The following is a 72089-nucleotide window of genomic DNA, read 5'->3' on the forward strand; positions in this document are numbered from 1 at the left end:
GCAGAGAAAGCCTTTGACAAAATTCAATATCCACTTGTGATAAAAAAAAAAAACCTCCAGAAAGCAGGCATAGAAGGAACATACCTCAACATAATAAAGGCCATATATGATAAACGAACAGCAAACATTATCCTCAATGGTGAAAAATTAAAAGCATTTCTCCTAAAATCAGGAACAAGACAAAGGTGCCTACTCTCACCATTACTATTCAACATAGTTTAGGAAGTTTTAGTCACAGCAGTCAGCGAAGAAAAAGAAATAAAAAGGAATCCAGATTGGAAAAGAAGAAGTAAAACTCTGCAGATGACATGATCCTCTACATAGATAACCCTAAAGACTCCACCAGAAAATTACTAGAGCTAATCAATGAATATAGTAAAGTTGCAGGATATAAAATTAACACAGAGAAATCCCTTGCATTCCTATACACTAACAATGAGAGAACAGAAAGAGAAATCAAGAAAACAATTCCATTAACCATTGCAACAAAAAGAATAAAATACTTAGGAATAAATCTACCAAAATAAACAAAAGACATATATATAGAAAACTATAAAACACTGATGAAAGAAATCAAAGATGGCACAAATAGATGGAAAAATATACCACGTTCATGGATCAAAAAAACCCAAATACAAGAACTGCCTTATGACCCAGCAGTCCCACTGCTGGGCATACACACCAAGGAAATCAGAATTGAAAGAGACACGTGTACCCCAATGTTCATCATAGCACTGTTTACAATAGCCAGGACATGGCAGCAACCTAGATATCCATCAGCAGATGAATGGATAAGAAAGCTGTGGTACATATACACAATGGAGTATTACTCAGCTATTAAAAAGGATACATTTGAATCAGTTCTAATGAGGTGGATGAAACTGGAGCCTATTATACAGACTGAAGTAAGCCAGAAAGAAAAACACCAATACAGTATACTAATGCATATATATGGAATTTAGAAAGATGGGAACAATAACCCTGTATATGAGACAGCAAAAGAGACACAGATGTATAGAACAATCTTTTGGACTCTGAGGGAGAGGGAGAGGGTGGGATGATTTGGGAGAATGGCATTGAAACATGTATAATATCATATACGAAATGAATCGCCAGTCCAGGTTCAATGCATGATACTGGATGCTTGGGGCTGGTGCACTGAGACAACCCAGAGGGATGGTGTGGGGAGGGAGGAGAGAGGGGTTTCAGGATGGGGAACACGTGTATACCTGTGGTGGATTCATGTTGATGTATGGCAAAACCAGTACAATATTGTAAAGTAATTAACCTCCAATTAAAATAAATAAATTTATATTAAAAAAAAGGAAAAAATTATAATTAACCTCCAATTAAAATAAATAAATTTATATTTTAAAAAAAGAATCAATATAGTGAAAATGAGTATACTACCCACAGCAATCTATAGATTCAAGGCAATCCCTATCAAGCTACCAACAGTATTTTCAGAGAACTAGAATAAATAATTTCACAATTTGTATGGAAATACAGAAAATCTCGAATAGACAAAGCAATCTTGAGAAAGAAGAATGGAACTGGAGGAATCAACCTGCCTGACTTCAGACTATACTACAAAGCTACAGTTATCAAAACAGTATGGTACTGGCACAAAGTCAGAAAAATAGATCAATGGAACAAAATAGAAAGCCCAGAGATAAATCCATGCACCTATGGACACCTTATCTTTGACAAAGGAGGCAAGAATATACAAGGGAGAAAAGATAATCTCTTTAACAAGTGGTGCTGGGAAAGCTGGTCAACCACTTGTAAAAGAATGAAACTAGAACATTTTCTAACACCATACACAAAAATAAACTCAAAATAGATTAAAGATCTAAATGTAAGACCCAAAACTATAAAACTCCTAGAGGAAAACGTAGGCAAAACACTCTCTGACATAAATTACAGCAGGATCCTCTATGACCCATCTCCCAGAGTAATTTTAATAAAAGCAAAAATAAACAAATGGGACGTACTTAAACTTTAAAGCTTTTGCACAATGAAGGAAGCTATAAGCAAGGTGAAAGATAGCCTTCAGAATGGGAAGCTGCTGCTGCTGCTAAGTCACTTCAGTCGTGTCCGACTCTGTGCGACCCCTAGATGGCAGCCCACTAGGCTCCCCTGTCCCTGGGATTCTCCAGGCAAGAACACTGGAGTGGGTTGCCACTTCCTTTTCCAATGCATGAAAGTGAAAAGTGAAAGTGAAGTCACTCAGTCGTGTCTGACTCTTAGCGACTCCATGGACTGCAGCCTACCAGGCTCCTCCATCCATGGGGTTTGCCAGCAAGAGTGCTGGAGTGGGTTGCCATTGCCTTCTCCCAGAATGGGAGGAAACAATAGCAAATGAAGCAACTGACAAAGAATTAATCTCAAAAATATACAAGCAGCTTGTGCAGCTCAATTCCAGAAAAATAAACAATCCAATCGAAAAATGGGCCAAAGACCTAAACAGACATTTCTCCAAAGAAGACATACAGATGGCTAACAAACACATGAAAAGCTACTCAATATCACTTATTATCAGAGAAATTCATATCAAAACCACAATGAGGTACCAATTCACGCTAGTCAGAATGTCTACTATCACAAAGTCTAGAAACAATAAATGCTGGAGAGGATGCAAAGAAAAGGGAACCCTCTTACGCTGTTGGTGGGAATGCAAACTAGTAGAGCCACAGAACAGTATGGAGATTCTTTAAAAAACTGGAATAGAACCGCCATATGACCCAGTAATCCCACTGCTGGGCATAGACACCGAGGAAACCAGAATTGAAAGAGACACGTGTACCCCAATGTTCATCACAGCACTGTTTACAATAGCCGGACATGGAAGCAACCTAGATGCCCATCAACAGACGAATGGATAAGAAAGCTGTATATTCCATTCCTTATACAGAATGGAATATTACTCAGCTATCAAAAAGAATGTATTTGAATCAGTTCTAATGAGGTGGATGAAACTGGAGCCTATTATACAGAGTGAAGTAAGCCAGAAAGAAAAACACCAAATACAGTATACTAATGCATATATATGGAATTTAGAAAGATGGTAATGATGACCCTATATGCAAGATAGCAAAAGAGACACAGAGGTAAAGAACAAACTGTTGGACTCTGGGAGAAGGCAGGGTGGGATGATTTGAAAGAATAGCATTGAAACATGTATATTAACATATGTGAAATAGATCGCCAGTCCACATTCAATGCATGAGGCAGGATGCTCAGGGCTGGTGCACTGGGATGACCCTGAGGGATGGGATGGGGAAGCAGGTGGGAGAGGGGTTCAGGATGTGGAATACATGTACACCCATGGCTGATTCATGTCACTCATTCATGTAGTAGCAAAAACCAATACAATATTGTAAAAGTAATTAGCCTCCAATTAAAATAAACAAATAAAATAATAATGTCTTTCCCTTCCTATAGGAGCCTGGATCAGACCAGACCCTGATCCATGACCTGAGGGTCTTGGGGCCTGAACCTGCTATCAGAGTCCTGGTGTCACTGGGAAAAGAAAACATGTGACCTTGCCCATCACACACCTGACCCTCAGCAAACTCTCTAGAAATGTTCACTCAAATGAGCTCATATGAGTTCAAGTAGTCGCCAAAAAGGGCAAACATAATAGAAAAACCACAAGTTATGGACTGTGTTGTTTTTTACCAAGAGGAGGCATGAGTTCAAGTTGTTGTTGAAAAATAAATAAAAGGCTGGGAGTTTGCTAACTCTGAATCTTTACCTTTTTCCTTCTAATTATGTTTAAATGTCTCCTTTTCCACTTATTATGTGAAGAGCCACTGAGTTCAAATGTTCAAGACATTATTTCATGGATTCTAATTGGGGCAGGGGGTCTATCCAGCTGTATGAGCTTGGAGCCCTAAGTAGGACTCCCGCTGCAGATTCCCCACCCACCACACAGGCACATGTTACCTATCTAAATCTATCATCTATCTATCTATGTCAGCTATCTACCTGTAGTGTATCATCCAACTAACTAGCTGTCATATGTCTACAAAGTAAAGCTGGATGTTCACTGATACATGCAGTTCCAATCTTTGACTCCATGGGGTTTCTTCTAGTTTCCCCTTTCCTGGACCAGGGACTCCCTTCTCTAACAGGGGAAAAACGTGTCTTCCATTATCCATAATATGTTTACTTGCTTAATAAATCTCCCTTTGTGTAGCTACTGCCACTCAGCCTTTTTCCACTCCTGATATACCCCTCACCCTCCATGGTTCTCCACACCCTGTTTAGGCTCTGGATGCCCTGGCCAGGCCACCCACCTGAGCAGACACTCTTTGCTCCTTGCCTGGACACCCATACCCAGGCTGGGCTGCTGTTCTGTGGACACCGTCCCTCCTTAATCTCCAACTTGGAACCACTGAGCCCCCCTTCCCTGCCCACACCCTGAAGGGTAAGGCTGTCAGCCTTCTGTGTGCCCCCAGTGGCTTTAGGACTGGACTATCCAGGAAATCCCTAGCAAGGAAGGGGTTGTGGATGGGAGGGGCAGAAAAGGGAAAGGAAGGGCTGTGTGCAGCTTCTGATATCTACTGAAACTGACCATTGGTTGTAGCCTTTCTCCCCAATCAACTGACCAATCAACCATCTTTTATTCCACGTTCAGTATGTTAAGACATTTGGGAATTGAGGGTGGAATACAAAGACACTTCAAGAAAACCTGTTTCCTGCCTTCAAGAAATATCAGGGGAGATGAGATGAAAAATTTTAATCAAAACTAATAACATAATTATATGTGTGTCTGTTGTTATATAAAATATGTACCCCAAAAAAGTAGATTTAAACCATGAAAGATAGCTCAGTTGGTAGAGAATCCACCTGCAATGCAGGAGATGGTAGTTTAGTCACTGAGTCATGTCCGAATCTTGCGATCCCATGGTCTGTAGCCTGCCAGGCTCCTCTGTCCATGGGATTTTCCAGGCGAGAATACTAGAGTGGGTTGCCATTTTCCTTCTCCAGGGGATCTTCCCAGCCCAGGAATTCAACCCAGGTCTCCTGCATTGCAGGCAGATTCTTTACCGACTGAGCTATGAGGGAAACCCAGTTCAATTCCTGAGTCCGGAAGATCCGCTGGAGAACAGATAGGCTACCCAATCCAGTATGCTTGGGCTTCCTTATGGCTCAACTGGTTAAGATTCCATCTACAATGCAGGAGACCTGGGATTGATCCCAGGCTTGGGAAGATCCCCTAGAGAAGGGAAAGGCTACCCACTCCAGTGTTCTGGCCTGGAGAATTCCATGAACTGTATAGTCCATGGGTCACAAGAGTGGGATATGACTGAGCGACTTTCACTTTCATACTTTCTAAGAAATGGGCAAAACACTGTGGATTAATTCTCACCTATGTAATATAACAAACAGCAGTTTTGGAAAAGGCCCCACCCACCAGGATATGTGATGGCCAAGTGTTTAGTCACTGCTTATCCCTGATTTATTTTTTTATTTTTATTTTCTTATCCCTGATTTAGATGTACATATTACCCTAAAGTGCAGGATGGTATCAGATAATACTTTTGTAAAGAGAGGTTTACAGAGTTCCTCAATAGAATATTTAGTTTGAAATATATAAAATAAACCTGTGATTTATTAAAATACATCAGAACTTTAGTCACCACAATAATTCTTGTTTTCATTAATTTGCTGATAAAACTGTTGAGACACTTTCTTTCTTGATCATTGCTCTCAAGGAGTAGATGTTACTAACTGGGGGTGGGTGGAGATGGTCCTTTGAGAATCAGATAAGCTGAGTGTACGTATCTGGCCCTCATCAGTCACCTCTTTCATATTACAGAATATATAACACCACACAGACACTGAGAAAGCTAAACGAATGTGTGGATACTCTAGTCATCCAGCAAGTACGATAGATGAAGCCCATCTTTATTTCTGAGTTTTATCACAAAGTAAATCAAGTCCCCTGAAATTGTGGGACACAGTTCCTTGAAGAACAAAGCCCAGGTCCTTAAGAGAAGTCAGGCTCCACTTATGGTCTCATCTCTGAGCACAACCTTCAGAAAAATGGGTTTTTCTGGTCTTATCAGTCCTTGACTGTTTATCTTCAAGGGGATCTGCAACAGTTAAGAGAACCAATGAATGAAGCACCGCCAACAACAGAAGCAAAGTAGACAAGACGCATTTCAGACAACAATGCTTTACAACAATATACAAGCTATACATCGTGTATCTCTGATTTTTTTAAACTGAAATTCAATGTGTTTAATAGCTATAGGGACAGACAGGCTGTCAATGTTTCCTTGATTAAACTTTAACACTTTATGACTTTCAGAAAATTGGTCTATTTAACTTGATATAAAATTCATGGGCATAAAGTCATTTCTGCTACTGCTAGGTCACTTCAGTCATGTCCGACTCTGTGCAACCCCATAGATGACAGCCCACCAGACTCCCCCTGTCCCTGGGATTCTCCAGGCAAGAACACTGGAGTGGGTTGCCATTTTCTTCTCCAGTGCATGAAAGTGAAAGGTTCAAGTGAAGTCTCTCAGTCGTGTCCGACTCTTAGCGACCCCATGGACTGCAGCCTACCAAGCTCCTCCGTCCATAGGATTTTCCAGGCAAGAGTACTGGAGTGGGGTGCCATTGTCTTCTCCTAAAGTCATTTCTAGTATTCCCTTACTATTCACCTTAAAAAATTGTTTTAATTCCTCTCTTACTGAGATATAAATGATCAACAGTATAAACATTTGACTTACATATATGTGAAATTACTACCACAATAAGTGTAATTAACATCCATCAACTCATAAGAGATAGAAAAAGAAAAAATACTGTTTTCCTCTCATGAGAACTTTTAGGATCTACTCTCTTCTACTATATAAAAATGTCAACTATAATCATCATGTTTTACACAATAGTTCTAATACTTATTTATCTATAACCAGAAGTTTGTACCTTTCAATCACTGTCACCCAGTTTCCCCTCTTTATCTTTGATTCTCTATATTTACTCTGTAAGTTATGTCAAGGCTGGATAGTGAAAGCAAAAACTGCACAAAATATCAATTGAGCACTATGCCTATGAAGCATTTTGCCTGTTTTTTTAAACATCCCCTGGTTCCAAGTGCAGGGCAAATGGTGAATTTCTGAAGACCTACAGTGGTTTGTCTGAGATTTTTAGCCCTGTTCTCACCCAGTCACTGCTTCTGGGTTGGGGGAACCAACAGAGTGACCTTCTAACCTCAGTTGACTGAAGGACAAGCAAGGAGCTGTGGAGGGAGAAGCCCCAGCCAATGGGGTACTGGGTGGAGCTTGCAGGGGGCATCTGCCCTTCCCAGGGGTGCCTGAGGCCCCCTTTCTCTCAGGGCTGAGTCCCATGTGTGTACACATTTACAGGACACCCACAAAAATGCCTGCAAGTAAAATGGAAACATCTTTATCCTCTTTCCTGAGAAAGCTACTCAAAGGGAGCAGCTGCTTATTAAATGTATGACTCCTAGAAATAAACATTATTTTAGGGCCATGCTTGAGATGAATCAATGCCAACTGTTCTGTGTGCTCCTCAGAGAAAACAGTTGCCTGATAACATCAAGGCACCACTGGGCGTTTATGGAAGGAATAAAATGAGGGGACAGAGTTAAAGACCTTCTTAGGTACAAAGGAAACAGGAACCAAACTGGCTGGTTCAGGGACAAAGTATAGTTAGGTGGTAGGACACATGATGCCAGCCTGTGGTACCTGTAAACACAGCAGAGGGGAGAGTGGGCTCTGGCCTGGATGGGCAGGCTGCATGGAGGCGCTCAGGACTGAACTGGAACTCAAAGCGGGTAGGATGGACTGTAGATGGGAAGGGTAGACAGGAAGGACATACAGTCATTCTGAGAATGCAAAGGGAGCTCAGCTGGATGGCAGCAGGATCCCTGGCAGGTGAGAGGCTGTGGGAGCCCTTCCCATCCGGCAGAAATGCTTTCATTCAGGGATCACTGTGGCTGCACAGAAGGATCAGTGGGGGTGCCCTCGACACTACACTATGGGGGAATTATTTTAGAGAGTCTGAGATGACCTCAGCACTGGGATAATGCTCCCTAGTAATTTCTTTATACAAATAGTGGCTGAGAGTCACTGTCAGAAGAGTTTCTCTAAGTTCCCGTGGAGAAGGTCATCACTGAAAAGTCATGACATGTCATCACTGCTCTCACGACTTTGTACATTTTCCTTCCTTCTAGTGGACATGAAACCAAATTTTAAAAGTTGCTCAAGTTCACTAACTTTGTATAGTCATGTCATGCTAACTGCCTTGACTCTAGATGACCTTTATAGTTGGGTCTTTATGAAGCCACAGACTTAGCCCTGCAGGGATAAGTCTTGTAGATACAATCTTATAAACACAGAGAAATACATCTTGGTTTAAAAATTCCCAATAAAACATTATTTATGCAGATAGTTAACTGCTAACCTGTGTTTCTTTACAAGGTTTGAAGGAGAAGTTCTGCAGGACTCTGACAATAGCAAGTTTCATATTCATGATGGCAAACCTCATGCCAATGCAATTTCGGGGTCCAGTTCCAAAAGGCAGGTATACATAAGGATTTATGCTGTCCTTGTTCTTCTTACTGAACCTGAATCCACAACAGTAGATGAAACAAGTGAATGAAACAGAAAAATCACAAAAGCTTCAGGTCTGAAGTTTTAATTTAAACCCTCAACCAGTAGCATAAGGGAGACTCCTGTGGGTGGGTGACTGAATCCTGCTGTGGTGATTTTGCTGTGAGAAAGGTAAGCCCCAAAGCCTTCCCATTCCCCGCATCCTACAGGAGCTTTCAGTCTGGGTGAGAAAATAAGATGAAGGCTGTTTAAAGAAAATGTATCTTTAAATATGAAATTTACATTTAGGGTGGTGAGATGCTCACGCTCTGAAAGGCAGTTAGGAAATGAGACTGACTGCAGGAAGAGTGGGTTCCTGCCTCCACGAACACTTATATTGGTCACGTGCTCAGAGATGAAGGAAGCAGCAGAAACATCTTTGAATATTTAAATTGTTAGTTTTCTGTTGTTTTCCCTTTGCTTCCTCTTGTGTGGGTATGTCTCTTTCTCCCACACACAGAGGTTGCTGAGGTCAGTAGATTCATGAGGGCATATGACTCTACTATACTCTGGCACAATCACTGATTTTTTTGTCTATCTGTTCCACAAACCGATAAAGTCCATGATGGCTAGACCTCTGCTTTATTCAAATTTGACTCCTCAAATTTGTATTTGGAGAAGTGATAATGGCATTATGGTTGTGTATATTTTAAACAGTACTATTATGGAAAATATTCTGGAAGAATACAGACAATGTGACTGTGTCTACATGGGAAATTAGTCACAGGGCAGCATCTGAGTGCTGCAGACCTGGGTGGAAGGCTGTTGAGCAGGGAATGGACACACACTGATACATTAAAAACAATTCAATTAAGGAAACAATCCCATTCACCATTGCAACGAAAAGAATAAAATATTTAGGATTATACCTACCTAAAGAAACTAAAGACCTATATATCAAAAACTATAAAACACTGATGAAAGAAATCAAAGAGGACACTAATAGATGGAGAAATATACCATGTTCATGGATTGGAAGAATCAATATAGTGAAAATGAGTATACTACCCAAAGCAATCTACAGATTCAATGCAATCCCTATCAAGCTACCAGCGGTATTTTTCACAGAACTTGAACAAATAATTTCAAGATTCATATGGAAATACAAAAAACCTCAAATAGCCAAAACAATCTTGAGAAAGAAGAATGGAACTGGAAGAATCAACTTGCCTGACTTCCGGCTGTACTACAAAGCCACAGTCATTAAGACAGTATGGTACTGGCACAAAGACAGACATAGATCAATGGAACAAAATAGAAAGCCCAGAGATAAATCCACACACCTATGGACACTTTATCTTCGACAAAGGAGGCAAGAATATACAATGGAGTAAAGACAATCTCTTTAGCAAGTGGTGCTGGGAAAACTGGTCAACCACTTGTAAAAGAATGAAACTAGATCACTTTCTAACACCATACACAAAAATAAACTCAAAATGGATTAAAGATCTAAACGTAAGACCAGAAACTATAAAACTCCTAGAGGAGAACATCGGCAAAACACTCTCAGACATAAATCACAGCAGGATCCTCTATGATCCACCTCCCAGAATACTGGAAATAAAAGCAAAAATAAACAAATGGGATCTAATTGAAATTAAAAGCTTCTGCACAACAAAGGAAACTATAAGTAAGGTGAAAAGACAGCCTTCTGAATGGGAGAAAACAATAGCAAATGAAGCAACTGACAAATAACTAATCTCAAAAATATACGAGCAACTTATGCAGCTCAACTCCAGAAAAATAAACGACCCAATCAAAAAATGGGCCAAAGAACTAAATAGGCATTTCTCCAAAGGAGACATACGGATGGCTAACAAACACATGAAAAGATGCTCAACATCACTCATTATCAGAGAAATGCAAATCAAGACCACAATGAGGTACCATTTCACACTAGTCAGAATGGCTGCGATCCAAAAGTCTACAAGCAATAAATGCTGGAGAGGATGTGGAGAAAAGGGAACCCTCTTACACTGTTGGTGGGAATGCAAACTAGTACAGCCACTATGGAGAACAGTGTGGAGATTCCTTAAAAAATTGCAAGTAGAACTGCCTTATGATCCAGCAATCCCTCTGCTGGGCATACACACCGAGGAAACCAGAATTGAAAGAGACATATGTACCCCAATGTTCATTGCAGCACTGTTTATAATGCCAGGACATGGAAACAACCTAGATGTCCATCAGCAGATGAATGGATAAGAAAGCTGTGGTACATATACACAATGGAGTATTACTCAGCCAGAAAAAAGAATACATTTGAATCAGTTCTAATGAGATGGATGAAACTGGAGCCGATTATACATAGTGAAGTAAGCCAGAAAGAAAAACACCAATACAGTATACCGACACATATATACGGATTTTAGAAAGATGGTAATGATGACCCTGTATGCGAGACAGCAAAAGAGACACAGATGTATAGAACGGACTTTTAGACTCTGAGGGAGAGGGAGAGGGTGGGATGATTTGGGAGAATGGCATTGAAACATGTATACTATCATGTAAGAAACGAAGTGCCAGTCTATGTTCGATACAGGATACAGGATGCTTGGGGGCTGGTGCATGGGGATAATCCAGAGAGATGATATAGGGTGGGAGGTGGGAGGGAGATTCAGGATTGGGAAACCAATACAGTATTGTAAAGTAAAATAAAGTAAAAATAAAAAATTTTAAAAAGTTAAAAATAAATAAAAACAATTCATATAACCTGCAACTATAAACTATACTGTGTATATGTCAAAAACTCTTTATAATCGGCTTTAACATTTGGATTTCTCACTTCCTGGCCCAGACCCTGACACACACAGGTGAGCACTAACTCTCTGCTTGACGGCTGAGTGAATCAAACAGAAGTACAGTGAGTTGTCTCTTGTTTTATGTTCCTGATACTGCAGGAGGGGAAGCTGAAGTTGCTGAGCTTGAGGGAGACACAGAGGTTCCCTGGTCCAGAGCAGAGGACTTGGTGGACTCTGACTCTTCTTTCAACAATGCTAAGTGTATAGGTTATGCTAGTATTAGGGACAAATGGGTGAACGAGACACAGTCCCTGCCATCAGGGACTTATAGTCAGGAGCTCATAAAAGTCTAGATTCCAGACAGTGCCCTAAAATGTTCAATCCAAATTTTGTTCACCACAAAATAAACGGGAGAGCATCATCCATTTTCAGATCCAATCTGTGTCCAAACCAGAACCTGGCTCTGAATTCCCAGAAGACGATGCTTAACCTCTCCAACAGGGCTGTCTAGATGTCTAGAGAGCAGAGGACTTCTCTTTGGAAGGTCAAAAAACATGGAAGCAAAAGGGAGCTGGCCCAGGTCTACAGCCACAGACAGAACCAGGCCACCTATGTCTCTTCCATCCTCACTGAGGCTGCTGGAACCACCTGGGATGAGACCACTAGGTCTTCAGCCTACAGTCCCAAAATAATAATGGAGGAAACAGCAGCCAATGTTTAAAGAAATGAAAATGTGGGAATGTTAGTGATGAATTCAAAGAGCTAAGGAGAACAGACAGAAAGACTTAAGAAAAAAAAACATATACCTAAAGTAATATAGCTGTTAAATAAATTATAGCAGATGCAACAATTATATACATATATGTATTTTAAAAACACAGAATGCCATTTATAGTTTACTGTTAAATATAGTAAGCAACTGAAAAAAATCACACTATATGTAATGCCATTCTAAGCTTTAACAATCTGTATATGCATAGAAAAATATCCTCAGGACTTTCATTGCACTATTAATGAGGCCTATCTTAAGGTATGGGGCTTCCCTAGTGGCTCAGTGATCAAGTATCCACCTGCCAATGCAGGAGATGTGGGTTCGATACCCAGGTCGGGAATATCCCCTGGAGAAGAAAATAGCAACCCACTCCAGTCTCCTTGCCTGGGAAATCCCATGGACAGAGGAGACTGGTGGGCTACAGTTCATGAGGTCACAGAGTTGGAAATGACTTAGTGACTAAACAACAACAAAGCTTAAGGTTTTAGAAATGAACAACTAAATTTCTCTCTCTCTCTTTTTTTTTTGTTTATAGTTGGTAAAGTTTTTAATCAAATAATATCATTCTTGGAACAAAAAATACATTTAACAGTAAAAAGATGTAAAATAAAATGATTGTAGAGTAACATATTTGTCACCCATAATGAGAGTCGTCAGAATACACTCTGAGCAACTGGATCAGGAGGGTCCCCTTCCCTGGGGTCTTGTACCTTTCAGGACGAAACTCCTCAGGCTCTGGCCAGAGCTGTGGGTCTCTGTGAAGCACAAAGATTGGCACCGTCACCGCTGTCCCTTTGGGAATGGACACCCCGTGGATTTCCACATCCTTCTTACAGAGCCTATCAAGTCTAACAGCAATTGGAAACATTCTGAGAGTCTCATTCACCACCATGTCAAGATACTCCATCTGTGCCAGGACATCGTAGGTCGGAGGTGCCTGGGAAGAGAAATACAGATTTTGATAAATTAAGAATTTGGATCACCCTTCAACACCATCTATATAGTCCTATTGAAATGTTAGGAGCTCCAGGGAATAATTTAAATTGGTCAAGGACCTTAGTATTTATAGACATTCCTGTCATGTCCTTTGACCTCTCAATGCCCGTTGACTGTACAGTAGTCATGACAGAAGAAGAAAATTGGGACAATCGTCTAAACAGTGTGAAACACCAGAGGTTATCAGGGAGTGTATGTTCTCTCTCATGAGAACAAACATGACCAACAGACTAGCACCCTTACTCTTAAGTGAAAAAGGCCAAGTCACCGTTTCTTTTTAAAATGAGGCCATACTTCTGTACAAAGACGTGTAACAGAGCAAATACCCTATTCAACATGAAGGTCCTTAGATGAATACTCTTGACTGCTCATTCTCTTCATTATACATGTACAGTCCAGAAACAATATATGAAAACTCTACAAGTAACTTTGGGAGAAACGAGTTCCTTTCTAAATCAAATCCGCAAATGAATGAGAACACAATTTCAGATGCAGGGAAGTTACAAGAGGATCAGAACCCCGCCCTCTGCTGCTAGAAGAGTCTCCTGTTGTCCCTGTGGGTGCGACCCTGAGGTCTGAAGGTCTCAACAAGCCACTCCAGCCCCAGGGGCCAGCTCTCCACACACCACAAAGAACTCCAGTTTGGGCTGAGATCTGAGACCACTGGGGGTGATGCGTGGCTGTCACGTGGGGTTATAGTTAAGGGGAAACACTGTAGAGGGTAAGAGTGCCTCAGGAGCCAACACCCCGGATCACAGCTTGACTAGATCAGCACCACGCACACGACTAGTGCCTGGAAGTATTTCATCTCCCCGTAGCTCAGGTTTCTCATATGTTACATGGAGACAGATGGAGCTGACCCTCCAGAGGGCTGTGTGGCAGAGACACTCACTGCTCACCCAGCATCCATGTCGGCCCCATTTTCCCCATCCCACTTGAAGTTAAGGCCAAATCAGCCAACAGGCTGTGAGGTGATTATGTCAGTTCAGAGACAAATCATCTGAACCCTGGAAAGCAACTCTCGAGTTCCATATTCCACAGATGACAACAAGCTCTCATGTTCCAGATAAGGCAGCTACAAGATGGTGGAAGCTCTGAGTCGGTTTTCCTTCACAACTCTGTGAAGCAGAGCTGTCCACTCCATCCTCCACTAATAATCCATGTTGAATCTGTAGACATAGATTGAAGTAAACCTTTGCTATGAAAGCTCCTGAGATTCCAGGGCTTGTCCATTACCGAGGAATAACCTACCTCTCCTGACTAATAATTTCTCAAAAATTAAACACATTCATAAATAGAAAGTATTTAGAACAGACATATATAGTAAGAAGTACTAGTGTTATTAGCCAGTGTGTTATTGTAAGTATTCTTATAAAAAGGAGAGAATGTAACGCCATAGGCAACCTCAGTCTGTTAGTGACCATTCAATCTTCTTGTTCTCAAGAGAATCCCAGTATGGGGTTTACCAGAGAATAAATATCATCTCTAATTTTGCAGGCCCTACAAAGTATTTGAAGGACCTAGGATTCTGAAAGGTCATAAGACTTGTCCAAAACCAGTCAGGTCTCATACTCGTGTCCTCTGTTTCCTACCATATATCCTTTCTTGCATAGCAGGCTTCACCTAGTCTAAAGTTTACACTGGGCAACAGACTAAATTAATGGTCCCAATTCTCCACTGTTTCCTCTGTCCATTCCCTTCGCCATTAACTCTGCGATGCCCTCCCATTCTGACTCAGGTTGGTCAGTCGGCTCAACCTGACCAGTGGAATATTCACTAAGTGTAATGCTAGCAGAGTTCTGAAAGTCACCCATGGGATTAGGCCTCTTGCTCATGACATCTACAGCTGCCTCAAGAAACAGACATGTGGAGATTGAGACACGTGAGGAGCATGTGTGGAGTTGAGTCCATCCAACCACTTAGCTAAGGGCAGCTGAGATCAGCCAATGCACAGACCACAGCAAGTCTAGCCAACATCAATAGGTAACTGTGCAGACACCATAAACTTGGGCAAACTCTAGGAGACAGTGAGGAACAGGGAGGCCTGGCGTGCTGCAGTCCATGGAGTCACAAAGAGTCCAAAATGACTTAGCAACTGAACAACAACAAATGCAGACACCAGAGTAACAAGTGACGCCACTGAAGTTCAGTCAATTTTAGCTGGGATTATTCTGATAACTGATACCGCTGGACTAACACTTTTTTCAAAATACTTATATTGCTGTGAGTAGCATGAAGTACTTATGTTTTCTCCCTTTGTTTTGTATGCTATACATCCTTCCTAAATGTGTGGGGCTCAATTGCTTAGTCTTCTCCAACTCTTTGCAATCCCATGAACTGTAGCCTGCCAGGCTCCTCTGTCCATGGATTTCCCAGGCAAGAATACTGGAGTGGGTTGCCATTTCCTGCTCCAAGGGATCTTCCCAATGCAGGTATTGAACCTGCATTTCCTGCACTGGCAGGAGGATCGGATTCTTTTCCACTGCACCACCTGGGAACGGAGGTAAATGATTTGATGCTTATGCTTTGGGCAAAAACCTCGTAAGAAGTAGAGAGAAGACAATCATGCTAAGGCTTCACCTTCCCCGTCTCTGGGTATTATCACTCACCTTATTGGGGAAAGTCGCATCAATCTCCTCCTGCAGCTTCTGCTGGACATCAGGGTGAGTGGCCAAAATATACAAAAGGAAGGAAAGCGTATTGCTAGTGGTCTCATAGCCGGCAAAAATAAAGATAACACTTTGGGCCATGAGTTCTTGGTCAGAGAGAGCTAAAAAGAAAGTCAAGACATTTTAGGTAAAGCACGGCAATGTAAAAATCACAGTTTAGATGATGAGACATAACAGTGTAATTCCCAAACCCCTAGGGGAATCATGTAAAAGTAATTCAGAATCAACAGCGATTTCCACTCTGTGTCTGCCTCACAGAGCCAAGAAAAAGCCAAGAACTGTTCTAATTGAGTTTTTCCCAAGTCTCTACTATTCTTGGCCCTCTGTTCCTGGCAATACCATAGCCCCACCAACACAGCTGGGTAATTTCAAGAGATGGCATTTCTGTCTAAAATCTAGTGTTATCAATGTGTCCCTTAGAGAACTGTAAAAGAACTATAGCTCCAAGTAAAATGGAGTAGCATTCCCTTCTAGAATATTTTAAATTATTCCACTTAAGATACAGTTTGATTTTGTTTTTTTGTTTTTTTTTTTTTTGAGAGATTTACAATACTAAGGCTACATGGTAGGGAAATTAAATTATATTTTATCAAAACTTGTTTCCAGGAACATAAGAGTACATACAATATTGGGCTACAGTTAAACTCTTGCTACTCAAAGAGTGGTCCATGGACCAGCAGCATGAGCAGGATCCAGAAGTTTAATACAAATTCAGTGTCTCAAAGACCAAAAACCTAGAACTATGGAAACAACTCACATGAACGTTCATGAGATGTGGAGATGTATGTGCACAATGTAGCCTGAGAGGCATGAATTATGTCCTTGAGAGTCATCAGGTAATACAAGACCTGGGGCACAAGTCTTCAAGGGGAGGATCGAGATATGTATAGAAGCTATAGAAATCAACAAAAAACTTGAAGAGTTGTGATGATCCTAGTCTAATCATTTCATTAAAATAGCAGAAGAAAGAATGTGTGCATATAAGGACATAGGCCAGTGTGAAATATAGAAAAATTAGGTCCAGGGAGTAGAATTAGCAATGCTGATTCAATTCCAGCCTGAAGGTCATCCTCTCAGTATACACCCCCTCTTTCTGCTCTTCTTTATTCTTATCAAACAGCCCTGTGATTATACACTGGTCCCCATTTTTATTTTCTCCCAAGAGACCAAACATGCTCAGCCTCTCAGCTATTTGATGGGACTGAAGTAGGATCTTTGTTACTTAGAGCACTCAGCTCAACATAGTACCTGCCCCCAAACAAGCAATTAGCAATAAAAGCAATACAAAATGAGTGCAATAAAGATCTACGAAGTTCTAATTCCCTAGTGATGATATCTGTGATGCTATTATCAATAAATTCAACCATCAAATTCTTTCTCCAGTTAGCATAAACCGCATAATACTCAAAGTTTAGAGTTGTGCTAATATATCATTCTTCAAATTTTAATTGATTAAAATTAAATACAATTTAGTATTCAGGTTTCAGTGGCACTAGTCACATGTCAAGTCCTCAACAGACACTTATGCCTAATGATTACTATATTGAACAGAACAGATACACAATATTTCCTTCATCACAGAAAGTTGTATTGAATCATGTACTTAGAAAAATACTAGATGATAATAATAGATAGATATGCTGCTGCTATTGCTGCTAAGTCGCTTCAGTCATGTCCAACCCTGTGCGACCCCATAGATGGCAGCCCACCAGGCTCCACCATCCCTGGATTCTCCAGGCAAGAACACTGGAGTGGGTTGCCATTTCCTTCTCCGATGCATGAAAGTGAAAGTCACTCAGTCACTCCCTGGAAAATCCCATGCAAGAGTGCTGGAGTGGGTTGCCATTGCCTTCTCCAAGATAGATATAAGTAGGCATATAAACAGGTATAGACATATTGAGAATGGGATGCAGTTTATCCCTGCTTTGAAGAACTAATTTTACAAAATTCATTATTTTGTGAGATGGTTATCAATCCATTTATAGCTTCAGATTAATCATATAGGAGTATTCATGTCATAGAATTAAAACACACACCAGGGTCTTTTTGACAGAGAGAGAGCATGTTTATATCAGTGATTTGTGGTAGATACAGAAATCTTTTTTTATTTAACATAAGTGTAAAAATATTTGATGTTCTGACAGTTGTCCACTGAGAGGATCTGGAAGCAAAGAAACCCTAGAAGCAATGAGCATTTCTAGAATCCAAATTTTGGGTTCTAAATACCATTTCTCACTAAATAGAACCAGAACTTCTTAAGAAATGGCTTATTCCAAGGGAAATACAAGAGAAAGCTGGAGTGCCTTGCATTAGGAAGTGAGGTTCTTGGAAAATGATAAATGAAAAGGATACAGGATACTCTATATACCACAGTGGTGGACACACATCATTATACATTTATCAAAAGCCATAGAATGTATAATACCAAGATTGAACCCAGGTGGAAAGTATTGTCTTTGGGTGATAATAATGTATCAGTGTAGGTTCATTGATTGTAACAAGTGTATCACTCCAGTATGGAATTCTGATATTGAGGAAGGCTATATGTAGGTGGGGGCAGAATGTATTTTGGTAAACTCTCTATTCTTCACTCAATTATGCTTTTTAAATTTCTGCTAAAAAAATAGCCTAAAAAATGTTTAAGGAGAAAAAAAGTAAAATATATATAGGAGCCCACTTGAAAGGACTCCAGTGGACAAACCTGACAATTTGAAAATCAAATTGAAGAGTGATGTGAGAGAGTAAGTTAGTTATACATGAGATTATCCTGATATAAATAAATAAATGATTGGGGGAGAATGGAGAGCTCTCCCTATGAAAGAATATCAGTTCATAAACACAGAAGAATGATGGGTTTTGAAGGGCATCATGTGTTGATGTATTGCAAAACCAATACAATACTGTAAAGTAATTAGCCTCCAATTAAAATAAATAAAGATGGTAATGATAACCCTGTATGCGAGACAGCAAAAGAGACGCAGATGTATAGAACAGTCTTTTGGACTCTGTGGGAGAGGGAGAGGGTGGGATGATTTGGGAGAATGGCATTGAAACATGTATAATATCATACATGAAACGAATCGCCAGTCCAGGTTTGATGCATGATACAGGATACTTGGGGCTGGTGCACTGGGATGACCCAGAGGGATGGTATGGGGAGGGAGGTGGGAGGGGGTTCAGGATGGGGAACACGTGTATACCCGTGGCGGACTCATGTTGATGTATGGCAAAACCAATACAATATTGTAAAGTAATTAGCCTCCAATTAAAATAAATAATTTATATTAAAAATAAAATAAATTTATATTTTTTAAAAAGTCTGCCTCAGGTTTAGGAAAAAAAAAGAAAGGCATCATGTTGTAATCATCATAGTAATAACAGTTTCAGTCAGAAACTATCCATGAATGATAAAACCAGTGGGTGACAATTTGAAGAGGAACAGAATGTTTATAGTCTCAAAGGCTTCTCCCAGAAGTTACGTGTTAATAACAAAGGGGAAAAAAATACACTTTACAGTAGAGTAAGCTGGTGAAAACAAGTTTAAAAGTGTTCCAACTTGAGGTCATCAGCAATGGGGCAATGTGCCCCCTAATGAATGCAGGGATGAAGCCTTGATGCAAATTTCCAGGCAGAGGTTCTGACTTGGTGGGTCTGGAGGAGCCTGAGAACTGATATCGGAACCAAGCTCCCCAGAGGTTCAGCTGTAAGTAATCCACATCATAACTGACTGTCCTTCGATCTCTGAACAAAGTTGTGCCTGCAAACTTCCAGGAAGTACCACAGTCTAATCTTTCTTTCTGCACAACTGTCATTCTTCAATTTGGCAGAAATTCCCATCTACCTAGAAAACTTCCTGCACATTTTCAGAACTGCCCCCTACCTCTGCATCTCCCCACTGTGGCCCCTCTGAAGCTCTCCTTGGTTACCTTTATGGTTGTCTGTTTCTTTGGAATTCTGAGAGTTAATCATCAACTGAAGAAAGTCCACACGTGGCTGTAAGCAGAAAGAAATTTCTATGAAAGAAAGTTACTTGTGAAGTCATAGACAAATCAGGAGTGCAGTATTTAACCTCTTTCCTGAGAGTATGGCCCCTTATAGAGCAGAAGTCTGATTAGTATTGCCTGAGTCTTCAGTGAACTACTATTCACCTACAGACCTTGGAGAACATGACGTTTCCCAGAGAGAAACCCGCCATCATGTCAGTGCTTTCTGGTCCTCACTCTCTCTGATCTTTGGTTTCTCTGGCTTTTGAAACAGCTTCTTTGCCAAAGAGTTGCCTGCTGTCTCTCCTGTCACACCTGTTTGCTCAGGAGAAAACCCATGACTTCGATCCTTTTTTCTTCCAATTTCAATTCCTAATGAATTACCACACAAATTAATCCCCTCACATTTGCAAAGTACTTTGGCAGCTTATATAGAAGCATCTTCAAGGCCTTGACCCTTTGAGAACTCTATACGGTCTTCAGTGACATCTTGAGTACAAAACCCTCAGTCCCCCTGACCTGCAGACATGCTTGTGCTGGCCTCCAGGCATCATGAAAGTAAAGGTGGGTTAACCAGCTTGCAGCCTCATGGCCCAGAGAAGACCCCTGCCCATGCCAGACTAGGAGTGGGCTCCAATTTAACACAGAATTCACTCTACCAGTTGCCTGATGGGGCTTTTCATTACACAATCTATAATATAGGAGTCTTGGAATCAAAGTGATTCTTTACCAGTATAACATCTTGGGCATTTATAATATCAGTAAAATCATTTTTAAACAGTAATTCTTATCCTTTGGAATGGAAGTGGTAAAGCTTTCATCTCAACAATATTTATGCAATGACATACTAATGTGCATGCCTACTATTAAAACATCACTCTCTGGCCCATTTTCTTATTTCCTCCCCAATCTCCACCTTTCTCATCCCTCCACAATGATATGTTAATAACCCCCCAGTTCTAAAATCTATACTTCCCTACATATCTTTTAAAAAATACAGAGAAGTTCACAAATCATATGTGTACAGGTTAACAAATTTTCAAAAAGTGAATACCCTCATGTAACCACCACCAGATTTTACCTTTTGATTATCTTTGAGGCGACTTTCTTTTATCCTTTTTACAGATTTTGTCAAAAAATCCACAGCACTTTTGGGAAACATGGTGATATTTAATACTTCAAAGATTGGGACAAGGAATGGAAAGAGTACTATAGAGAAGAGATAACAGAAAAGCACAGTGAAAATTCAAAATTTACGCAGCAAGTATAATTTGCTCTATCTCTCAGAGAAAGATATCAGGTTTCTCAACCAGAATAACTCCCTGTATGACCTTTGCTCAGATCTCCAAGCCAATGCCTGAGCAAGGCCAAGTCCAGGGGCCATCACTATAGTAGTGAAATCAGTGGTCTTGTCGGCCTTTTGAAATGATCAAAAAAAAACAAAAAAACAGGATTATATTCCTTAACTTCATAGTTTTTTATCTATTGGATTAGAATTTCTTTGGATAAATCACACTATAGTGTGCTACTCTAATTAACCAATTTGTGCAAAAAACCATTCAAGATAGAGATAAGACAGTACATATCTTTTAACCACAATGGAATTAAATTTAAAATCAATAACCAAAATTGGGAAACTCACAAATACATGGAAATTAAACAATACACTCCTAAATAAACAATGAGCTATATACTATATCAAATATACAACCAGGAATTACTTTGAAATAAATAAAAATGAAACTATTACTTACCAAGATGAATGGGATGTAGAAGAAACAGTGCTCATGGAAAAGTTTAAGGCTATAAATATCTACTGTTAAAAAGAACAAAGACCTCAAGGCATGAACCTAACTTTCCACCCTAACTCACTGAAAAAAGAAGAGCAAACTCAACCTAAATCTAGAAGAAGAAATTAATAAAGACAAGAGCAGAAAGTAATGAAATACAGAGAATAAAAACAACAGAGAAGATCAATAAAACCAAAAGCTAATTCTTTGAAAAGAACTTTTAAGCTAGTGAAGTGAAACTCTTTTTGACACCATGAACTACAGGTCATGGAATTCTCCAGGCCAGAATATTAGAGTGTGTATCTTTCCCTTCTCCAGGGGATCTTCCCAACCCAGGGATCGATCCCAGGTCTCCTGCACTGCAGGTGTATTATTTACCACTTGAGCCACAAGGGTAACCCAAGAATACAGGATTGGGTAGCCTATCTCTTCTCCAGCAGATCTTCCCAATCCAGGAATTGAACCGGGGTCTCCTGCATTGTAGGTGGATTCTTTACCAACTGAGCGATCAGGGAAGCCCTTTTAAGCTAGACAGACGAAAGAGAGAGAGAGAACTCAAATATGTAGCATCCCAATGAAAGAGGAGAGATTACTGTTGACATTAAAAGAATACCAGGAACAAGGTTCACCAATAAATTAGATAACTTAGAGGAAGTAGACAAATTCCTTAAAAGATATGAAGTACAGAAGCTAACTCAAAAAGAAAGAGGCCATCTGAATTTTTCTATTAAAAATTATTAAACAGGAAGGTTGATTCCTCCAGCTTCATTCTTCTTTCTCAAGATTGCTTTGGCTATTCAGGGTCTTTTGTGTTTCCATACAAATTGTGAAATTATTTGTTTTAGTTCTGTGAAAAATATAATTGGTAGTTTGATAGGGATTGCATTGAATCTATAGATTGCTTTGGGTAGTATACTCATTTTCACTATATTAATTCTTTCAATCCAAGAACACGGCATATTTCTCCATCTATTTGAGTCATCTCTGATTTCTTTTCATCAGTGTTTTATAGTTTCCTGTATAGAGGTCTTTTGTTTCTTCAGGTAAATTTGTTCCTAACTATTTTGTTCTTTTTGGTGCAATGATGTGTGGGATTATTTCCTTAATTTCTCCTTCTGCTTTTTCATTGTTATTATATAGGAATGCAAGGGATTTCTGTGTATTAATTTTATATCCTGAAACATTACTATATTCATTGATTAGCTCTAGTAATTTTCTCATGGCATCTTTAGGGTTTTCTATGTAGAGGATGATGTTATCTGTAAACACTGTGAGTTTAACTTCTTCTTTTTCAGTCTGGATTCCTTTTATTTCTTTTTCATCTCTGATTGCTGTGGCTAGAACTTCCAAAACTATATTGAATAGTAGTGGTGAGAGTGGGAACCCTTGTCTTGTTCCTGATTTTAGAGGGAATGCTTTCAAAGCAATATTGAGAAAGAATGGAACTGGAGGAATCAATCTTCCTGGATTCAGACTATACTGAAAGAAAGTGAAAGTGTTAGCCGCTCAGTCCTGTCTGACTTTTTGTGACCCCATGGTCTATAGTCCTCCAGGCACCTCTGTCCATGGGATTCTCCAGGCAAGAATACTGGAATGGGTTGCCATTTCCTTCTCCAGGGGATCTTCCCAACACAGGAATTGAACCCAGGTCTCCTGCATTGTAGACTGATTCTTTACTGTCTAAGCCACCAGAGAAGAGTATACTACAAAGCTACAGTCATCAAGACAGAATGGTAATGGCACAAAGACAGAAATCAATATAGATCAATGGAACAAAATAGAAAGTCCAGAGGTAAATCCATGCACCAAAGACACCTTATCTATGACAAAGGAGGCAAAAATATACAATGGAGAAAAGACAGTCTCTTCAAAAAGTTGTGCTGGGAAAACTGGTCAACTATGTGTAAAAGAATGAAACTAGAATACCTTCTAACACCATACACAAAAATAAACTCAAAATAGATGAAAGGCCAAAAACTATAAATAGAGGAAAACAAAGGCAGAACACTCTCTGACATAAATCACAGCAAGATGCTCTAGGACCGACCTCCCAGAGTAATGGAAATAAAAACAAAAATAAACAAATGGGACTTAAAAGCTTTCCCACAATGAAGGAAACTATAAGCAAGGTGAAAAGATAGCCCTCAGACTGGGAGAAAATAGTACCAAATGAAGCAACTGACAAAGAATTAATCTCCAAAATATACAAGCAACTCATGCAGTTGGATACCAGAAAAATGAACAGCCAATCAAAAACTGGGCAAAAGACCTAAACAGACACTTCTCCAAAGAAGATATAAAGATGACTAATAAATACATGAAAAGATGTTCAACTTCACTCATTATTCAGTTCAGTTCAGTCATTCAGTCATGTCCGACTCTTTGCAACCCCATGAACTGCAGCATGCCAGGCCTCCCTGTTCACTCAAAGTCATGTCCATCGAGTCGGTGATGCCATCCAGCCATCTCATCCTCGGTCGTCCCCTTCTCTGGCCCCCAATCCCTCCCAGCATCAAAGTCTTTTCCAATGAGTCAACTCTTCGCATGAGGTGGCCAAAGTACTGGAGTTTCAGCTTTAGTATCATTACTTCCAAAGAACACCCAGGATTGATCTCCTTTAGAATGGACTGGTTGGTTCTCCTTGCAGTCCAAGGGACTCTCAAGAGTCTTCTCCAACACTACAGTTCAAAGGCATCAATTCTTTGGTGCTCAGCTTTCTTCACAGTTCAACTCTCACATCCGTACATGACTACTGGAAAACCATAGCCTTGACTAGACGGACCTTTGTTGGCAAAGTAATGTCTCTGCTTTTGAATATGCTATCTCACTCATTATTAGAGAAATGCAAATCAAAACCACAATGAGGTATCATCTCACATGAGTCAGAATGGCCATTATCAAAAAGTCTACAAACAATAAATGCTGGAGAGGGTTTGGAGAAAAGGAAACTCTCTTACACTGTTGGTGGGAATGCAAACCAGTCCAGCCACATGAAGAACAGTGTGGAGATTCCTTAAAAAAGCTGGGAATAGAACTGCCATATGACCCAGCAAGCCCACTGGTAGGCATACACCCCAAGAAAACCAGAACTGAAAGAGACACATGTACCCCAATGTTCATGGCAGCACTATTTACAATAGCTAGGACATGGAAGCAACCTAAATGTCCCTCAGCACATGAATAGATATGGAAATTGTGGTACATATACACAATGGAATATTACTCACTATAAAAATGAACACTTATGAGTCAGTTCTAATGAGGTGGATGAACCTGGAGCCTATTATACAGAGTGAAATAAATCAGAAAAAGGAAAAAAATACTGTATATTAATGCATATATATGGAATTTGGAAAGAAAGTACTAACAATCCTACATACACGGCAGCAAAAGAGACACAGATGTAAAGAACAGACTTTTGGACTCAGTGGGAGAAGGCAAGAGTGGGGTGATTTGAGAGAATAGCACTGAAACATGTACATTACCATATGTAAAACAGATGACCAGTGCAAGTTTGATACATGAAGCAGGGCACCAAAGCTGGTGCTCTGGGATAACCCAGGGGGATAGGGTGTGGAGAGAGGTGAGAAGGGGATTGCAGGATGGGGAGACCCATGTATACTTGTGACTGATTCATGTTGATGGATGACAAAAAAATCTCATAATATTGTAAAGTAATTATCTTCCAATTAAAATAAATTAATATACTGGAAAAAATTACTAAACAGAAACTACTCAAAAAGAAAGAAACAATGTGAATAGACCTATAAGAAATACCGTTCGATTTGATAATCAAGAAACTATCCACAACTTGACAATGAAAAGCTCAGGTTCAGATGGTTTCAACACTACTCAAATAATTAAAGAATTAAGGCCAATTTTCCACTAATTCATCAAACAAATAGAATATGACAGAATACTCTGGAAGTCATTCTTCAGAATCAGTATTAACCTGGTGTGAGAAACAGAATAAGATGGCAGAGGAAAAAAAAAAAAAAACTATAGACCAATCTATCTTATGACCATGGATACACAAATCCTCAACAAAATACTAGCAAACTGAATCTACTAACATATAAAAAAATGTATACATCATACATAAGTGTACTTTATCCCAGGAATGCAAGGTTGTATAATGTGCCATTTCAATAGAGTAATAAACAATGACCACACAATTTTCTAATAGATGCATAGAAGCATGTAACAAAAATCCAATACATGCTTGTGGTATTAAAAAAAAAAAAAAAAAAAACCTCTCAGCAAACAGCAACAAAGGGACTTTCATCAACCTGATAAAAGGAATCTATGAAAAACATTTAACAACTTACATAAACCCATAGTTAACACTAATATTTAATAATGAAAAACTGGATGATTTTCTCTAAGATTAAGACAAGGAAGCCTTTTCAACCACTTCTACGCAAAACTGGCAGATTCATGTTGATGTATGGCAAAACCAATACAATATTGTAAAGAAATTAAACATGATATTTTATACAGGGAATCCTAAGAAAACCACTAAAAACCTATTCAAAAAAATAAATAATTTCAGTAGGGTTTCAAGATACAAGATCAAGGCAAAAATCACTACAATATTGTAAATTAGCCTCCAACTAAAATAAAAAGAAAAAAAAAGATACAAGATCAAAACACAAAATCAGTTGTATTTCTATATTACAATAAATAATATAAAGTGACATTAAGAAAATAATTCCAATACGATAACACCAAAAAAGAATAGAAAAAGTAGGAATAAAATAAAAGACGTAAAATTTACACTCTGAAAACCTAAAACCTTGTTGAACTAATTTAAGATGGAAGTAGATGAAAAACATGCCATCATCATGAATCAGAACATTTACATCGTCAAAATGGCACGTTGATGGATATAAGATATTCCCTATCAAAACTCTAGCTGGGATCCCCGAGAGTAAGTGTTTCCGGCCATTCATACGCCCAGCCTCGGCTCTCGGTGGTCGGATTTCGTGTACTATCGGGCGGAAAGGGTGACGGCGCCTTTAGGATGAAGCTCGTGAGATTTTTGATGAAATTGAGTCACGAAACTGTAACCATTGAATTAAAGAATGGAACACAGGTCCATGGAACAATCACAGGTGTAGACGTCAGTATGAATACACATCTTAAAGCAGTGAAAATGACCCTGAAGAACAGAGAACCTGTACAGCTGGAAACACTGAGTATTCGAGGAAATAACATTTGGTATTTTATTCTGCCAGACAGCTTACCTCTGGATACACTGCTCGTGGATGTGGAACCAAAGGTGAAATCTAAGAAAAGGGAAGCTGTTGCAGGAAGAGGCCGAGGCCGAGGAAGAGGACGAGGCCGAGGCAGAGGCAGAGGAAGAGGGGGTCCTAGGCGATAATGTCTCCCAAGAAAGTAGTAAGGATTACGGTGGGGCAGGAAGACGGATACGTGACAGAGGAAGACTATGAGGCCAAGGCAGGGGAATGTGAAGTCCTAAGCGATAATGTTGCTGGAGCTTACAAGTTCCACAGGGGTGGATGTTGCAAGTTTTTTGTACAGGCTTTGTTTGTTTGTAGCAGTTTTTAATAAACGTAAATGTAACACACACACACACACACACACACAGAAAACTCTAGCTGACCTCTTTGAATAAACTAACTGAGCTTAAATTCATATGAAATTGGAAGGGGCTCAGAGAAGACAAAATATTACTGAAAAAAATAATAAAGTTATAAGACTCACATTTCCTGATTTTAAGACTTACCATAAAGCTACATTAATCAAGGCAATGTGGCACTGGCCTAAGGATGGACATATTTTCATGGAACAAAGTTCTGAATCCAGAAATAAACCCACTTGTCTATGGCCAACTGAACAATGAAAATGTTTCCAAGACCATTCAATGGAGACAAAACAGGCTTTTCAATAAGTGGTGCTAAGACAACTGGATACCTATAAGCAAATCACACCAGGACTATTGATTTAAGTAATAACTGAAATTTGTACCTTTTGGCCACCATCATCCAATTCTATCTCCCAAACTGTCTCTGGTAACCAAAAATCTGACATTATTTGTCTATGAGTTTGGATTTCTTCCTTTGATTCAATATATAGTATTTGTCTTTCTGTCTGACTTATCTCACTTAGCATGAGGTCCAGCCACATTGCTGCAAATGGAAGAATTTCCTTCCTTTTTATGGCTGAATAGTATTCTGTTGTGTTTGTGTATGTGTGTATACACACCACGTTTTTCCTATCCATTTATCCATCGATGGACACTTAGGTTATAAAAACCATTGAATTGCCTATTTTAAATTGGTGAATTATATCTCAATAAACCTATGAAAAAGGAAGGGAGGGAGGGAAGGAGGAAGGGAGGAAGAAAGAATGAGAGGGAAGGAGGGACAGAAGGAGGAATACAGAAAAAGATGCAGTAGGACACTCACCTACTGAGAGAAGAAATGGATCGAGGATATTAAATCTTAAGAGCTTCTTGGCATTCTCCACAAAGGGATCTTGTGGGTTGCCAAGGGAATCAATATTCACTCCAAATGATGTGCTAGTAATCACATCCATGCTGTAGGCCCCAAAGATGCTGAGTAGAGAAAGATAAACACAGTTAAAATTGGGACCAGCTGACTATCCATATCCAACAGAGTCAACAATAAAATCATATAAAATCAGATGCCCAGGCAAGACAGGTCAAGAGCCACACTCTCTGAGAACCACCTGCTGGATCACGGAAGACTGCCTGCCACTATCACTCACTCCTGAGGTGTGAATGATGCAACTGCCCCTGTGCTGGGGGGATGGGGACACTAAGGCAAGTTAGACGCCCCCACTGCCAAACTCAAGGAGCTCAGTCATAGAAGGATAGAACCCACAATCAGACAAAGGACAGTAGTGTGCTTTGACTATGGGCAATAAAAGGTGTATAAGGACTGTGTCTAAGCAGAGCAAAGGGAGTAAATTCACTCTTCCTGGGGAGTCAAGAAAGGGGACATTGATCTGGGTCTCAGCTTACCACAGAACCTGTGCTCAGAGCTGATTCCCTTTTAGAGCAAAACCAGAGTTGACATACAATATCACATTAATTACAGGTGTAGAAGAGCGATTTTAAATACTCCATTTAAAGTTATTATTAAATACTGAATACATTCCTTGTTATGTACAGCCTATCCCTGTGGCACAATTATGTTATACATTGTCGTTTGTGCCTTTTAATCCTCTGTCCTATCGTGCACTCCCCTTCCTACTTCCCACCGATAACCACCACTTTGTTTTCTACACTGTGAGTCTGTTTCTGTTTTGTTATATTGATATTTATTCATTTTAGTTTTAGATTCCATGTATAAATGATAACATGCCACATTTGTCATTCTCTAACTTATTTCACTAAGCATGATGCCCTCTAGGTCCATGCATGTTGTTGGAAATGGAACAGTTTCATTCTTTTATATGGCTCAGTAATATTTCTTGTGTATATGTGTGTGTGTGTGTGTGTGTGTGTGTGTGTGTGTGTACACACGTGTGACACATCTTCTTTCAACATCCATCTACTGACAGATACTTACATTCTTCCATATCTTGGCTGCTGTAAGTAAAGCTGATAAAAGAAACGGGGTGCATGCACCTTTTCAAATTAGTGTATTCATACACCCTGGATGTATACACAGGGTGGAATTCCTGAATCATATCACAGTCCTCAGGCTGCAAGGCAGGAGATTTGGTTCGACCCCTGGGTCAGGAAGATCCCCTGCAGAAGGGAATGGCTACCCAATCCAGTATTCTTGCCTGGGAAATCCCAAGGACAGAGGAGCCTGGTGGGCTACAGTCTGTGGGGTCATAGAGAGTGGGACATGATGGAACACAGACAATAGTTCTCTTTAAGCTTTTGGAGAAACCTCCATATGGTTTCCCACAGTGGCTGCACCAATTTACAGTCCACCAGCTTGTACCAGAGTTTCCTTTCCTCCACATCCTCACCCAAACTTACAAGTGTTGGCTGATTTTGTGATTTTGATATGCATTTCTCTGATGATTTGCAATGTTGAACATCTTTTCAACTGTATATCTTCCCTTGAAATAATGTCTATTAAGATCTTCTGCTGATTTTTTATTGGGTTGTTATTTAGATTTTGAGTTGTATGAGACATTTATATATTTTCCCACCACTTCATGGGAAATAGACGGGAAACAGTGGAAACAGTGTCAGACTTTATTTTTGGGGGCTCCAAAATCACTGCAGATGGTGACTGCAGCCATGAAATTAAAAGACGCTTACTCCTTAGAAGAAAAGTTATGACCAACCTAGATAGCATATTCAAAAGCAGGGACATTACTTTGCCAACTAAGGTCCGTTTAGTCAAGGCTATGGTTTTTCCTGTGGTCATGTATGGATGTGAGAGTTGGACTGTGAAGAAGGCTGAGCGCCGAAGAATTGATGCTTTTGAACTGTGGTGTTGGAGAAGACTCTTGAGAGTCCCTTGGACTGCAAGGAGATCCAACCAGTCCATTCTGAAGGAGATCAGCCCTGGGATTTCTTTGGAGGGAATGATGCTGAAGCTGAAACTCCAGTACTTTGGCCACCTCGTGCAAAGAGTTGACTCATTGGAAAAGACTCTGATGCTGTCATGTTTGGGAACGCATGTAAGAATTAAAGATTTTAAAATTTAAAAAATAAAAAACTAAAAAAAAAAAAAAAAGACTCTGATGCTGGGAGGGATTCGGGGCAGGAGGAGAAGGGGACGACCGAGGATGAGATGGCTGGATGGCATCACGGACTCGATGGACATGAGTTTGAGTGAACTCCGGGAGATGGTGATGGACAGGGAGGCCTGGCGTGCTGTGATTCATGGGGTCGCAAAGAGTCGGACACGACTGAGCGACTGAACTGAACTGAACTGAACCGAACTGAACCGAACTGAACTTCTTATCATCATATCATTTGCAAATTATTCTCCCATCCATTAACTAGGTGGTCTTTTCATCTCATCAATATTTTACTTCACTGTGCAAAAGATTTTTAAGTTCAATTAGGCAAAAATTAAAAATTAGGTCATTTGCTTATTTTTACTCTTGTTTTCTTTGCCTTAAGAGTTAAATCCAAAAACATACTGTTATGATTTATGGCAAAGACCATTCTGCCTATTGTTTCTTCTCTGTTTTAATGGTTTCCATTTAGATCTTTAATCCATTTTGAGTTTGTTTTTCTATAGGGTATAGGAAAATGTTCTAATTTCATTCTTTTACATGTAGCTATCCAGTTTTCCAAGCATACTTATTGAGGAGACTGTCTTTTCTCCACTGTATATTCCTGCCTCCTTTATCATAGATTAATTGACTCTAAGTATAAGGGTTTATTTTGGAGCTCTCAAATTTATTAAATTGATATGTGTCTGTTTTGTACCAGTAGTCTCTAGAATCAGGAACAACACAAGGATGCCCATGCTTGCCCCTTCTACTCAATATAGAATTGGAAGTCCTAGTCATAGTAATCATACAAGAAAAAGAAGTAAAAGGCATCCAAATTGGAAGGGTACATGTAAAACTATCATTGTTTGCAGATGAAATAATACTTTATATAGGCAATCCTGAAGTTCCAATAAAAAACTAGAATAAATGAATTCAGTAAAGTGGCAGGTAGATGATTAATATGCAGAAATCTGGTGCTTTTCTATACAGTAATAAAGAACTATAAGAAAGAGAAAATAATAAAACAATCCTGTTTAAGATCACATTAAAAGAATAAAACACCTAGGAATAAACTTAATCAGGGAAGTGAAAGACCTATACTATGAAAACGATAAAATGATGAAGGAAATCCAAATGGAAAGATGCTGCATGTACATGGATAGGAACAATTAATGTTTTCAAAATATCCATACAACCCAAAGCAATCTATAGATCTAGCACAATCCCTATCAAAATACTTGTGGTACTTTTCACAGAACTAGAACAAATAATCCTCAAGTTTATATGGAACCATCAGTTCAGTTCAGTTCAGTTCAGTCGCTCAGTCATGTCCAACTCTTTGCAACCCCATGAATTGCAGCATGCCAGGCCTCTCTGTCCATCACCAACTCCCGGAGTTCACTCAAACTCATGTCCATCGAGTCAGTGATGCCATCCAGCCATCTCATTCTCGGTCGTCCCCTTCTCCTCCTGCTCCCCAATCCCTCCCAGCATCAGGGTGTTTTCCAGTGAGTCAACTCTTCACATGAGGTGGCCAAAGTACTGGAGTTTCAGCTTCAGCATCAGTCCTCCCAATGAACTCCCAGGACTGATCTCCTTTAGGAGTGACTGGTTGGACCTCCTTGCAGTCCAAGGGACTCTCAAGAGTTTTCTCCAACACCACTGTTCAAAAGCATCAATTCTTCGGCACTCAGCTTTCTTCACAGTCCAACTCTCACATCCGTACATGACCACTGGAAAAACCATAGCCTTGACTAGATGGACCTCTGTTGGCAAAGTAATGTCTCTGCTTTTTAATATGCTGTCTGGGTTAGTCATAACTTTCCTGCCAAGCAGTAAGTATCTTTTAATGTTATGGCTGCAATCACCATCTGCAGTGATTTTGTGGCCCAAAAAAATACTATAAAAGACCATAAATAGCCAAAGCAATCTTGAAAAAACAACAGAGATGGAGGCATCATGCTCCCTGACTTAAGACCAAACTGTGTATTTTTGTTTCCCAGAATATCCAAGGTGACAGTTAAGTAGATAAATTAACCCTGGCTCACATACACAGAAGATACATTCTGATATTTTCATGAACCACCACTCATTCTCGGGTGGCCAGTCAGAGTTGTAAACCATAATACTGACTCCTGTTTGGTCACTAGAGTAACTCAGCAGGAGGAATTTGGCTCCAAGGCAGGAAACACAAGGGTCTCCATGGAGCTCAGAGGACCAGCAGCTTCACCCCTACTTACTCTTTCATGTTGACGGACTTGCCTTTCTCTGCTTCCTTCCTCAGGTTCCTCACCAACACATCTCCATACTTCCCAATGATAGGGAACATCTAGACACAAAACACAACAGCACTGGAAGTTAAATGTGGAGACTCAAGTTTTAGAAGAACCTGGTTTTCAGGGGCATGCAGCCATAAGTGACATTTTACTATGAATCTGACGATGTCTCTTTTAGGATGTGAAGATAAGAACCATTTTAGGAAACTCAAATTTGGCATACCACTCTTGGACAGGGATATGAATTTATTTTCCACCTTATTCTTTAAGTTGCTCATGGAAAACCCTCTTCTTTTCTTACGTCTTTGAGCTTCCCACTGGTGAAGGTTGGAGACAGCAATGTCCGTATTCTCTTCCATTGTTCATCCTCAGCCACAGAAACAGCATTTTTCATAATTCCCATTGGACCAAAAACCTAGAATTGAAAGCAAAACACGTTTTACCCTACCTAAGTGTTGGAAGTCTCAACAGTTGTGGAAAATGTGTTAATAATTTGGGAACAATGTATTCAACAAATCTTTAGTGACTGTCTATGTAGTACCAGGCCCTATGCTAGATGCACAATAAACATTTATCCTGAATGTCCTGCGAATGTGGAAGAGACATTCAGCCACTTGATGTGGTTTCCAGCCTTCATATTCCAACCTCTTTTTAAACACAAATGACCCATGTAGTATGGAAAGGGTTCTTCCAGGGGGATAGAAGGGAATATGATCTAGTTCATCTTCCTGGGCTATGCAGCGAAGGGATTGGTGACAGTCAGCCAGATAGCCTTGGCAGACTGCATTTTGCCTCAGGTTACTTTGGTCTTTACATATATTTACAGCCTGACCAATTGGAAAAAGGAATGTGTAGACATGGTGGGGGCTTTTTAAGTAGTACTAACTATGCAAAAGATTATGAATCTACCTAATATTCTGAAAAAAAAATTATGCAATGATATGGTAAACACTTCCCCCTACATTTTCCCCCGGAATAGAAGGGGAAAGAAGACAACTCTACTTCTCAGCTTGGGACAGGCGTATGAAGCAAACCTGTTTGAAAATCTCCTCAATCTTTCAAATTTATATTTTGTTTTAAAATAGATTGCTCCAACACTCATTCATGATAAAATTCACAAAATAGGAAGACAAAAAAAATTTCCTCAACTTGATAAAGAGCATCTACAAAAAGACCTACAGCTAATATCACTTTAATGATGAAATATTAAAGTGACATCTTCAAGATAGGAGGCTCATCACCAGAGTGGAGACTCCAGCCTTTGTTGTCTGACAATTAGATAGCCCACAGTAAATGAAAATAGGTCTAAGAAGTGTCAGCAATACAACAGAGCACACTTGAAAATAACTCAAAAAAAGAGGAGAATAGATACATTTTTGTTTGCATCATCCCTTCCTCTAGGCCTGCACTGCTCAGCATCAAGAGGCATTTCCCCAACCTGAGACATTTTCCCTTGCTGGAAAAAGAAAAAATGACTAAAAGAGACACGATCAGTTACCTGTTTCTCCAGCCTTTCAGAACATTGCACAAATGACCTGCTTTGCTTTCACCCTTCCCAGAGACAAGCAGAGCCGAGACATCTAGAGACAACTAGGAACAAAGAAGAAGGGCAGGGACTACCAGTGTCAACCACGAAGCAGGAGTGACTATGATTCTCTGTACCCTGCTCTGCAGAAAAACCCAGAAACTTTGCTATGACGAAACCAAGTGCCAGCATAGTCACTGGAAAACCTCTGAAAACTTTCGTGCTGATCACTCCCTAGGGTTCTACATTCAGTTCAGTTCAGTCACTCAGTCGTGTCCGACTCTTTGCAACCCCATGAATCGCAGCATGCCAGGCCTCCCTGTCCATCACCAACTCCCGGAGTTCACTCAGACTCACGTCCATCGAGTCGGTGATGCCATCCAGCCATCTCATCCTCTGTCGTCCCCTTCTCCTCCTGCCCCGAATCCCTCCCAGCATCAGAGTCTTTTCCAATGAGTCAACTCTTTGCATGAGGTGGCCAAAGTACTGGAGCTTCCAGCTTTAGCATCATTCCTTCCAAAGAAATCCCAGGGCTGATCTCCTTCAGAATGGACTGGTTGGATCTCCTTGCAGTCCAAGGGACTCTCAAGAGTCTTCTCAAACACCACAGTTCAAAAAGCATCCATTCTTTGGCGCTCAGCCTTCTTCACTGTCCAACTCTCACATCCATACATGACTACTGGAAAAACCACAGCCTTGACTAGACGGACCTTAGTTGGCAAAGTATGTCTCTGCTCTTCAATATGCTACCTAGGTTGGTCATAACTTTTCTTCCAAGGAGTAAGTGTCTTTTAATTTCATGGCTGCAGTCACCATCCGCAGTGATTTTGGAGCCCCCAAAAATGAGGTCTGACACTGTTTCCACTGTTTCCCCATCTATTTCCCATGAAGTGATGGGACCGGATGCCATGATCTTCATTTTCTGAATGTTGAGCTTTAAGCCAACTTTTTCATTCTCCTCTTTCACTTTCATCAAGAGGCTTTTTAGTTCCCCTTCACTTTCTGCCATAAGGGTGGTGTCATCTGCATATCTGAGGTTATTGATATTTCTCCTGGCACTCTTGATTCCAATTTGTGTTTCTTCCCGTCTAGCGTTTTTCATGATGTACTCTGCATATAAGTTAAATAAGCATGGTGACAATATACAGCCTTGACGTACTCCTTTTCCTATTTGGAACCAATCTGTTGTTCCATGTCCAGTTCTAACTGTTGCTTCCTGACTTGCATACAGATTTCTCAAGAGGCAGGTTAGGTGGTCTGGTATTCCCATCTCTTGAAGAAAATTCCACAGTTTATTGTGATCCACACAGTCAAAGGCTTTGGCATAGTCAATAAAGCAGAAATAGATGTGTTTCTGGAACTCTCTTGCTTTTTCCATGATCCAGCAGCTGTTGGCAATTTGATCTCTGGTTCCTCTGCCTTCTCTAAAACCAGCTTGAACATAATAAGTTCATGGTTCACATATTGCTGAAGCCTGGCTTGGAGAATTTTGAGCATTACTTTACTAGCATGTGAGATGAGTGCAATTGTGCAGTAGTTTGAGCATTCTTTGGCATTGCCTTTCTTTGGGACTGGAATGAAAACTGACCTTTTCCAGTCTTGTGGCCACTGCTGAGTTTTCCAAATTTGCTGGCATATTGAGTGCAGCACTTTCACAGCATCATCTTTCAGGATCTGAAATAGCTCAACTGGAATTCCATCATCTCCACTAGCTTTGTTCGTAGTGATGCTTTCTAAGGCCCACTTGACTTCACATTCCAGGATGTCTGACTCTAGATGAGTGATCACACCATCGTGATTATGTGGGTCGTGAAGATCTTTTTTGTACAGTTCTTCTGTGTATTCTTGCCACCTCTTCTTAATATCTTCTGCTTCTGTTAGGTACAGACCATTTCTGTCTTTTATCGAGCCCATCTTTGCATGAAATGTTCCCTTGGTATCTCTAATTTTCTTGAAGAGATCTCTAGTCTTTCCCATTCTGTTCTTTTCCTCTATTTCTTTGCACTGATGGCTTAGGAAGGCTTTCTTATCTCTTCTTGCTATTCTTTGGAACTCTGCATTCAGATGCTTATATCTTTCCTTTTCTCCTTTGCTTTTTGCTTCTCTTCTTTTCACAGCTATTTGTAAGCCCTCCCCAGACTGCCATTTTGCTTTTTTGCATTTCTTTTCCATGGGGATGGTCTTGATCCCTGTCTCCTGTACAATGTCATGAACCTTATTCCATAGTTCATCAGGCACTCTGTCTATCAGATCTAGGCCCTTAAATCTATTTCTCACTTCCACTCTATAATCATAAGGGATTTGATTTAGGTCATACCTGAATGGTCTAGCGGTTTTCCCTCCTTTCTTCAATTTAAGTCTGAATTTGGTAATAAGGAGTTCATAATCTGAGCCACAGTCAGCTCCTGGTCTTGTTTTTGTTGACTGTATAGAGCTTCTGCATCTTTGGCTGCAAAGAATATAATCAATTTGATTTTGGTGTTGACCATCTGGTGATGTCCATGTGTAGAGTCTTCTCTTGCGTTGTTGGAAGACAGTGTTTGCTATGACCAGTGCATTCTCTTGGCAAAACTCTATTAGTCTTTGCCCTGCTTCATTCTGCATTCCAAGGCCAAATTTGCCTGTTACTCCAGGTGTTTCCTGACTTCCTACTTTTGCATTCCAGTCCCCTATAATGAAAAGGACATCTTTTTTTGGGTGTTAGTTCTAAAAGGTCTTGTAGGTCTTCATAGAACCATTCAACTTCAGTTTCTTCAGCATTACTGGTTGAGGCATAGACTTGGATTACCGTGATATTGAATGGTTTGCTTTGGAGATGAACAGAGATCATTCTGTCGTTTTGAGATTGCATCCAAGTACTGCAATGGAGTAGACACCAGTGCAATTCCTGTGTCAGGAAGATCCCCTGGAAAAGGAAAGGTCTACCCACTGCAGGATTCTTGGGCTTCCCTTGTGGCTCACCTGGTAAAGAATCCACCTGCAATGTGGGAGACCTGGGTTTGACCCATGGGTTGGGAAGATACCCTGGAGAAGGGAAAGGCTACCCACTCCAGTATTCTGGCCTGGAGAATTCTATGGACTGCATAGTCCATGGAGTCGCAGAGAGTCGGACACGACCGAGCAACTTTCACTTTCTATTTACCAGCGCCCGGCTGCCATCCCTGTGGACACCCTCCCCTCCCTACTCGGTCTCTGACTTGGAGCCACTGCCCTCCTTCTCTGGCCCCACCCTGATGTGTGAGGCTGCCCACCTTCTGTGGCCCACCTGCAGGTTTAGGACTGGACTGTCCAGGAAGAGATGGCAGGCAAAGGAAGGAGAGGGGAAGGAAGGGGCAAAAAAGAGAAAAGAAGAGCCATGGCAAACTTCTGATACCAACTGAAACTGACTAGTGTGTGTAGCCTTTCTCCCCAGTCAACTGAACAATCAGCCACCTTTTATTCCATGTTCATGGTTTTAAGGGAGTTTCATGAATCCTACCCTACTGCCTCCAACCCCACTAGAGCTGCCCAGCTAGTGCCACCACTGATGCTATAAGACCCTGGATTGACACCAGCAGTCAATCTTTCTGGGTGCACATGTGCAAAACATTATCACAGGGCCCCACAGATGGGCAGATGCCTAAAGCCAGTCCTTACTACTGTCATTCGACTGCACTGACACACCTGTCCACAGCTAACCTCTGCAGCCACACACTTGCACACTGCCAGGCTCAAGCCTGAGCACAGCAATGAAGACCTACCACAGCTAAAATAAATAAATAAATATTAAATAAATAAATTATTTTAAATGGATAGCCTTTCCATAAATGGTGCTAGGGCAATTCAGAAATTTAGAAGCCAAATTAAAAAAAAAAAAAACAAAAACTTAACCTCACACGTTACAAAGAAACTAACACAAAATGGGTTATAGACTTAAATGTAAAACATAAAATGATTTCATGTTTAGGGGCAAAATAGGAGAAAATCTTCAAGGCCTAGGGCTAGGTCAAGATATTTTGGATTTGACAACAAAGGCAAAATCCACAAAATGGAAAATTGATAAATCACTCATCAAAATTTAAAGAGCAGTGTTTGCTATGCTGAAGACCCTGATAAGAGGAAAAATCAAGCTACATGCTACAACTATATAAGAATAGTAAGAAGGAGACTTGTAGGGTGGAATAGTTCTGTACATTGATTGTAGTGGTAGCTACATAAATCTACATCTAGGACACATTTCACAGAACAAAACATACACAATGAGTGAGCATGAAACTGAAGAAATCACAATATGCTCTGTGGATAGTATGAATGTCAGTTTTCTGCTTTTAGCTTTTTAGCTAATCAATGTATTGCCATTGGAGGAATCAGGACGAAAGGTACATGACATCCAGCTTCTCTGTATTTTTCTCTTTTAACAACATCCTGTGAATTTATAATATATTTCAAAATGCATATCTAATAAACAAAATTAAATTTAAAAAATGGATGCCTACCCTCCGGTTTGTGAAGACAGAATAACATTCTTTCACTAGTACTGTTTTGATCACATCTGGATCTGTGATAACCAACAGAGGCTGTTTACCTTCAAAAACCCTGTGTAGGGAAAACAGAGCTGATTAAACTTAATAAACCATTTCCTGCAGCTGGAGCCATACCTGAAAGTCCAGATGTTTATCTTAACATTATATAATCCATCCTTCTAAAGTTATCATTAAAAATACCACGAAAACACTGCTAATTATAGGTGGTTAAGTATATGGGTATTTCCTGTATCATTTTCCATAATTTTTATAGGTTTAATTATTTCATTATCAAGAAGGAAGTTAGGTTAGTAAATAATTGAAGGAAGTAAATTATCTGAAAATTAAAATATAATTAAGCGGAGTCCATCTATTCAGTCATTTTTGAAGATATACCCAAAGCATGAAAATACATATAATATTAGATGAAAACTGTAGATACATCTATCATAAATATATAACAATATATCTGCAAGTGGAAGAAGGTTTGGAATGCTCCACAAGTGACAGTGGGATATGAAAGATTTTTTTGTCCTATTTTCTAAAATTTGCTTACTAGTTAATATTTTTTAAGCAAATATTTTAAATAATGAGATATCCTTGGTAGCATCAAGTTGAGGATAATTTGAACAAAAGGAAAAATAGAATGAAAAAGATCGGAGAAGTATGTATAAGTCATCTTTTAAATATTTTCTTTTCATTACATGGGTCCCATGGGCCTTGGGCTCCATGTCAGTAACATCCATCACCAGCAGGGCAGGCCCACGTTTGACCCACCTATCACACAAAACTGACTCCTCAGATGTGACATGTCACCGTTTGACCTCATCTCCTGACTGTCAGGATGTCCATTCATGGGAATCAGCCACTGGCATGAGGTTTACTCTGAGTTATTTACAGTCTTCTGACATTTTGGTTTCACTGTCAATCACTTGCAATGGCTAGAACAAATTGGAAGATTTTCCACATGCTCCCTGTTCCTCTAACTCCACAGGAGAATCTCAAATGGTTTCATGATTACATATAAAAATTGCAGAGAAACACTGCACTTACTTCTGCCCATTTCCAAAAGCTGTTCTAAAACTCAGAGGGTGTAAGTGGGTGTCAAGAGCATTTAGTGCTGAAGCAGTGACAGGAGAGATTGAGAAGGCGCTTAATCTGCTCTTCCACCTGACTGACTTATTATTTGTATGATTCCCTTCTTCCCACCACGGTTTTGCAACAACAGTTGGGTGGAGAAGAGACAGTGGTTTGCTTTATATTCATGATGTCACTCCAGCCTTAATAATTTCTCTAACTAACAGTTACAATTAGATTTTTGCACCACCTCAGATCATATCAATTCAGTGTACTGATGAGTGGGGTCAAAGTCTGTACTTATAACAATTCTCCCAGGTGCTCCTCACACATCATCCATGCATGAGAACCATTTTCTAAAAGAGAACTGGGATCCACCATGAAAAAGGGACTCCAGTCAGAGCTCACAGGTACTAAATGTTGGCGGGGCAGTTGGAGCTGGGCCAGTAGTGTCCCAGTGCTATGTATTCTTTCCACTCAACCAGGTTGACATTTGGGGCGATGGCAACTCACAGGTTCTCATGGTTTCTGAGGGCCTCATGAGAGAAGATGAAGAGGTCTGGACAGGTAGAGCCTCTGACATTTGCTGTTGGCAAAGAAGCACCACAAGACACTTCTCCCTCTGCTCTCACCAAACCTCCAACAGCTCCTAAAGCCCACCTGACACACTCTGGGTTAGATATATATACCCTACATCTCCTCAAAATCGGAGAAAAACAGTAGATAAAACAATCATTGAATACAATTCTATTGGAAAATCTTACCTGAAAATTAAACAAACTCCATAGATGTAGAGAAAGTAAAAAGCTGAGCAGAAATGATTTCCCATTATGTTAACCTATAACCCTCATCTCTTTTTCCAAAAGGACGTATTAAATCCAGAATTTAAATAAAGGATATTGGGTTTAAATTAAAAGAGAATCATGTGGGAAAGGGTCATAAGATACGTTTATGAGCACATATTAGAATGTTCTGAGATAATGCATTTTATGCAATTAAAGGTAACCTAAAGAGAGAAAAATGGAAAAGGGGAGGAAGAGTGAGATCCTGGACAGAAAGTGATGCTAGGAGTCACTGGGCCTCAAAGTCTGGAGAAAAGTGACGACCTGTGACCCCCCAGGCCTGGTTCAGACTGTGGACCCAGATACCTGCGGCCTCTGGGATCTCTGGTAGAACAAGCCTGCAAGCTTTACAGCAAATGACTTCATTCCAAGAAGCTCTGGACTGAGAGTGCCCTCCACACCACCAGGGGAGGGCAGGATTATTATAACAAGTGTGTCCAATGGGAGTTTTCAGAATACTCACCCCCACATTTTCCCATACTTTTTAAAACATTCTTCATCAAATTCACAAACACCCTATAAGGAGAAACAATATTACATTATTAACATCCTGTATTGAACCCTATCTCTAATTTACAAAACTACTATTTTTCACTGGCAGTTGGAGGGAAGTCCTTATTCACAAATGTCTTAAGGGAAAGGAGGGAAAATAGAGGAGATATTTGAAACTGACAATTTAAAATCACTCTTGAATATTCTTTGAGTATTATAGATACTAAGTACTTACCCCGTCAGTGAATACTAATTATTCCTTGTCTTCCTGAAGGCTTTTCCTCGTGCATGTGTTGTCTAAAATCTCTTAATCTCTAATCCCCCATGGACATGTGGCAAAACTGAAGCTGAGGGAAGTAACAGATTCCCACACACTCTTTCATCTCCTAGTTTAGCAGTCTTTTCATTTATCTCATGAGCTCTTTCTAGAATTCTAGCAGAATAAGCAAATTAAAGCACCAGTGACATCTTTTAATCTCGCGGATTTAAAGAAGTCTGAGGGGTGTGTGTTCAATGAGAAAGTGAGTGAGTGACTGAATGAAAGACAAAGTGGACATGCCTTCTAGTTTTCCAGCTCAACACAGAAAAAAATGAGGAGGTGCCACAACTATACAAGGAACACTACATTTTAAACACCTGGCTTGATAGTAATAACCAATTTTAAAAGCATATAGCTCCCTTGCTAAGACTAGCGAGGGGGACACTCTCCATCCCCCTTCTGATGTTTATGTCAGAAGCTTCCTCTGTCCCTTTTTATACTTTAAATAAATCTCTGCTACACAAAAGCTCTTGAGTGATCAAGCTTGGTCCCTGGTCCCAAAGCTAAATCTTCTTTGGAGATCACAAATCCACATTGTTCACATTAAGCTATCATCTTGGGGCTTGCCCAGGATCTTCAGGACAGGGTAAGAACACTCAAGAGCTCTAGCCTCTCTGCTTTCTCGGTATACATGTTTTCTGCTTTACTTTACTAACTCTATGGTTTGCTTGTGTGAATGAATGACATGCCCTGCACAAAGCAAGTGATGAGCCCTGCTCTGCAGTTTCACAGTGCCTCATAATGACTGAAGGCAGAAAGGGGAGCCTTGTCGTGGGTTTATACCACCTGTCAATGCCAAGAGACATCCAGTGTCCCTGGGAGGGGAGTGGCCAGAGGACGGCAAAGTGTGTGGACCAAACTTTCCTTTCTCAGTCACTTTTTCCTGGTCACTTTGACCATTTCGTAATTGCGTGGGGAATCAGAACTACTAACCTAATCTGTTGGGTCATAGACTTTCAATGGACTTGTGATTCATGCCATTACTATGTACTTTCACTTAGACCCCAAGCTTGGTAGTCATGGAAGTGCCTGGTCTTGCTAGAAGCCAAAAGCTACAAGAGCATATTTGAGAGCAAGACAGAACTTCAACTCTAGGACTGTCTCTCAGGCTAAAAGTCACTCTCTTGGCTGCCTGCTTCAGGGACCAGCGATCTGAAAGTGAGTCTCTGTCATGGCTGTGCCTCTGATCTGTGTGGGGAGAAGCACTGCCGCTGACCATGAGACTGAGGACACAGACTGGGAATTGCAGGATCTGGTCAGACTGGAAATGCAAAGGGCTTCTTCCTTTGGTAGCGCTAGCTCTTAGTGGACCAGAAGAGGCTCTCGGGTGGCTTCCGTCTCAACTCCTTAGATATTCTTTCTGTGGAATCTGTGGAAATGAACTGGAAGGATTGGTCCTAGTAGCTTGAGGACAAAAATCACTTTTTCCTTGCTGGCCGACCCTTTTGCTATCACATACACTGGCATGGTGACACTCAGAAGGGACACCATGGTTGTTGTTTATCCCTTTATGACTCACCATTTCTACTGCAGTCAGGACTGTACTCAGGCATGTGCATAGGCACAGGGAAGACGGACGATTCCCCTAGTAGTCCTAGCTCGGGAAACATTTTGGGAAACTACTCGGACAAATCAAACAAAGGTTGTGGTGGTATAGAACTAGAAATCAATTTGGGATACCATCAGATCTACCCCTGGTGCATCTCCACCCCATCTCAGTGGTAGAACTGGAAGGGGTGAATCAGGCGCCTGCACTGGTAAGGGACAAAGTCCGACCACGGAAGGAAAACTTCAGTAGAAAGTCTGTCTACACCCCCATCTAGAGCAGGGAGGAGTGCCTTAGGTGGGAAGAAGCCATGGCTGTGGATGCTGCTTTTTTCTCTCTTACAGATGGGAACTAACAGTTCCAGAACCACTCCTTTAAATTGTATTAAAACAACAACAACAACTGGGACAAGTTTGATCCCCAGAGTTTAAAAAGACATGCCTGATCTTCTGTGATACCAAATGGCCATGGTATCCTTTGGAAGACAGGGAACACTGGCCTGTTGAAGGGCCTCTTAATTACAATATTGTTTACAATTAGATCAGTTCTGTAGAAAACAAAGAAATGGTTGGAAGTGCCATATATGTTGCTCTTTATCTCTCTGTGAGACATGCCAGACTTGTGTCCTAAGGGTACAGACTTGGGTGTGAAACCTTCAGCTCCCTCCTGTTCTCTTACTTTGTCCCTGTATCTGGGGCTGCCAACTGAACAGGCTGAGAATCAGGGCACCCTTCCAGGAGGGCTTGCCTCAGTCTCGGTAGACTATTTAGAGGATATGTCTTGGGACAGATGCTGACTCCTGACTTGAGAGCTCGAGTTTTGGGGGAAGCCATTACTTTTGGAGATGAATGGCTTGGAGGCAAGGTGAAAGAGGGATCACAAAATAGCCCTCCTCTCTACTGGGATCCAAGCAGTTCCCATAACAAGCCACTTTGCCCCAATAATGGCTGTTAGACCTGCTCTGAAACAGCCTGAGAAAAATGCCCAGAGGGACCCAGGTGAAAAGGGATGGGCTTGTTATTACTGTGAAAAGGAGGGGCATCTTAAGCAGGATGGCTCTCAGGCATCTATGCCACCCCCAGCTCCATGTCTAGTCTGCAAAGGACCACAGTGGACAAGAGACTGCCCTCTAAGGTGTAGGCCTCAGGGGTCGGACTCTCAGGACAATCAGGACCAAAGGTGCCCGGAGGTCACCACACAAACTCCCATCCTAATTACACCTGAGGACCCTGGGTATTAATAACTGTGGGGGGCCAACCAGTCGATTTTATTTTGGACCCTGGGGCAGCTTTCTCTTTGCTCACTGAAGCCCCTGGTCCGCTTCTGTCAGAACGAGCCAAACGCTATTATTTCAGTCATCCTTTAAGCTGCAACTGGGACTCTGAGCTGTTTTTCTCATGAGTTTCTAATCATGTCAGAGTCTCTTCACACCTTCTGGGGAGGGATATACTGAACAAAGTCCAGGCCTCTGTTTTCATGAATATGGAACCCGTTCTTTTAACTGAAAAAAATGTAAATCCTAAAGTGTGGACTGATGGAAAAACTGTGGGTCGAGCACAAAATGTTGTTCCTGTCCTTATCAAGCTCAATGACCCTCACCTATTTTCATATCAAAAGGAATATCCATTAAAACTCGAGGTTAAGAAAGGGTTAGAGCCTATCATTGAAAATTTAAAGGAACAAGGGCTATTAATTCCCTACAATAGTCCATGCAACACTCCTATTTTGGATGTGAAAAGGGTCAAGTGATAAGTGGAGACTTGTTCTAGATATACAAATAAAAAGTGTCTAATTCTTATACTTTATTGTCCGAAATTCCTAAACAAGCTGTATAATTTTCAGTGACTAATTTGAAGGATGATGCTTTCTAACATTAAACCTATACTAAATCATTCTCTATCTATGATTTTAAGACAATTGAGAGGATTCTTGGGCATTACAGGCTATAGCCACATTTGGATTCCAGGTTATGGAGGACTTGCCCAGCTTTTAATGAGAGCTCAAACTGCCCCCCCAAAAAAGGGACTCTCTCTATGACAGACTGTTTTTGCTCACAGATATTGTCATAGATCCTAAAGCCTTAGAATTAACTAACTATGTGACTCAGCTTTTCAACAGACATCACGAGAACTCTGGGAGGTGACCCCTGACCCAGCCTCCATATTGGTCTAATTGCTGGGTCTGTGGAGCACTCTCCCTCCTAATCAACTGAAGGCTTCCCATGGTGGGTTTCTCCGCTTCAAGGAAAGGACTTTCTTCAACTCTGAAAATACCTTCATGAACAACAATCATATGTGATGCCTCTTCTTGATCTGATGACATCTAACAATCCTAAGATGGACTGGTGTAACTATGGACATAATGTAACTTTTGATTATGTTTTAACTTGGTTTAATGACCATTTTGCCTTATATCTATAACGATGTAACTGGATTTGTTTCTAACTGGCTGAAACCTCTTAAGTTACAAATGGTTGTTCAAGCTCCTATGAATGCCACAGGCTCCTCAAACTATTACTTGGGGCCCCTGGATCAGACACCCTCAACAAGAGGGTTGGGAAAATATGTTGCCTCAACAATTTAGGGACTATGCCCCTCAACAGCAGGAAGTAGTTATGGGATGAAAACAATGCCCCTTTCCCTTGGCAACATAATTCTCCTAAAAGAAAAGGGGAAAATGAGAGAGTCAATTACTAGGCAGGCTGATAAAAAGTTTAGATTCCCCAAGGAGGAAAAAGGGGTCTGGGGCTCTCAAGGAGAAAAGGACAAATATTTTTTCTATCTTACTTTGTCTTAGTCAATATAACAATGTATCTTGCTCAAGGACATGTTTCTCCTTAGCAAGAACCTTCTGACTAATCTTATCTTGAAACTTGTAAATTGTGGGAGTGGGTCTGGTAGGACCTTTACAAACTTGAGACATTCTTTTGATTTATTGTAATAACCGATTTAAAAAGTATATAGCTCCCTTGCTAAGACTAGTGAGGGGGTCACTCTCCATCACCCTTCTGATGTCTGTCTCAGAAGATTTCTCTGTCCCTTTTTATACTTTAATAAAACTCTGCTACACACACATACACACAGGAAAAAAAAAAAAACAAAAACAAACAAACCTGGCCTGAGTTTTTACTTCTATAACTTAAAAAAAAAAGCCTGTCCCTAAGTTTCTATCATGATATTTAATGCTTTAACAAGTAAATGAAGGTCTCAGATGTGAGTTGGCGTGCATCTACTAAGGAGTTCACCTGGGAAAGGTGGAGAGGAAATCACTGCTTCTTCAGATGGAAACATGTTCAGGAAATTCTGAGGCAGTAATGAGACAGTGAAGACCTCAGTTGGGAGAATCAGGATCTGAGAAACAAGCCTCATGTCTGCAGGACAGGAAATCTGAGCCAGAGAGCAGCCTGCACACAGAGCTCTGCCCCTGCACATCTGAACTCAGCTCACAACCTTCAGTTCAGGGGCCAGGCCCTGGGGAGGCATCAGAGAGGAATGAATATCAGAATTCACAGCCCATCTGCCACCTGGTACATTCCTTTCAGTTAAATTAAACTTCTAATAATTTTGTCAAATCATATCCTTTCTAGTGATTTTTGTATATGTGATTCTGCCTTATTTTTAAAAACCTCCACAACTTATTTAGTGGTTAAATATCTAAAGTAAATAGACAATCTTGCCTCAGTTACACTCATTCCCTGCTCAAACTCACCCGTGAGGTACCTGTTTTGAAGGTACAGAAGAAAATCAGAAAGCTTTTGTTACATTTTTCATATCCCAAAAGATGTCATGCGTAGCAAGAGGTAGAGCAGAAAATGGAGGGAAAAAAAAAAAACACAAAAACAACTGAAGGCATTAGCAGTTCTTGAGAGAACCCAAGTATGTGCAAATTACCTGATACATTAGAACTGAAGCATCAAAGCAATTCAGGAGAAAGCAGAAAAAAAGGGTACCCGGAGATTATGCTACCAACAGGATACATCTGACTGTACTGTATGCTGCTTAAGAGCCATGACCAGGCATCCCTTCATGCTTTTCTCCTGACAATTATTAGGACTGTGACTTTCTGGGAATCTGCACCTGGCTGAGACAAGATGCTCTTCACAAAGCTTACAAGATGGAACTTCAAGTTCTGTGCTGACTCATCCAGAGAGTTCAGCTGTCTGAGGAGGCAAACCTGAGGCTCCTGACAGCTGATAATAGAGGCCTCAGGTAAAGAGGGCATGTGTGGGTGGGGCCTACGATGCCATTTCTGGGAAGTAAGAAAACTTTCAACTGCCTCCTGAGGAGGAGAATTTTTACTATGCAACTCAGCTGGGATTTTCAACCATAAGAAGCAAAAAAGGGACATCAAACAACACACACCTTTCGGTAGGACAGAACATTTCCAAAATAAGGCAGAGGTCTTGGCCCAGAAACTCCCAGCTTCTTAAACAGTCCATGTGAATAAGTTCCATATCTATAAAGTGAAAGAGAAAATCCAGGTTAGGGATTGCGGAATAAGTGTGGAGCTGGCCAGTCACAGACTTGGAACTGGAACTGTCAGCCTAGAGAGGTAACATGTAGGTGATAAATAATAACAGCAATTCCAAAACCAATAATTACTTTCATTCCTCATCTTTCCCTCTTGCACAGTGAGACAATATCACTTTCACCATCAAGTGAAATCTTGAAGGTCCCAATCCTAGAGTGGATGCTTGATAAATATCTAAATTTGAGAGCTCCTGAGAGGTTTAGGCTATAATTCCTCCAAATAATTCATTCATATGTATTCAGCAAGTTAACTCTTCCATGATTTAGAGATTCTCATTCTAGATACAACAGGGAAACTTTTTTTCTGTATCAAATATGAGATTTTGGTTAACTGCATCTGCCCAATGACAGAGTTACGAGAGTCTCCCTTGGCCTTGTTCTCATCTTTGTCCTTTCCTCTATATTGTTTTGTTGTTTAGTCACTCAGTCATGTCCGATTCTTTGTGATCCTATGGACTGCAACATGCCAGGCTTCCCTGTCCTTCACTATCTCCTGGAGTTTGCTCAAACTCATGGTCATTGAGTCAGTGATATATATCCAACCATCTTATCCTCTGTCTCCCTCTTCTCCTCCTGCCCTCAATCATTCCTAGCATCAGAGTCTTTTCCAATGAGTAAGCTCCTCCCATCAAGTGGCCAATGCGTCAGAGCTCCCTCCATGCTGCTGCTGCTGCTAAGTCGCTTCAGTCATGTCCAACTCTGTGCAGCCCCATAGACAGCAGCCCACCAGGCTCCCCTGTCCCTGGGATTCTCCAGGCAAGAACACTGGAGTAGGTTCTCCCTCCATGATCTGACCTCATTTTACAATCTGATTCTGCTTAACTCTGTCTTCACAAGCAGGCCTTAAAACAAAGCACAGTGTTCTTGTCTGTATTATGAAATCTGTGTTCAAGGCTTCCACTGCCATCATAGAAATTGAGTACCTTTCAGCTACACCCATGACTCTGTCACCAGGCAATTTGGTTGACTTGAACTACAAAAAAGGGTGATTGACCCTTTTGTTCCCTGAAACTGTATAAATGAATCAATGACTAAAGGATCCATCTCTAGACCATTCCCCACCTCATGGCATCTGGTCCTCCAACCATCTGCTAAGCCCAGGGCCTGAAATACACTCATCTTTCTGAAGATTCTCAATCATAAAGCAGCTAGACTACTTCCACTGCACTTCAACTATCTTAAAAACCAATCAGGCCTGGTGCTCCCTATGGCGGCCTGCCTGCAGGTTATCCTTCATGCATTATGTGTGCAAGCTCACAGTTCCGAGTTGTGGATCTTTGCAAGCCTGCTCACTCTGGTGTTCCTGAGAGATGACAGAGTGCAGGAAAAGAGAGGCCGAAGAAAGAGACTGCCATCGATGGTTTAAACATGAACTTGCTAGGCCTCCAAGGCTAACTCTGTAGAGGCAAATTAGTAAGGTATGGTTGAAAAGCATGCTGTGTGTAAATGGTTCATCATGCCCTATGGGCACTTTAAACAAAGAGATATCAGGGTTCCCAGTCTTCAGTTACCTTTCCATGTAGAGCAAAAGACTGTGTGTGACAAAAAATGAGTGACCATAAAAAACTCCAGAATATTGGACTAAGCTCCTGTCTCCCCTTCTTTGGAAGGTAGCCTTTAAGGTAGCACAGGTTCAAATCTCTGTAGAAATCTACCAATCTTAATGTCTATGATAAGAGAAACCCATAAAATTTCAGGAAAGTACCTATATTGGAAGTGCACACAGAGGTACCTTGGCCAAGCACAGTTGGCTATACCTCTCTTTCCTCCAAATCAACTGGTGGAAGTGTGGGCACCAATCACCACAAAAGGGATGGCCTGGGCTATTCAAACCCCAGTTGCTTCCTCTGTCTTCACAAACAGGGCAAGTCAATGTCTGCTTCTGAACCTTCAGTGTGCTACATAAACTCAAAAGTGATGCCAAGCAATTGAGTGAACATGTTGGCAACACTGGTCCCACAGAAAGCTCTGGTCTAGTGTCTAAATTCACGTGGTTCCACCAAGGCAGCAGATGGACTGAGTGAATTATTTGGCTTCTTTCTAGCTCTTCACTTTTTGGTTGGTACAGTAATGCTATTTTGGGTAAAAAGGAAGGGGCTAAAGATAAAGCCAACATTTTTATAGTCTTTACACTGTGCCAGCATAACGATAACATTGCCTGCAGTGGCTGATTCCTGGCTGCACCAGTACCCTCTCAGGCTACAGGGATGTTTGCCTACTGGGGACACTAGCTAGTACCAGCCACACTGTCAGACGGACCACACACAGTGTGACTGAGATTGTGTCTTGTTCCCAGGCTTCCAGCAAATGAGATGCCAACCCTGTTGACCTGTGGGACCAGGTCTGAGGAGTAACTCTGGGGGGTCTGCTCAGAAGAAAGAGGAATATTCTCCCTTCCATCCCAATCTCTTTCTAGATGCCTCTCATATCATCACCGGCTCCCAGACATGTATACTCATCTGCCCTGAAGATTAAAATAGCTTGCTGGACATGCATATTTAAAAAGATATATCACAGGAATATATTAGTATACTAGATTCATATTCCAGGCATTATTCTAGAGGGTGAATTTATTTACATACCTTTCTACGTGCTGGACAACAGTCCTCTTTTATCCTTCAGGGAAAAAACCACATGCTGGAAATACTCATATCGATTTTTTAAATCTAGTACTAAATAGAATGAAATTAAACTGTACCGATTAATTTTATAATAGCAGACAGAAAATATGTTGCTGAAATACCTTAAATGCCTAATACTTCTTTCAAGTAATTAAAATGAGGTTAATGTTACCCACGTACATGTCATCATGATTTCCTACACTTAGTGAAAATGAAATGGACACAGAACCTAAATGTGATTTGTAGGGGTATCTCTCTAATCACTCACTGGAAATAATTCCTCTCCCAACCTCTCCCTCCCTTCCATGATAACAGAATCTCAACATTGAAAGGAATTTTTCTGCTAGATGGTTTTGATTCAACCTCCTGTGCCACACTTATACAGGGAAAATAAAATCCAAATTGGACTCTGGGGCTTGTGCCTCTTGTAGGCTTAGCAGATTTCGTATCACGGGGAAAATAAATATGTACATTGATTCTAACCCTTCCAGAGATTGAAAGAAAAGGTGAAAGAAATGAATATAATTTCAAGATTTTTACCAAGTCTCCTCAGATCTTAAGATTTCTCATTTGGAAACAAGATAATTTCTGCAGAGCACAGGGTGTGGGAATTGAGCCTTAGGAAGGGATGCCCTGAGGAGGGGTACAGAAAAGGGGAAGGGCTGAGTATGAAAAAAGTGTTGCTCAGTCTCAGGCATCCCAACAAAGTCGGGGTGCACCCCATGCCTTGTGTAAATGACTCCTGGAAGAAGGGTCCGGAGCAGGAACTCCTGAGTGACAAAGGGGCCGATACTTCCGCATGTCTCTTGCAGTAGGTACAGTCGGAGAGACTGAAACAAAAACCCACGTTGCTTCTTGCCTCCAGGATTCCCAGCCATGGGAATCAGTGAGGACTATGCTGCATGTGGGCCAGTTGTTTTTAATTTGCCCTTGATGGACTCTTACCCAGATGTGGGTAAGATCGATAATAACCCATTTGGTGCCCATAGCACCTGATGCTTGAGCAACTTCTCCATTTACTTTGAACTTTAAAAAACTAAGGGAACCCCCTTTCCTGATTAGCACCCCAAGACCTAGGTTATAGAAGAGATGAGCCTAACAGTTACTCACAGATAGAGGAGCACCAGGCTGATAGCCAGGAGAACCCAGGTTTCCAGGGAAAAACTTGGGATCAGCTCCATGGCCACTTTCTTGGCGATTCCCTCCTCTGAGTTTCCTTTCAGCTGCGTGTGCTGCTCTCTGCCTGCCTCTCAGTGTGAAGCTTCTGTTCACATCAGGCAGAGATTCAGTGCAGTTCGGAGATTTATGCGTTGAGAAAGGAGGTGGGGCTGGCGCTGCAACCAACAGAAAGGCCACCTGGGCTCCACCTGCAGGAGCCCTCTCTGCCTTGGTAGTTGGCAGAGCATCATAGGCACTTCAGTTTGACCTCCCTTGAGTTCATATTCTGTAGGAAATCAATAAACAACTCAGTCAATATTAGCAATAAGCCCAAAGGTTACAGAAACTCAAATAAGCCACTGGCTTTAATTCTCCTCTAGACTTCCCTGTCTCTAGGGTTGCCTGCAATCCAAAACGTTTGAAATTCTTCAAACAAGGTGATGGTGACGGTGTAGTTGCCAAGTCGTGTCCCACTCTTTGTGACCCCATGCACAGCAGCCCAACAGGCTCCTCTGTCCATGGGATTTCCCAGGCAAGAATACTGTAGTCAGGTGTTATCTCCTTCCCTAGGGGGTCAAACAAGATGGCTGTACTGACTGTTACTGTTACTCATACAACTTTTCTTTCCTGCCCAGGAATGCCCCTGAGTCCCTTGTAGGCTCTTAATTATGCTTCAAAATGAAGCTCAGACAGAACATCTGTTAGAGATTTCCCAAACAAACCTCCTTGAGCAGATATAACAATTTCATCCTCTGGGGACTTCTGTCCCCCGCACACAATCTTCCTATTTCCTACACCACAGTCAGTTTCCACATCTAGTCCCCTCAGTGGATCAAGAGCTTGGGCACATGCTGGATACTAGCCATAGTCATGTCCCAGGTACCTAGCACAGTGCTTTCGGAAGTGCTTTCCCAAATTGTTGACACACCGAGAAGGCCTGGCTGGGCCTTGGTCACTGTCTCTGTACTTTCAGGAGGATCCATCAGGATCCTGTTGACAAGAGGGCCCCAGAAGGAGAGGCAGGACAGGGAGGACAGGGTGATGGCTGTACCAATGGTATCAATTCAGGCTCATTCCTGTCCCACCCTCAGAGTATCCTGCAAGTCAGATTCTAGATCAAAGAATGGTCTCCTCTCTCTGGAAAGGCTGCAATCCAAGATCAAAGGGTGTAAAGAGAGAGAGAAAAGCAGCCCAATGGCCAAGAGGACCCTAACATCCTTAGCCACCAGTGACGTGGCATGTACAGCAACAGGACTCCAAAAAGATCATATGAGGGCATGTTATCTGTGGGGAATGTGAGATGTGGGTGGATCAGAGCAGATAGGTTCCCACTTGTGGACACGTAGGGCATTTGGGGGCTTCCCAGGTGTCACCGGTTGTAAAAGGAAAAAACCCACTTGCTAATGCAGGAGACCTAAGATACACAGGTTAGATCCCTGGGATGGGAAGATTCCCTGGAGGAAGAAATGGCAACCAACTTCAGTGTTCTTGCCTGGAGAATCCCATGGCAGAGGATCCTGGAGGGCTACAGTCTACAGGGTCACAAAGAGTTGGATACTACTGTAGGGACTTGGCACACACAGCACAGGGAATTTTTATTGGGTAACAAGGAGCTGATACTGAGGAGGCCTAGAGTAGCAGTTGGTATCAGCTGCTGGTAGGCCTCCCCCTGTCCACTTAATTCACTTCAGTCATATCTGACTCTGTGACCCATGGGCTGTAGCCTGCCAGGCTCCTCTGTCCATGGGATTCTCCAGGCAAGAATACTGGAATGGGTTGACACGCCCTCCTCCAGGGGATCTTCCCAACCCAGGGATTGAATCAGCATCTCTTATGTCTCCTGCAATGGCAGATGAGTTCTTTACCACTAGAGCCACCTTCTACCCATGCTGAATTCCTGATGAGAGCAGTATGAAGGCTGAGCATTGAGAATTTACACTGGCTCATTATCAGTACTTTGAACCATGTCCTGCATCTGCCAGGCCTGAATGACCATGGATTACATGAAAAACAAAACCTCAAATGTTCTTAAAACTTAATAGAAACACAAGACATGTAAGCTGTGTTTGTGCACTTCCTTCTCCCTTTATCCTTTCTCACTTTCACTCCTTCTGCAGAAAGTGATACTCATCTCTTGGTAACTCTTTCCCTCACTCTGGCCTGAGAGTTCCCAGGGCTGTTCCATACTGACCAGAGTGGAAGTCTCATTAGTAAAATGCAGCAAGTCCGAACTATGTCTCCTGCACTTTTTTATTTCCGTGGGAGCTTCTCATGGAGCATGATATTTCTACCATCAGTTTGTTATCTTTGGGTTCAGACTTCTTCCAGGAGGTTCCTGTGAAAATGCGCATTCCAACGAGAATTGTATTGTCTGAACACAGTTATCTGTCCATTGCTTCAGTCCAAGTGAGTTAATTCAGGAGCCAGTATTGTGCTGGACTGTGGGCTAGAAGCCATACAGTCCCCTCCCTGGGGAGCAGCCTCCCGGTGGAAGGAGTGAGACACACAACTAAGCTCAGTATGGGGCATGCCTCTGGAATCCTTGGGGAAATGGAGCCCTAGAGAGAAGCAGCAAAGGAGAGAAATGGATGGAAGCTTGAGTACCAACAAAGGACAGAACCGGGAAGCTGGAAGAGGATCCTCAGGGAAAGTCAGAACGTCCAAGGAATTTTGATACATTTCTGCCCCCTTTTAGCGCCTTCTCTGGATCCCTTTTGGGGTTCCCTGATGCCCAACTGTAAACAATCTGCCTGCAATGAAGGAGACACAGGTTTGATTCCTGGGCAACGATGATCCCCTGGAAGAGGGAATAGCTACCCACTCCAGCATTCCTGCCTGGAGAATTCCATGGCCAGAGGAGCCTGATGGTCCATGGTGCAAAGAGTGGGACATGACTGAGCGACTAAGCACACACAAACACTGGGGATCTTTAAGGAGGGTCATGCTATAATCCTCCATATACAGATAGAGAAACTGAGGCTTAGTGATGGCAAGTAGCTTCCCAACAGCTACTAATCAAAACATGTTATAAATAATATGAAGAAAGATGGCAAGTCTTCTGCTCTGAAATGCCAATATTCAACATTTGCCATTTCATGATGAGAGTCACTGTGTGAAATAGTGAGACTCAAGGCTGAAGCACCACACTGGTCAAAATTCTGGCTCTATCTCCATGTCTGCCCCTGCCCAGGGGCTCCCCCATGGGTCTGCAGAATCCAGGACTTCATGTCACCTCAGCAGGAATAAGGACAGGTGCTTGTCATGAGGACCCATTTGTCTATATTCTCCACTGAGAGGAACACAAAATACATTCCCCATGAAGAGATTACAGTGTCATCTGATAACTACTGACAACTTAATTCACTCAGCTAAACCCACAGTCTTTCTTATTCTTCTTGGAAACAAAATCCTTGTGGAAACTACATACTTTCACCTTCCTCCAAAACATATGCCAATTTGATGGTTTTCTCACTAAGCCTTACATGCCATCACCTTCCCAATTCACCTCAGGGCCTGGTCCAGCTAGTTGGAATCTCTCTAGTGTCAATAGTCTAGTCAAGTCCTGGGGAAAATGTGTAGCCGGAGCCACATCCTAGCAAAGGCAAATGGCCTTGTTCTGCAAGGGGAAATAACAGACGACATGATCTTTGTGCCCTTCGTTCCACAGCCAGACACACTTGACTTGAAAAACCTCACATACGGAGACTATGAAGGAAGACGTGTGTGCCTGAAGAGCACCCCACACCTCACGTCTCTCATCTGGTCATTTGTGTACCGACAGCCTCGGCATGGTCAAAGCTCTCTCCCAACTGCTTCATATGCAGATGTGACTAACAGCCAGATATTACTCAGGTGGAAGATAGAAACAGACAATTATATTACTGCCAAGGTAAACTAATTATACATGTTTTAGAAACACAGTGTCCTCATCAATGATATGTGGCTTATCTTTTCAGACCTTAGCAATTAGTCAGAGATGGAAATCAAAGAACACTCATGGAATTAGGCTCAGATATCAGGAGAGGTGAGCAGTATGTCAGGGACTAAGTGATGCAAGAGGCCCCGTCAGTCTGCTCAGTTTAGTTCAGTTCAGTCGTTCAGTCGTGTCTGACTCTTTGTGACCCCATGAATCGCAGCATGCCAGGCCTCCCTGTCCATCACCAACTCCCGGAGTTCACTCAGACTCATGTCCATCGAGTCAGTGATGCCATCCAGCCATCTCATCCTCTGTCGTCCCCTTCTCCTCCTGCCCCCAATCCCTCCCAGCATCAGAGTCTTTTCCAATGAGTCAACCCTTCACATGAGGTGGCCAAAGTACTGGAGTTTCAGCTTTAGCATCATTCCTTCCAAAGAAATCCCAGGGCTGATCTCCTTCAGAATGGACTGGTTGGATCTCCTTCACTCCAAGGGACTCTCAAGAGTCTTCTCCAAAACCTATTCCTCTCCTTTTAGAGGTGACTCCTCTTCTGGGAAGCCTGTCCACTGGCTGAGAGAATTGCTCACAGTATGGGGAGGCCGTGTTGCTCTGGAATGATGTGTGTGTTAGATTCCAGTTTCACAGATCATGGGTCTGTGACCAGAGCACTGCCCCAACACAGAGACAAGGTGAGAGCCCCTAGCAAGCCAGTCAGTAGGGGCTGGGGTGAGGTACGGGGATGTTCTTTCTGACCCACACACATCCCACCATGAAGAAACACACACACACGTGCCCTTAAGCAGATGCACTTCCATGGACTTCACAGGAGAGGGATGAGAAGCACCTCATGGCTGCTCACTTTCAACTCCATTTCTGAGTTTCTCTTTCTTGATAAATGAATCACTAACATCTCTACTGCACAGTACACCTTAGAAAGTTCTTTCAGGAAAAGAAAAGTGAAGTCACTCTGTTGTGTCCCACTCTGAAACCCCATGGACTGTAGCCTGCCAGGCTCCTCCATTCATGAGATTTTCCAGGCAAGAATACTGGAGTGGGTTGCCATGTCCTTCTCTAGGGGTTCTTCCCAACCCAGGGACCAAACCCAGGTCTCCCACATTGCAGGCAGACTCTTTATAGTCTGAGCCACCAGGGAAGCCAGGAAAGTTCTTTCACATCTCTCTTATCTGATTTCCCTGAAAATTCTGTGAGATAAGCAGTGCTGGCATTGTTTGATTCCCACTTGACAGATGTAAAAACAGAAGCTTAGGGTGGGGAAGAATCTTGCCCAAACATTAAACCATGAATGCAGGGCATGGAACTACATCTCATAATTCTAAATTGTGCCAGTGTCATGCTTGGCTGGATTCCAAGAGGCTTCCTGAAATAACCTGGTTGGATCATACATCATGACCAAGTGGGCTTTATCCCAGGGATGCAAGGATTCTTCAATATTTGCAAATCAATCAATGTGATACACCACAGTAACAAATTGAAAGGTAAAAACCATATGACTATCTTAATAGATGCAGAGAAAACCATTGACAAAATTCAACATCCATTTATGATAAAAAACCCTCCAGAAAGCAGGCACAGAAGGAACATACCTCAAAATAATAAAGGTCATATATGATAAACCCACAACAAACATTATCCTCAATGGTGAAAAATTGAAATCATTTCCCCTAAAATCAGGAACAAGACAAGGGTGCCCACTCTCACCACAACTATTCAACATAATTTTGTAAGTTTTAGCCACAGCAATCAGAGAAGGAAAAGAAATAAAAGGAATCCAGATTGGGAAGAAAAAGTAAAACTCCCACTGTTTGCAGATGACATGATCCTCTACATTCAGTTCAGTTCAGTCGCTCAGTCGTGTCTGACTCTTTGCGACCCCATGAATCGCAGCACGCCAGGCCTCCCTGTTCATCACCATCTCCCGGAGTTCACTCAGACTCACGTCCATCGAGTCCGTGATGCCATCCAGCCATCTCAGCCTTGGTCATCCCCTTCTCCTCCTGCCCCCAATCCCTCCCAGCATCAGAGTCTTTTCCAATGAGTCAACTCTTCGCATGAGGTGGCCAAAGTACTGGAGTTTCAGCTTTAGCATCATTCCTTCCAAAGAAATCCCAGGGCTGATCTCCTTCAGAATGGACTGGTTGGATCTCCTTGTAGTCCAAGGGACTCTCAAGAGTCTTCTCCAACACCACACTTCAAAAGCATCAATTCTTCGGTGCTCAGCCTTCTTCACGGTCCAACTCTCACATCCATACATGACCACAGGAAAAACCATAGCCTTGACTAGACAGACTTTAGTCGGCAAAGTAATGTTTCTGCTTTTGAATATACTGTCTAGGTTGGTCATAACTTTTCTTCCAAGGAGTAAGTGTCTTTTAATTTCATGGCTGCAGTCACCATCTGCAGAGATTTCGGAGCCCAAGAAAATAAAGTCTGACACTGTTTCCACTGTTTCCCCATCTATTTCCCATGAAATGATGGGACAGGATGTCATGATCTTCGTTTTCTGAATGTTGAGCTTTAAGCCAACTTTTTCGCTCTCCTCTTTCACTTTCATCAAGAGGCTTTTTAGCTCCTCTTCACATTCCACCATAAGGGTGGTGTCATCTGCATATCCGAGGTTATTGATATTTCTCCCGGCAATCTTGATTCCAGCTTGTGTTTCTTCCAGTCCAGCGTTTCTCATGATCCTCTACATAGAAAACCCTAAAGACTCTACCAGAAAATTACTAGAGCTAATCAATGAATATAGTAAATTTGCAGGATATAAAATTAACACAGAGAAATCCCTTGCATTCCTATGCACTAACAATGAGAAAACAGAGAAATTAAGAAAACAATTCCATTCACCATTGCAATGAAAAGAATAAAATACTTAGGAATAAATCTACCTAAAGAAACAAAAGACCTATATATGCTGCTGCTAAGTCGCTTCAGTAGTGTCTGACCCTGTGCAACCCCATAGACGGCAGCCCACCAGGCTCCCCCATCCCTGGGATTCTCCAGGCAAGAACACTGGAGTGGGTTGCCATGTCCTTCTCCAATGCATGAAAGTGAAAAGTGAAAGTGAAGTCGCTCAGTCGTGTCCAACTCTTAGCGACCACATGGACTGCAGCCTACCAGGCTCCTCCATCCAGGGGATCTTCCAGGCAAGAGTACTGGAGTGGGGTGCCATTGCCTTCTCCGAAAGACCTATATATAGATAACTATAAAATACTAATGAAAGAAATCGAAGATGACACAAATAGATGGAGAAATATACCACGTTCCTGGATTGGAAGAATCAATATAATGAAAAAGGAGTATACTACCCAAAATGATCTATAGATTTAATTCAATCCCTATAAAGCTGCTGCTGCTGCTAAACTGCATCAGTCGTGTCTGACTCTGTGCAAGCCCATAGATGGCAGCCCACCAGGCTCCTCTGTCCCTTGGATTCTCCAGGCAAGAATACTGGAGTGGGTTGCCATTTCCTTCTCCAGTGCATGAAAGTGAAAAGTGGAAGTGAAGTCGCTCAGTCATGTCCAGCTCTTTGCAACACCATGGACTACAGCCTACCAGGCTCCTCCATCCATGGGATTTCCCAGGCAAGAGTACTGGAGTGGATTGCCATTGCCTTCTCCCCCTATAAAGCTACCAATGGTATTTTTCAGAGAACTGGAACAAATAATTTCACAATCTGTATGGAAATACAGAAAACCTCGAATAGCCAAAGCAATCTTAGGAAGAAGAATGGAACTGGAGGAATCAACCTGCCTGACCTCAGACTATACTACAAAGCTACAGTCATCAAGACAGTATGATACAGGCACAAAGACAGAAATATACATCAATGGAACAAAATAGAGAGCCCAGAGATAAATCCACACACCTATGGACACCTTATCTTTGACAAAGGAGGCAAGAATATACAAGAGAGAACAGACAATCTCTTTAGCAAGGGGTGCTGGGAAAACTGGTCAACCACTTGTAAAAGAATGAAACTAGAACACTTTCTAACACCACACACAAAAATAAACTCAAAATGGGTTAGAGATCTAAATGTAAGACCAGAAACTATAAAATTCCTAGAGGAAAACATAGGCAAAACACTCTCCGATGTAAATCATAACAGCATCCTCTATGACTCACCTCCCAGAGTAATGGAACTAAAAGCAAAAATAAACAAATGGGACATAATTAAACTTAAAGCTTTTGCACAACTAAGGAAAATATAAGCAAGGTGAAAAAGCCTTCAGAAAGGGAGAAAATAATAGCAAATGAAGCAACTGACAAAGAATTAATTTCAAAAATATACAAGCAGTGCCTGCAGCTCAATTCCAGGAAAATAAATGACCCAATCAAAAAATGGGCCAAAGAACTAAACAGACATTTCTCCAAAGAAGACATACAGATGGCTAACAAACACATGAAAAGATGTTCAACATCACTCATTATTAGAGAAATGCAAATCAAAACCACAATGAGGTACCATCTCACGCCAGTCAGAATGGCTGCTATCCAAAAGTCTACAAGCAATAAATGCTGGAGAGGGTATGGAGAAAAGGGAACCCTCTTACACAGTTGGTGGGAATGCAAACTAGTACAGCCACTATGGAGAACAGTGTGGAGATTCCTTAAAAAACTGGAAATAGAACTGCCATACGACCCAGCAATCCCACTGCTGGGCATACACACTGAGGAAACCAGAAATGAAAGAGACACGTGTACCCCAATGTTCATCACAGCACTGTTTATAATAGCCAGGACATGGAAGCAACCTAGATATCCAACAGCAGACAAATGCATAAGAAAGCTGTGGTACATATACACAATGGAGTATTACTCAGCCATTAAAAAGAATACATTTGAATCAGTTCTAATGAGGTGGATGAAACTGGAGCCTATTATACAGAGTGAAGTAAGCCAGAAAGAAAAACACCAATACAGTATACTAACGCATATATATGGAATTTAGAAAGATGGTAACAATAACCTTTATGCAAGATAGCAAAAGAGACACAGATGTATAAAACAGTCTTTTGGACTCCGTGGGAGCGGGCAAGGGTGGGATGATTTGGGAGAATGGCATTAAAACATGTATGATATCATATGTGAAATGAATCGCCAGTCCAGGTTTGATGCATGATACAGGATGCTTGGGGCTGGTGCACTAGGATGATCCAGAGGGATGATATGGGGAGGGAGGTGGGAGGGGGGCTTAAGATGGGGAACACATGTACACCCGTGGCAGATTCATGTCAATGTATGGCAAAACCAATACAATATTGTAAAGTAATTAGCCTCCAATTAAAATAAATAAATAAAACATAAAGAAATGCTATGGAAAAAAAATGGTAAGATGTACTGTCCCCAAGCTCCTCAGATGACTGGGTCTTCTTGTGTCTACACAACTGTTCTTCCATCTGGAATGGATCCAACCCATTTTCCATCTGGTGAATTCCTAAACTTCCTTAAGTGTCAGCCAAAGCAACATCTTCCCCACTGACCCTTGTCCTCAACATGTAGCTGATGGGGAGGGTCCCACTTCTGCATATCACAGTTCTCATGTAGAAACATAGTGACTCTCAGACCATGACATTCATTATAATTCAAGTGCAGGGGGAATGTTAAAAACTACATATGCCTGGGCCCACTTGAACATCTGAAATTGATAGGATGAAGTAAAACTCAAGAAAAATCATATCTATTAATTTAATTGTTGCTAAGAATTATGAAAAACATTAGCTAAAATATTAAAAGCAATAGGCTGCCTCCTAGAGAAACAAAATTGACCAACACCAGCCAAACAAGAAATATAAAATTAGTCCTAAAACTCCTTTAAAAATAATTGGATGACAAAGTCTTCCTACAAGGAGAAATTCATCCAGAGTTTTACGATGAACATATTTGTCTTAGCCTTCTTCCCCAAGAAAGGAGAGCCTGAAATACAGGGTTTCATGCTATTATCATCTGGGGAATTTGAACCAGGGGAGGAAGAATGAAGGAAAATAGGAACAAAGCAAGGAAGGAGAATCAATACCAGATTCATTAACCAACCTGGTCAACACTTAGTATCAAAAGCAACCAGCTCTTTGATCAACTGACCGTCTTCTGAGAAGCCATACAACCACTCAGAAGATGCAGCCCATCCAAGGGAAGGAAGGGGAAAGAGGGTATTCACTGGTTTCCCTCTCCCTTTGAAAAAATGTTCCTCCCACAGGGAAGTAATTCTCTAAAACTTCTGTATTACAGATGAATTGTTAGTTTGAGAGGCACAGTCAGGCTTCACCGCACAAATTCAGTTGGAATCCATGCAAAGATGGCCCCTGTAGTTGTGGTGGGAACAGAGACCATGGCAGCTACACTAGTTCTCTATGCTGTCCAGCAGATTATCCCCAAATACAACCCCTTGAAACAACAAACATTGACTGTGTCACAGCTCCTTGGGCTGAGAGTCCAGGTGTGGCTTACCTGGGTATCTCTGGCTCAAGCTTTCTCCTGCTATCAGGCTGAGCTGCCTCTCATCCAAAGTTTCACTGGGGAAGGACCCACTTTCAGGTCCTCCAGGTGGTCTGGCAGGGTTCAGATCCTCACAAGCTCGAGGATTCAGTTCCTCACTGGCTGTGGCCCAGAAGCCCCTCAGATCTCTGCCACCAGGTATCTCCACAGAGCAGCTCACAACATGGCAGTCGCTTCCCCCAGAGTGAGGGAGTGAGAGGGGGCACCCAATTAATATTCTACTCATTAGAAGCAAGTCACCTATCCCAGCCTCATCAGTGGGAGGGGGTTAAATGGGGCATAAGTGCCAGCAGGCAGAGCCATTGGCAGCCAACTGAGAGGATGCCATCACAGAGGTGAAGCTAAGATTCTCAGCTCACTCTATGAGGACAGTATGAACTTGATTCAAATAGGACAAAAATGGGACAAGAAAGAAAGACTCCATTTCAGTCTCATTCATGGGCTTCAACACAAAAATCCTGAGCAAAATAAAGCCAGTCAAATCCAGCAACAATGATACACTATGACCAAGTTGGCTTTTACCCTGGAACTCAAGGGTGGTTAACAGAGAATTAATAAAAATATTAGTTATCAGGTTAATTGATTAAAAGAGGAAAGTCTTATCATCCCAACAGCTTCAGAAATGCATTTGTTAATATTTAATATATCATTTATGATAGAAGAAGAATGCAAGCTACTAATAGCAAGAATTTCCTTAATGTGATAAAAGTATCTACCAAAATCACCTAAGAAAACATCACTCATAGTATAAAAGCATTATCCGCTTATGCTACTTTACCACATGCACATACAGCCTTTTCAAAAGTTGTAGCACTCTTTAAGTACATAACATCCCATCAATTAATTTTATGCTGGAAACAAAAAGAATGTCATTACTTGTTATTGTCAGAAACCCAGCTTGTGGATACCAGGTGAACAATTCAAAAAAAATCACTGAATAAATTAAATATTTTTGAACACTTGAGGCTGTTTGAACTGACCAACATGGGTTCATTCAACTGAGATCAACTAGGTTCAAATGCTGAGTTCTTCACCTTTAGTTACAACATCAGCTCCTGTGATAATCAGATGGAAAAAATAAACCAAATTCCCAGAAAATAAACAAATACTCATTAGCACATGCAGTTCCAAGAGATATCTAAGTAGACATATCACCATGTGTCTGCCAAATCAAGTGACTTTTTCCAGGGGCCCGGCCTGGCCAATTCTAGCCCACACATGTACTCCAACACAAGATGCCCTATTCTGATTGGACACACAGTTATCTGCATGGCCATATGCCCTGTGTATCAGTCTGAACTGGTCTTCATTGTGTCCAGAGCTATGATGCACCATGGGGACAAAGTGTGAACAAGACTGTCACAAAGGGCACTTACCTAAGTGTGGTGCTCTATGCACGCAGACAACTCCAAAGGATGGGAAAGGTGGAGATAAGTGGGATTTGGAGCCTCTGTAGGGATGAGTGGGCTTCTCGGAGGAGGTGACACTGCTTGCAGTACTAGTGACAGAGCAGTGTTTGTCTAAGGAGAGAAGCAGAGAGAGCATTCTAGGCTGTGAGAATGGTCCATCTTATCATTATCATTGATGAGTATGTTTGTCATTTCTTGGTTGCAAAGCACAGTCTAAATCAGCCAGCTTTTGTAACTGCTATGAAGAAAGTGATCAGATCACAGGCCAAGTTGGGGATCCTGTAATTCTGGGGCCAAGGTTCCACCCTGGACAGCTCAGCAGGGAGCTGAAGGCTATGCAAGACATTGGGGTAAAATGGCTAAGACTAAGCTCCCAAAGCAGGGGGCCCAGTTCAATCCCTAATCAAGGAACTAGATCCCACATGCCACAACTAACAGATCCAATGCCACAGCTAAAGATCCTACATGTTGCGACTAAGATCCAGGACAGTCAAATAAATAAATATAAATTAAAAATTTAAAATAAAGCCACTGGGCTTCACAGAAACCACAGTGACCTGTCTTGTACTTCTTAGGGTATATTCCTGGCATTTAACTTTTTTTTTACTGTGATAAAATCCACCTGACATAAATTATTTCAAGTGAACAATTTAATGCCATTTAGCACATTCACAGTGTTATGCCACCACCTCCTCTAGTCCTAAGACACTCGCATTCCACCAGAGTACACTCCTGAGCCCAATAAGCAGCTCCTTCCCACTTGCTCCTCTCCCAGCCTCTGGCCACCATCCATGTACATTCTGTCTTCATGAATTTGCCCATTTTAGATGATTCATATAAATGAATCACATTATATGCAGCATCCTGTGTCTGAATTCTTTTGATTACATGTCTTTGAAGTTGATCTCTCTTGTACCAGGTATCAGTACTTCATATCTTTGATGGCTGAAGAAATAATTATCGTATGGATACATCACGATCTGTTTATTCACCCACTGGCGTGCCTTGTTTTCACCCTTCAGCTATTGTGAATAGTGCTGCTATGAACATGCAGACACATGTATTTGTTGGAGAAACTGTATGCAGTTCTCTTAGGCATCTACCCAGGAATGTAATTGTTGGCTCATGTGGTAATTCTATGCTCAACTACCTGAGGAGCTGCCAAACTGTTCTGCACAGTAGCTGCAACTTTACATTCCTACCAGCAACAGATGAGGGTTCCAGTTTCTCTTCATCCTCATCAACACTTGTTCTTTTCCTTTTCTTAAATAGCCACTCTAGTTTTTGTGAAAGAGTAAAATTTCTGGGATTTTGACTTTGTACAACCACATTAACTAAGAATTTGTGAGAATTTGCCAGAAATAGAGGATGACAAGCAAATGGTGTGGTTGAGAACCTACCCAAGGAGGTCCCTGAGCCTTCTATGGGCTCCAGGGCCATCTATGCTCTCTGTTCTGTGGACAGTTGGCTGGTAGGGATCCACAGAATGTGACTGATATGCAGGCCATTGGGTGAGTTATTTAAACCTTCTCAGCCTCAGTTGCCTAATCTATTCCCCACAGCACCATCCAGTGAGATCTGCAGGTCCTGTAGATGGCCTGGGGCAGTCTATGTGTGTGCCTGGTGCCATGAATGATACCTGCCCATAGATACCTGATCCTCAGCAGACCCTCAAGAAATGATCCCTCAGATATGAGGTCCTCTGCTTTCACCACCCCCCCTCCTTAACACTCCCAGTTGCAGAGGTACCTGGGTCATTCAGCTCCTGAGTCTTTCTGGGCTCTAGTGGTGTGGTTCTACTTAGTTCTTGTCTCCCGAGGGCTATGGGTTCAGACTGAAAAATCAATGGAAATCACTATCCAATATGGTAGCCCCTAGTCACATGAAGCTAATTAAAGTTAAAATGCAAATTACTTAAAATTAGATAAAACCAGACAAGCAGTTCCTTGGTCACATCAGCCACATTTCAATGCTTGTTTGTCTCTAGCATCTGGAGGTCACCATACAGAACAACACAGGTAGAGAGCATTTGTAGCATCACAGAAAGGTGGACCGGACAGCCCTGGCCTAGAATAATAGATGAAAGCAGACCCACCAGGACACATAGTCATGACATTTTGGAGAACTGGGGACAGAAAGAAAGTCCTAAGAACTTCCAAAAGTGGGGTGGAGATAAGAAACAGGTCAGACACAAAGAATGGAAATCAGAAGGGCATTGAGCTTCTCAACAGCAATAACAGAAGCACGACTCTGTGTCTTCAAATTCAGAGAGAAAATTCACCTCACCTCGAATTTTACACTCGAGCCATCAATCAAGTGTGAGTGCAGAACAGAGAATTATTCAGACATGCAACTTCACAGAAAAAAAAAAAAGTTCTTGTATGTATCATGCCTCAGAAAGTGACAAGATGATGCCCTCTATCAAAACAAGGGACAAAACCAAGAAAGAAGACAGCCTGAGCATCCAGAAACAGGTAAAATTCAGTGCAGCATAGAGGCAAGGGGAATGCCCAAGAAGATGGCCATATAGGAGCAGAAGTAAGTAGCCTAGGCCTAAGCTAGGAGAGAGCTTGGGGAGGGCTTGAACATCCTGAGAGGGGAAGCACACTTTTATAGAAAACGGATGATAGTTTGGGACACAGAAAACTCATGATTACTAGAGGAACTATTGATTCCAAAAAAAGAGAAAAGATGTCGAGAACAGAAATGGAAGTACAGAAGTGTGTGTGGCTTCAGTCTGAATAATGAGAACTAAGGTCATCATGATGCAAACATCAAATAAAAACCCCATTCCTATCCTTGTTTTATCTTCCCTGGGTGAGCCCAGAAGGATATCAGAAACCTGAATCCCCATCTCCCAAAGTAATCAAGAAACAGTAGGATAAGCATTTCATTTAATGACATGGCAACAAACACTGGAAGAAACTTCTCGTTGAGGTGAAAAATGGACATTGGAAGGAAAAACTAGTGTGGGGATCAGGTAGAGCAAGGTGCCTCTAATTTTGTTGTAAATAGTGTAGGACTAAGGGTGTTCTTTGGAAGGAATGACGCTAAAGCTGAAACTCCAGTACTTTGGCCACCTCATGCAAAGAGTTGACTCATTGGAAAAGACTCTGATGCTGGGAGGGATTGGGAGCAGGAGGGGAAGGGGACGACAGAGGATGAGATGGCTGGATGGCATCACGGACTCGATGGACATGAGTCTGAGTGAACTCCAGGAGTTGGTGATGGACAGGGAGGCCTGGGGTGCTGCGATTCATGGGGTCGCAAAGAGTCGGACACAACTGAGCGACTGAACTGAACTGAACTGATTCCACTTTCTAAAGCATGTACATCTATAAATCTGGCTTTTAAAAATAAATTTTAGGCACAGAAAACAAGATAGCAGAGGAGTAGGTGGATGTGGAGTACATCTTTCTCCACGGATACATCAAGAATACAACTTCAGACACAGAAGTGTATGCAGAACACCAGCTGAGAGCAGACAGGAGTACCTGACCAGTGGAAAAGAATATATGCTGCTGCTGCTGCTGCTGCTGCTGCTAAGTCGCTTCAGTCGTGTCCGACTCTGTGCAATCCCAATAGACGGCAGCCCACCAGGCTCCCCCGTCCCTGGGATTCTCCAGGCAAGAACACTGGAGTGGGTTGCCATTTCCTTCTCCAATGCATGAAAGTGAAAAGTGAAAGGGAAGTCACTCAGTCGTGTCCAACTCTTCGCGATCCCATGGACTGCAGCCTACCAGGCTCCTCTGTCCATGGGATTTTCCAGGTAAGAGTACTGGAGTGGGGTGCTATCACCTTCTCCAGGAAAAGAATATATAGAACCACACAAAACTCTCATTGGCAGCTGAGCAATAGAGAGGCTGGCCCATCAAAGGCCTGACGCACTTAACTACAGAGCAGGACCCCACCCAGGGTGCCCCTTTAAGTGCCTGATGCACCAATCTACAGAGTAGGATCCCAGTCGGGGTGGGGGGTGGGGGGGGGGGGGTCCCTCTATGTGCCTGATGCACCAAACAACAGAGAAGGACCCCAGACAAGGGAGTCCTCTAAGTGCCTGAATGGGCGAAGTTATGCAGAAAGACTGTCCTATGAGGACTTCTGATCACCAACTACAAGAGGCTCAAAAAAAAGACTCTGATAGGGCCATAACTCCTGTGGCAGAGGCAGTCTGTGTCCCTGAACACTTGGCGCCACCAGGGTCCCTGCAAGCCAAACAGCTGCACCACCTTCAAGTTCAACTCTCCCTGGGCAGAGCTGCTACAGGCAAAAAAAAAAAAATCTTGCATTTATGCACTCAGGGTCACTTCAGTCCTGTCCAACTCTTTGCAACCCTGTGGACTGTGGCCTGCCAGGCTTCTCTGTCAGAGAGGGGGTTCTCTAGGCAAGAATACTGGAGCCTGTTGGCCAAGACTGGTTGCCATACCCTTCTAGAGCACTGTATTTCCTACCACCCTAGCCCCCACGCCCCTGAGTACCTGGTGCTGCCAGAACCCCTGTGACTCAAGCAGCTGCACCACCTCCACACCTGGCCTTCACAGGAGCAAACCCAAGCCCTCCAGGGCAGCCACAGGAGCTAAACCCCTGTGGACGACTCACATGTAGAGGTGAAAATAAAACTACAATTGAAACCCAGGGGCAGTGCGGCTAAGGGAGAAGATCCAAAACCTTCCCATCAGCTGTACAAGTTGCAGATTAAATCCACATGATCAACTAAGCAGACTCTGTGTCTATGGAATATACAAAAGGCCATTGAGATAGCCCACAAAAGAAAAGGCACTAGCTCTGAGAGCAGTGGACACTGGAGGCAAAAACACACAGGAGTAGGACCAGATTAGAATCTGAGCAGCCCTCAGCAGGTCCTGACATCAGCACAGTGTTGGAGGGCATTCTAGGGAGGTAAGGTGGACTGTGACTCCCAGCGTGGGAAAGGAATCTGACAGCGCGGGAAAGTGACTCAAGAAAAACATTTATTATTCTTATTTTTTGACTTGTTCTGTAGATTCTTTTGAATTTCTCCCCCCTCTGCTGTAGTTGTCGATTTTATTGGCACTAAGAAATCCAATTAAGCTTTTGAGCTTTTTTTTTCTTCAGTCACATTTTTTACTGTTGTCATAAACCTCTGCGTCTATGTTGGGCTTTTGCAGGTCTGTATTTTCCTCTTTTCTTTCTTTTCTCTTTTTAAATTTTAATTTTTAAACCTTTTATTATTTTTTCTACGTTTATTCCTTTGTTTGCTTTTCCTACTGTTGTTTTCCCCTTGCAGTTAATCTTTAATGTATATAAACCTTCTTTATCTACCTCTATTTAACTTTGCAAATCTATTCTTTCTTTTCTTTCTCTCCTTTCCTCTCAACATATTTGTTAGTTTTATTTTCATTGCTTTATTCCCAAACTGGCACCTTGCTTTAGTTTTGTTTTCTAGTGTGTGCTTTAATTTGTTTTGTTCTGTTAGATATAACTTTTGCTTCCCTTTGTTCACCATGTCAATCTATTGTACTTTATTTTTGTTGGACTGTTTTGATTTTGCTTCTGGGTGTACATATGTATATTCAGTCACATTTTCTATTGTTATTACAAAACTCTGCTTCTACATTGGGCTTTTGCAGTTCTGCGAGTTTTCCTTTTTTCCCCTTTTTTTGCTCTTCTTCCATGTTTTTTTCTTTGCTCCTTTTTATAATTTTAATTTTTAAAAACCTATTATATTTTTTCTTCATTTATTCGTTTGTTTGTCTTTCCTACTGTTCTTTTCCCCTTGCAGTTAATCTTTAATGTATATAAATCTTCTTCATCTACCTCTCAAAGAAGGAAATGGCAACGAACTCCAGTACTCTTACCTGGAAAATCCCATGGATGGAGGAGCTTGGTAGGCTACAGTCCATGGGATCGCTAAGAGTCGGACACAACTGAGCGACTTCACTTTCACTTTCCACTTTCATGCATTGGAGAAGAAAATGGCACCCTACTCCAGTATTCTTGCCTGGAGAATCCCAGGGACAGAGGAGCCTGGTGGGCTGCTGTCTATGGGGTTGCACAGAGTTGGACACGACTGAAGCAACTTAGCAGCAGCAGCAGCATGTACCTCTAACTTTGCATATCTATTCTTTTTTTTTCTCTCAACATATTTGTTAGCTTTGTTTTGCTTTTACTGCTTTATTCCCCACTTAGCACCTTGCTTTAGTTTTGTTTTCCAGTTCATGCTTAAGTTAGTTTTGTTCTTAACTGGTAAATATAACTTTTTATTTCCTTTGATTGCCAGATCAATCTACTGTACTTTGTTTTTGTTGAACTGTTTTCAGTTTGCTCATGGTTGTATATGTATATGTGTATATGCCATTATTTTAATTATTATTTGGCTGATTCTGTAACTGCCATTTGTCTGGGGTTCATCTTCGGTTTCTTATTTTTGGATATTTGTTTTAATCTCACTTAATGCCATAACAAATCACTCTGGAATCTTTGTTCCTGACCAGAGATCAAGCCCTGAGCCTTTGGAATGGGAGCACTGACTCCAAGACCCTAGACTACCAGAGAACTAACCCTAGGGAGTATCAATCTCATACAAAGGAAACCACCTGAATGAAAACAAGACCTGGCATCACCCAACCACCAGTAGCACCCTGTGCAGGACGCCTCATCTAAACAACAAACAAAACAAAAATACAAACCCAATCATCAGAAGACAGGATTACCACCTCACTCAGCCTTGCCCATCAGAAGAAAAACAGACAAACAAACAAACAAAAACTCAGCACAAATCTCACCCTATACAAAGCTCACACAAATGACTGGACCAACTTTAGGAGGGCAGAAACCAAAAGGAAGAAAGAATTCAACCTTCTTCAAGGAAAGAATTCAACTTTCCTTGAAGCCTGGGGAAAGGAGACCTCAAACACAATAATTTTTTTTTTAATGAAAAGTCAGGGAAATACTGCACAAATGAAGGAACAAGCTAGAAACACAGAAGTCCAAGTAAATGAAGAGGAAATAGGAAAATTACCTGAAAAAGAATTCAGAATAATGATAGTAAAGATGACCAAAAACCTTGAAAACAAAATGGAGAAAATGCAAGAATCAATTAACAAAGACCTAGAAGAACTAAAGAATAAGCATACAGAGACAAACACCACAATTACTGAAATTAAAAATACTCTAGAAGGAATCAATAGCATAATATCTGAAGCAGAAGAACAAATCAGTGAGCTGGAAGATAAAATGGTGGAAATAACTTCTGAAGAGCAGAATAAAGTAAAAGGAATGAAAAGAGCTGAGGACAGTCTCAGAGACCTCTGGGACCATGTCAAATGCACCAACATTCGAATTATAGGAGTCTCAGAAGAAGAGGAGAAAAAGAAAGGGTATGAGAAAATTTTTGAAGATATTATCATTGAAAATTTCCTCAATATGGAAAAGGAAATAGCCAATCAAGTCCAAGAGGCACAAAGAGTCCCATACAGGAAAAACCCAAGGAGAAACACACTAAGACACATACTAATCAAACTAACAAAGACTAAACACAAAGAAAGAATATTAAAAGCAGCAAGGGAGAAGCAACAAGTCACATACAACGGAAACCCCATATGCATAACACCTGATCTTTCAACAGAAACTCTGCAGGCCAGAAGGGAATGGCGGGATATATTTATAAGTACTGAAAGGGAAAAATCTACAACCAAGATTACCGTATCTTAATCTTAATCTAATTACTGATCCAGGAAGGATGTCATTCAAAATTGATGGAGAAATAAAAAGCTTTTCAGACAAGCAAAAGTTAAGAGAATTCAGTACCACCAAACCAGCTTTACAACAAATGTTAAACAGACTTGTATAGTCAAGAAATACAACAGAAAAAAAAAATCTACAAAATCAACCCCAAACAATTAGAAAATGGCAATAGGAACATATATATCAATAATTACTTTAAATGTAAGTGGATTAAATGCTCCAACCAAAAGACACAGACTGGCTGAATGGATACAAAAATAAGATCCATATCTATGCTGTCTACAAGAAACCCACTTCAGACCTCAAGACATATAAACTGAAAGTGAGAGGATGGGAAAATATATTTCATGCAAATGGGAAGCAAAATAAAGCTGGAGTAGCAATCCTCGTATCAGAAAAAAATAGATCTTAAAATAAAGAAGATTACAAGAGATAAGGAAGGACACTACATAATGATCAAGGGATCAATCCAAGAGAAAGACATAACAATTGTAAATATCTATGCACCCAACACAGTAGAAGCTCAATACATAAGACAAACACCAACAGACATAAAAAGAGAAATTGACAGTAACACAATAATACTAGGAGACTTTAACACTCCACTCACACCAATGGACAGATCATCAAAACAAAAACTAATAAGGAAACACAAGTCTTAAATGATACATTAGATGAGATGGATCTCATTGATATCTTCAGGACACTCCATCCAAATGCAGAAGAAAACACCTTCTTCTCAAGTGCACATGGAACATTCTCCAATATAGACCACATCTTGGGTCACAAATCAAACCTCAGTAAATTTAAGAAAACTGAAATTTTATCAAGCATCTTCTCTGACCACAATGCTATAAGACTAGATATCAATTACAAGAAAAAAAAACTGTAAGAAACACAAACATGTGGAGATTAAACAACACGTTTCTAAATAACCAACAGGTTACTGAAGAAATCAAAAGATTTCTAGAAACAAATGACAATGAAAACACAACTCAAAACCTATGGGATGTACCAAAAGCAGTTCTAAGAGGGAAGTTTATAGCAATACAATCCTACCTCAAGAAACAAGAAAAACATCGAATAGACAACCTAACTTTACACCTAAAACAACTGGAAAAAGAAGAAGAAAAACCCAAAATTAGTAGAAGGAAATAAATCATAAAGATCTGAGCAGAAATAAATGAAAAAGGGGTGAAAGAAACAATAGTAAAGATTAATAAAACTAAAAGCTGATTCTTTGAGAAGATAAACAAAATTGATAAACCCTTGGCCAGACTCCGGAGAAGGCAATGGCACCCCACTCCAGTACTCTTGCCTGGAAAATCCCATGGACGGAGGAACCTGGTGGGCTGCAGTCCATGGGGTCGCTA

At 41.3% G+C, this 72089-nt stretch overlaps 2 protein-coding genes across 2 annotated transcripts; one reads left to right on the top strand and one right to left on the bottom strand.

Annotated features, from left to right (window-relative positions):
• Positions 1-5953: 5953 nt before the first annotated feature.
• On the bottom strand, positions 5954-51259 carry CYP3A24 (cytochrome P450 CYP3A24). The gene is given in 13 exon segments (NM_001129904.1): positions 5954-6104; positions 8446-8608; positions 12857-13083; positions 15752-15912; positions 19738-19804; positions 20876-21003; positions 28016-28164; positions 32504-32592; positions 32841-32954; positions 38540-38639; positions 40949-41001; positions 47204-47297; positions 51103-51259. Coding segments are annotated over 13 exon segments (1512 nt in total). The 5' UTR covers positions 51174-51259; the 3' UTR covers positions 5954-6008.
• On the top strand, positions 26511-27174 carry LOC121817857 (small nuclear ribonucleoprotein Sm D1-like). The gene has a single exon (XM_042240273.1). The coding sequence runs from the start codon at positions 26608-26610 to the stop codon at positions 26965-26967; it is 360 nt and encodes a 119-aa protein (XP_042096207.1). The 5' UTR covers positions 26511-26607; the 3' UTR covers positions 26968-27174.
• Positions 51260-72089: the final 20830 nt, after the last annotated feature.

Source organism: Ovis aries, chromosome 24 (assembly GCF_016772045.2).
Source record: "Ovis aries strain OAR_USU_Benz2616 breed Rambouillet chromosome 24, ARS-UI_Ramb_v3.0, whole genome shotgun sequence".
NCBI lineage: Eukaryota > Metazoa > Chordata > Mammalia > Artiodactyla > Bovidae > Ovis > Ovis aries.

Excerpts from the sequence above, each read along its gene's own strand:
- LOC121817857 (XM_042240273.1), top strand. The coding sequence starts at position 26,608 with ATGAAGCTCGTGAGATTTTTGATGAAATTGAGTCACGAAACTGTAACC.